The sequence below is a fragment of the Indicator indicator genome, chromosome 23 (genome assembly GCF_027791375.1).
Source record: "Indicator indicator isolate 239-I01 chromosome 23, UM_Iind_1.1, whole genome shotgun sequence".
Classification (NCBI taxonomy): Eukaryota; Metazoa; Chordata; class Aves; order Piciformes; family Indicatoridae; genus Indicator; species Indicator indicator.
The window spans coordinates 10,460,733-10,532,821 of NC_072032.1; the positions used below are offsets into that span (position 1 = coordinate 10,460,733).

General features: G+C 41.4%; 1 protein-coding gene across 2 annotated transcripts; it reads right to left on the bottom strand.

Moving 5' to 3' along the window:
* Nucleotides 1–15,926: 15,926 nt before the first annotated feature.
* On the bottom strand, nt 15,927–36,464 carry WDR1 (WD repeat domain 1). Of its 2 annotated transcripts, XM_054391477.1 has the most exons (15): nt 36,399–36,464; nt 36,003–36,124; nt 32,122–32,212; nt 28,993–29,140; nt 27,050–27,230; nt 25,159–25,236; nt 24,402–24,482; nt 24,050–24,283; nt 23,103–23,190; nt 21,300–21,456; nt 20,559–20,646; nt 19,457–19,567; nt 18,805–18,978; nt 17,604–17,748; nt 15,927–17,322 (listed from the first exon to the last, which is right to left on the bottom strand). In XM_054391477.1, exons 1-15 carry the CDS (start codon nt 36,412–36,414, stop codon nt 17,213–17,215), a joined length of 1,824 nt encoding a protein of 607 aa, XP_054247452.1. In that variant the 5' UTR covers nt 36,415–36,464; the 3' UTR covers nt 15,927–17,212. The 2 variants fall into 2 exon arrangements, with proteins under 2 accessions (XP_054247452.1, XP_054247453.1); XM_054391478.1 differs by lacking the exons at nt 27,050–27,230; nt 28,993–29,140; nt 32,122–32,212.
* Nucleotides 36,465–72,089: the final 35,625 nt, after the last annotated feature.

Here is a 72,089-nt window from a genome sequence, read left to right on the forward strand (position 1 = left end):
TTATCCCTGGATCTAGTAGTAACCCCTCAGACTGACGTTTAACAGTAGAGTCTTCTGATTTACTGATGGTCTCAGGTGTAGAGCTGACTGATGTAAACCAGCAGAAGCAAAGAGAGTCTTCAGGTGGAGTTTTTAACATTCTGTTGTTTTTTTGTTTTGTTTTCAGGACAGAAATAAGGAAGTAAAGATCATTTAGAAATGGTCCCATTTCCAAAAAGCAATGATCTTCTTTCTATTCACCCTTCACATCTGATTTCATTCTTGAAGCTCAGAAAACCCAAGCCCTTCATCAGGCAGCTGTAAGCAAAGCATAGCTCCTCCATTGAACTTTTGTTGGGCTGAGGACCAAACCCTCTTTGCTATTTTTTTCTTCTTTCTTGCCAAAGTCTTTCCATACAAAATGCACTCCTTTCTCTTCTGACAACTAGATTCTTTGTTCAGATCCTGATAATGTTCTATTGCTTCAAGACCTTTTCTGAAAGGAAAAACGATTTTTCTGATTTATGCCAACTCCTGACAATTCAGGTACTTTGCTGGTCACAGGGCAATTGTTAGTAAATCTCTTTTCCTGCAGTAGGAGAAAACTATGACTGTGACTATGCTGCCCACTATGACTGAAGCAGCATCCGTGCATGAGGATCTTAGGGAGTTCATAATTGAAGGAGAATTTAGGGAGTGAGGGAAAAATAGAAATGTAAACAGATATTACTGTAAATCCAGTGGCAAGAGCAGATTGCTTTAAGGACCAACACAGCAATAATGTGGGTGATTCTTTGCCTGTCTCTAGCTTCAGGATAGACATTTCCTTCCTGAGAGCTCTTTTCCCCAACTCCATCTTCTGGGTAAAGGAACAGAAAAATGCTTTGCCTGTGCAGTCAGTTCTCAGCTGGTGTAACAGGCCCTGGGAGTTACCAAGAGCTAGCACAAACTAGAGTAGCCATTTCTGTCTCTTTTTACTGGATTCAGACCCAGGCATTCTTGAATAAGAGCTTTCATCAACTCAGATCACACCCTTTAAAAAGCAGATTCAGAAATGTGATAGTTCAACATTGTGCAATGAGTATCATTTGGTGTAGACTCTCACACTCCACCTTAAAATAAAAGATATAAAATCAAATGTTTCTTAGTTGTAGAATAACTCCTTGTAAAGGACAGGAGTTGACCACAGTTTCTAGGACATAAGCTACACTGTATAAGAGTGAGGAAAGCACTCACATTGCTACTTGTTGAGCTTTTAATAGGTGTCAATGTTCAAATGAGAATCATAGAATCATAGGATGGCTTAGGTTGGAAGGGACCTTAGAGATCATCTACTCCAACCTCCCCACCTTGGCAGGGACACCTCTCAACTAGACTCAGCTGCTCAAGGCCTCATCCAGCCTGGCCTTCAACACCCCCAGTGAGAAGGCATCCACAGCATCCCTGGGCAGCCTATTCCAGAGTCTCACCACCCTCATACTGAAGAACTTCCTAAGATCCACTTTAAGCCTACTCTCCCTCAGTTTAAAACCATTGCCTCTTGTCCTGTCTCTGGACATCCTTATGAAAAGTCCCTCTGCAGCCTTCCTGTAGGATGCCTTCAAGTGTTGGAAGGCAGCTCTAAGGTCCCCCTGAAGCCTTCTCTTTTATAGGCAGAACAACCCCAGCTCTCTCAGCCTATCCTCATAGCAGAGGTATTCCAGCCCTTGGGTCATCTTTGTGGCCTTCCTCTCCAACAGTTCTGTGTCCTTCTTGTGATGGGGACACCAAAACTGGAAGCAGTAGTTGAGGTGGGGTCTCATGAGAGACACTGAGTACAGGTAGCAACAAACTAACAAATAAATTATTTAGAGAGAAAAGTCACTGCCTTTTGTTCTCTGACAGCATTTAAATGTGCTTTCAGAAATGCTGCACTCACAAAGGGCCCACAGGTGCACAGCTGACTCAAAACAGAAGAGGATGAAGGTGTGGAAATAACAAAATTCTTCCTCCTCTAGTTCAGTTGCTGAGTCTGTTTCTCAGAATGATAACATCAAGAATGCATCATTGCTGGAACAAAGCCCAGGTTAGAGTATTCTACAAGCCTTAGCCATAGAAATTCTCCCTAAAATGAGATTCTCTCCATTAATATCAATTTTTATCTTCTGCTTGTCTTTTACTAACAAGATACTGCTTTGGTTGTTTCCTGTATCCTAGAGTCACTGTATCCTTCAGACACTGTTCTACAGTCTGTCTTCTGGAGACGAGACAGGAGTGTCATCATAATTTTCTCCTGGGTCTCTGAAAGCTTAGTCCAAATGAACGTATTTTTAGAGATCTGCAATTTAAAGACAAAAATAACCCTGTACCTGACGAATTCTATCAAGCAGATGAAATAATACAGACAGTTAAACCAAACCATGTTCTAAGATAAACAGTGTTTTTTTTCAGCTAACAGAAGAGTACCAGACCTTTGGTGAACAGGTAGAGCATGACTCTACATCTATCTCCACTACTTTACTTAGGGCATTTCCACCACAGTACCTGTTTTGAATTTCCTTCCTCTTACAGTAAATGCCACAAAGAGCAAATACAAACATCAAAGAGACAAAAAGTAACCACTCCTTGTTCTCAAGATTAATATAAAGACTCCATGCTACTTTCAGGAAACAACTGCCTGGGAAAAAAAATCTTTTTGCTACCTTATACAACCTCCTGCAGCTGTAGATCATACTGACGTCAAGACCCTCTGAGTGGCTTTGACCTATGGATCCTGATCTTACCAGCAGCCACGTCTTGCTTCATTTCTCTTCCTTTTTTTTCCAGTTGCTAATTAGTTAATACTTCCTGATTTGTTAACAACATGTAGTTTTTCCTCTTTCTATAAATTTACTTCAAAAGATAAACTATGAGCCAGGAAATGCAAAGTCCCTCTTGGAAAGGAAGTGGGGAGGAGAGTAATCAAGGATAAGAAGAACAAGGAGGAGAAGAATAATCAAGGATAAGAAGAACAAACAGGAGAGTTTAGAGAAAGCACATTAGTAAGCAGAAGTGGTTTGGAACAGCTTCTCTCCTGGTCCAGTTCAACTGTCTCTTTTTTAAACACCAAAATAGTTACTGCTTTAGTGAAAGTAAGTGCAAAAAAGGGTGGATTTCAGCATTTTTAAGAATAGAATTTTTTTTTTTTTTTGCTTGAGTCGGTTTGGTGTTTGTTTGTTTTTGTGCATGTGCTTTAATCTTTTTAAAGTGTCTTCTCACATGTATTAAAATTAAGAACTCTCACAAGAAAGCAAGTTTCAATAAAATTAAAGAAACACCAAAAAGCAGAAAGAACATGTTAGGATTGCTGGTAAGTGTTTCATCATTTTTGTACTAAGATCTTTTATTAAACTTCCCAAAAGGCACACCTAGCTGGGTTCATTTTCCCTATTTACAAGGGGATCTTGTTAAAGTGGGATGCCCATTTAAGAGTAATTTTAAAGGTCTGTGGTAATGTCCACAGAACTGGCAGGTCACATTTAATCACAAGGCTTCAAAACTGAGTGCTGCTGGCCATAAAGCATGGATAGAAAAGATGGAAATATATTAATTCAATGTACAGTCTTCTAGTGAAGCCCCTGTTGACTCATTAGTGAAGATTAAATCTATCTCACATCAAATACTGCATGCTAGGCTTCCTTACTGTTCTCTAAACAAAGAGCCCAACAGCTCAGCTCTGCAAGGAAATGCCTTCCTCACAGTATCAAGCAGTTCAAAGGCTGAGTTTGGCCTTATGTCTATTGTTACTTAATTTGAGCAGTTTTCTAGAAAACGAGAGCTCTTGACCTGTTTTAAATTGCAAATTTATCTTTTACAGCAGTTCTTTGGAGTATCCTGATGCAATCATTCCTTCTACAAGAGAGAACATGGATGGATGGATGGATATTGTACCATGTCTAAAGCAGCAGGACTTCAGGTTGGTGATTCAATGATTTGCAGGGGATAGTGAAATTCAAATTAATGAAAATCAGATTCCTTCATATGAATACTGGGCCCCCTGAAATGAAGGGACATTTTCTTACTGGCATCAATTACTCTTATGAATCCCATGCAGCTGAAGGTCACAATCCTGGAGCTGGGATGGGTTAAGGTTAGCATATACTCTCCTGACCTACTTGCAAAGGAAACCTGTTGCAAAATTAATGATGCTTTTTAACCTATAATCTAGCTTGGCATTGCCATCACATATTTCACCTCAATACTTGTATTAACCACCTTGCTGTGCCATGATTGCTGAAATATACCACAGCTCTTCCCCACTTTGGATTTCTGTTGTTGCTTATTCAGAAGTAGGACCTCAAGGCTGTACTCCACTTTTATATCTTCATGAACATTAAACCACGTCCCAAAGTGTCACATCTATACCTTTTTTGAACACTTCCAGGGAAAGTGACTCCACCACCTCTCTGGGCAGCCTGTTCTAATGCCTGTTCCAATGCCTGACCACTCTTTCAGTAAGAATTTTTTTCTTAATGTCCAAACTAAACCTCTCATGGCACAATGTGAGGCCATTTCCTCTTGTTCTATCACTTGATACTAGGGCGAAAAGACCAACCTCCACCTCACTCCAACCTCCTTTGAGGGAGTGGTAGAGAGCAGTAAGATCTCCCTTCAGCCTCCTCTTCTGCAGACTAAACCACCCCAGTTCCCTCAGCCACTCTTCATAAGACTTGTTCTCTTGGCCCTTCACCAGCTTCGTTGCCCTTCTCTGGACCTGCTCCAGTAACTCAGTGTCCTCCTTGCACTTTAACTCCGTTCTCATGTTCAATATTCAAGGCTCACTTTTCACAATCTAAGGCATGGCAAACTGGGCTGAAATCTGCAGCAGAGCCATTGAGCATATGAGAAAGCCAGGAAGAGTGCTGTGTGCTTTCATAAAGAAGAATCTCTCCCTTTTTAATGAATAACTATAGTCATGGACAGGACCAGGGTTAGTTACTGAAATATTAATTTCTGTTGGCTTCCTGCTAGTTCACAGGTTAGATTTGGTCACAGATGTGACAGCTGTGTGGGTGTCATGAGTCAAACTGGAGATGAGTATCAACTGGGGAATTCAGGACACACTGGCAAAGTCGGGCTTTAAAAATTATCAGAAAAGAAAGACTAAAAAGAAAGACTGCATTGCCAAGGATCCCAAAAGGCAGTTCACAGTCTGTTAACAGTATTTTCAAGGAACTGGCAGATTCAGGAAGACCAATCTAGACCATAATAGACTCCATATTTCTCCAAAATTGATTTCTCAAACAAAAGAATTGAAAATATTTGTATGAACATATTTTTTTTAAGCAAGCAATAGGCCACAAATAGGTAAATATGCTGTCTGAGATCTCTAACATGGAGTCAAGGAGGACACAGGCTCCTGAGATCAGGGCTGCTGGAGTTACTAATCTTAATCAAAGAGTCATAAAGAGCTTGGCTGGAGCTGACAAAAAAAAAAGCTTCGGTTTTAGAAAGAGCCAGTGTTGAAATTATAAGGCAAAGTCATGCATGAATGTCAGGAGAAAATATTTATGCTGCTGTTATGATATTCTAGACATGATCTAGGCACAGTCTTGGGCTGGAAGTAGCCCTGCTTGAGCAGGGAAGTTGGACAAGATGACCCCCAGGGCTTCCTTCCCATCTCACCCACTCTGTGACTCTCTGTAGATATTACACATATTAAAAGATAATGATTATTTTTAAATGTCAAGCAGTTTTAATGGTTGTGACAAAGCCATTGTGAAAAGGAAACAAACAAACAAACAAGTTTCCTCTATGTTTTTGCTTGATCAATGATAGTGTTCCTTCTTTTTTTGTCAGTATAGCTTGACTGAAATTAGCTTCTTCTGCCATCCCAGAGGATTCTACATGCAGCTAGTTTCTTGTCTAGCAGTTTTTTACAGACTCAGGGAATCTCCTGTGATAAACATAGGTTAGTCCTTCAGTGTTGGTGCTTCTAAGGGGAAAAGACAAAATCATTTTTCAGTTATTCAAAAACCTTTTCATTCAAATCAAAAACACCCTTAGTCAACAAAATGCTTGCATATATGTCTGCCAGGAAGGCATCTAGCTCCTTCATGGGTTGGTGAATTCAGGGTGAAGAGATGTGCCACATCTTCCTGCCTTTGGGATTGGTTCTTATATAATCTGGAATCACCTTCTCCCCAAATCAGAGCTGTTACAGCTATAGGTATGCTGCTCAATAGCAGAGAGAAGCAGCAGCCTAAAGGACTGTACTGACTGTCAGTATGTGCATGGGTTTGGTCTGTCCCAGTTAGCCCATTATAGGCCCAGTTTAGAAGATAGCAGACTGCAAGGACCCTCCCCAATAGTCATTAGGGACCAAACAGTGCCAGGGTTGCCTTCTCCACCCTACACTGTCCTCTATCATTATCCCAGCACTTTGTACCCTCAAGTGACTCCTGAAAGCATGCAACACACCCAGGCCATGTTATCAAACTATGCCCCTGTTGGGTTGCAACACAGCACTTCTATTTCAGACACACTGAACTCCAAAGTGTGTCTTAGGAGCCCAGAAACTTCACTGCTCAGGAGAGATACAAATCTAAGCACTATGTGGTGTGGACAGGAATAAACTGTTCCACTTGGACCCAGTTGCAGTGTGTACCTGGCTCTGCTTTGTATATATGCAGCCATGGGGTCTTTGAACTCCAGACTTCTTGTGCTTGGGGAGAGCAAGAAATAGTAATTCTCTTGGGGGTAAAGAGAGAGGTCAGTCTTGTTAAGCACCAGACAAAGGTGTAGTTTTACCACCTGAAAACCTAATATGTAACACATAAGACATTCCTGAGTGAAATTTAAATGCCTTTGACATGCATCAAGCCAAATTTGATGACCTTCTGACCTTAACTTTGGTGAGATATGCCACCCAGGGACGTGTCTCAGCAGGGGTCACTGGGAAACAAAGAGCAGCCCACAGAAGAGTGGCCTGAAAGAAGAGTGGCCTGAATTATTTCCTTCAACAATTTTTTTAGCATGACACTTTACCATCCTCTCAGGTAATAAGAGACAGGAGAAACTTTTCCTTATCTAAGAAAGGAAATGATAAAATTTATGAGAAAAAAAAAAGTACTAGGGCAGCACTGTGATAAATAAAGTAACAGCTACATAAAATCAAGGAAAATTCTCCCATAAAAATCTGCTGGCATGTAGCAGTGACTGTAAGGTAGGTGTTATCTGAGGTGTAATGTGGTGGTATGGATTGCAAAAGAGTCATGGAAACTGTGATCATGTTGTACAGCAAACAGGAAATTGTTCCACTTTACAGCACACAAAGAAAAAAACCTGTCTTCTGTGATCAAATAAACCTGACTAAACCATCAGGATACTATCATTTGCACTTGATGAATGGCCAGTTATAGTGTGCAGAACATGATTTTGGCAAAGCATCAGACTGGCATAGCACCAACCCTGCCGGGCTTGTGAGGCAGACGTGTGACTCAGCACTGGCTCTAGGCTGCTCTTCTAACAAACCTTTGAGATCAGACCTTTTGGGCTGTGGGTGGCAGGTGGGCACACTGTCAGCACATCTCTAAAGGGCAATCCACCCCAAGTACTCACAATCTGGCTGCTGGTGGACATTTGAGCTGTGGTTCTGTTGAAAGGGCAAGTATTGATAACAAAGGAGGAAGACAGTGGAGCAAAAGAAGGAGTTAAATGGATAAATAACGACTGCATGCTGCACGAGCACCTCCTGGGCATTAATCAGAGATTTGGTACATCATGCAACAATGGACAAACCCATATAAAAATACAGGAGGAAGATTTTTAGGTGTAGGATTCCAACTTCAAAGTGTTCTTTTACAATACACATCCCAGTAAGTGCATTGTTGTTACTACAGCGCTTGTTAGATCAAGGTGAAGAAGAATTTTAGAGCTGAAGAATTTTAAACTATTGTCTTCTACCTAAAAGAGAAGCCAAAATACAACACAGTTTATCTCTTTAAAAGGCTATTTGTTTCAGATCCTGGTTTCTATGGAGAAATCAAAGCACTGTGAGTTAAGATAATGATGATTTATATAGTAATCCCTCTTAGAAGTATAACATTTTTTATGGTGCCATCATAATCTAATAACCTAAAGTGTAATGATTTAATGTGAGCTTCACAACCCAGTGCCAAAGCAGAGAGACATCCTCATGTTCAAAAGCAATGAAAGCTAGGAAGGCAAATTCACATTCTGTAACTATTCACTTGAAGTCTTACACTTCTGCTTTTCTTCCCCATCACTACAGAAAGCACACTGAGGTGCTGGGGAGTGTCCAGAGAAGGGCAGCAAGGCTGGTGAGGGGTCTTGAACAAAAGTCTTTTGAGGAGATGCTGAGACAGCTGGGGTTGTTCAGCCTGGAGAAAACGAGGCCAAGGGGAGACCTCATCACTCTCTACAGCTACCTGAAAGGAGGTTGGAGTGAGGTGAGGACTGGTCTCTTCTCCCTAATAACAAGTAAGAGGAAATGAACTCAGGTTGCACCAAGGGCAAGTTTAGATACTAGGAAAAATTTCTCCATCAAAAGGGTCATTGGAACAGTCTGCCCAGGATAGTGGTGGAGTCACCATCCCTGGAGGTGTATAAAGATATTTGGATGAGGAGCCTAAGGACATGGCATAACACTTGTATACAGGGAGATGTTGGGTTATATTTGGACTCAATGATCTTAAGGTCTTTTCCAGTCAGAGATGAGCAAACAGCAGATTTCCCAGAGTCATAGGCTTTTATGAGATTCTTGAAAAGAGACTGGAATTGGAGAGCAGACCTGGAGGATACAGCTAAGAGAAATGACCTCCAGCTCAAGATGATATGTACAGTGGTGTATTTTGGGAGCAGGATGAACTGTTCTGGGAGGACACTGAGATGATGGCTAGAATCACTGATTGTGGTCAGCCTCTCCACTGCCCTGCCAGAAATGCTGTGTGTGAGAGGATGAAATGACAACATTATTAAGGGAGACTACTGTGCCTGGAAGCCCTTCCTCTTTGGTGGCTCTGACCATCTGTGAGAAAGAGAACAAGAATTGTTGGATAGTGCATGTACTAGGCAAGCCTCACTTTACACAGTCATCTCCTGTGCAGAAGGACTTAAGTCAGACTGGGCATTGTCTTCTGGGTTAGGTGCTGTCCCTGCACTCCTCAAGCAATCTGCTGATGGCACATTCCTCATTGCCCTTGGGGCCTTGCCCACATTGTCACTACAGGACTAGCATAACCAAACCAGTCAGCTGTGATAGAAGACTGCAAAATCCAAAAGCACTTCTCTGCTAAGCAGTGTAATCAAACCACCTTGAAAGACCTTTCCTTCCTATCAGTCCTGTGTTGGCTCAGCTGGTCATTGACTCCTGCACAGTCCAGCTGTGACGTTCTCTGTGCTGTTGTGGTGATCAGGGTAGGGTCAGGAACTCTCCTGGGTTCTAGCTCTTCGTACAATTGATTTTGCTGCCTTGTGATACATAGCAGATTTTACTTCTGCTGTCAGTGACCCTGTTAACCTGACATTAATAAATCAACTTTTGCTCACCATGACAAAGAGGAATTGATTTAACTTGTTTTGGTGGTAAGTGATTTGTGAGCTGGTCCTCTGACAAATGTTCATTTGGTGATATTTTGTTTCAGTATTAAAGCCACTGTACAAACCTCCACTCTTTTCAGCTTTGAGGTTTTCCTTAATTGATCAAGCCCCTAATTGATTCTCTGAGCACTGTTCAACTCCTACACTGACCACAGGTGCCAAAGCTCCAGACCACGCATCTTCTTCCATCAGCTCCTTTCTTCTGCCTGGCAAACTGAAGATGCATCACTCTATCTTCAAGTCACGTTTGATCAAGCATCACTTTGTCTGCTTTTGTTAGGCAAGATTGTTATGGACTTGCCCTTAAACACAGGAATAGAACTACAGGAAAAATTTGAGACTGCATATATCTGACACTGCCTGCCTTTTCAGCTCTGCATTTATATTTGCCTGCTTCATTGGTGGCCCACTTGGTGACCCTTTCCAATACATTAGGTAATAGAAAGAACTGTCAGTGCTGGCGTGGTGATATGCTGATCTGACACATTGTAGTCACCTCCCTTTCGAATGGTCTTCTCTGGTGGACACACTCACTGCCCTGTTCTGTGGGACCACACTCACTGACAGTGCTGGGGAGTTGAAGAGCAGCAGAAGAGTTGGGTGGCAGGTACAGACCTAACAGAGATATCAGCTATGTTTGGCCAGGACTGTAAACTGCCCTTGGTAGGGTCTGTGCTGCAGGTGCCGTCACACACGGCAGCAGGTAAATAATTTCGAAACTGAAATAATTCCTGGTCTGGGTAGGGCAATCAGCTGCAAAGAGTGGGAAAAGCCGGAGCGAGAGCTGCTGCACTTGGCAGTGCTGCTCTGCCACCTGCTGCTGGAGCTCTGGCCCGGCAGGTCACGGCGCCTGCCTTGCCTCCCAGCTTCTCATAGCATCAGAGAATACGCTGGGCTGGAAGGGACCTCTAGAGGTCGTCTCGTCCAACCTCTCTCCAGTAAGCAGGGACATCCCCAACTACACAAGGCTGCTCAGAGCCCCATCAAGGCTGACCGTGAACGTGCCCAGGGATGGGGCCTCCACCACCTCCTTAAGCAATCTGTTCGGGTGTTCCACCACCCTCACAGCAGAGAGCTTCTTCCTAATGGCACTCATGCTAGGGTCAAGCCTGGTACCCAGTGCCTTCTCCTACCCACCCTGCTGGCACTGCATCTAGCAGTCTAAGAAACAAATGCAGCAGACTGCTATATTGAACTCTAGAAGTGTTCTTTTACCTTTTACTACTGCTAATACTGATACATATCCTTCCCCTTTGCAGTGGGCAGTGGTGGTGACTAAGCAGTGTAGTAGACTGCAGTAACTGCTGGTTGCAAAGATGTACCTAGTTAGCCTTTTGGGGGCATTATTGTCATTTTTAATGCTTAAGAAAGTATTAAATATGCACACATATGACCTGCTAGATGTGTTCTTAACCCTCTCCTTACCTTGATGTTTCCATTTTACATTTATATATAACACAGCTGTTTCTGTAGTTGTAAACTGAGGCACAACATAGTCTGCTGCTGAATGAAGTAAAGATTTGGGTTTTGACTGCTTGGAAGTGGATTCTTCATGAAGATTATAAAAAATACTCAGCTAAAGGGACAGTTTTCCACCTCTAAACATATTGTTGAGAAATCTGTAGAAAGATTCTAAGTACCTTACACTTCACCTTATTTGGCTGCAGCTACTTTTCCACAGAAATTCCCTATCCTGAAACCACTTTGCCTGCCTTGTGGGCTTGCACCTGGGTCCAACTGTCACCTCTAGTGTCTCTGCACTAATAATGATACTGAGAGCCCAGCAGAGCAACAGCAAGCCAGCACTTCACCTCATGCAGGTCTGTGGATATATGATAGATCTTCAGAGACTGCACATGCAGCAAGCCCCTGAGTTCTGTACAGGCCCTGCACAGGCTGCAGAAAGGCAAAAAGGTTAAAGATGACAGTCTAGAAATCTATGTTATTTCTGACCTGTCTTCAGAGCATGCAGATCACAGCATAGACATGTGGGAATATTTATTTGGCCTAAATATTTACCCCCTGGCTATCTGAGGAGATGTCTCCCCTTCCTATTTTAGTGTTCTGCAGAGTAAAGCAAATCCACAGGCAAACACTGAGACCTGGCTGACACTCTCAGGTAGTCAGGTCCTCTGACAGCCCAGCCTGAAGGAGGTAGATAAGCAGTTTTGAGGGGTTGCTAAATACAGATGACTCACTCATTCATGTGGAACAGACTTGCTGGCAACCACAGTGCCCAAGCAATCTGGAATGACAGGCATTTCTGGGTAGCCAAGGAGAAATCCCTTTTGGTGTCTGGGATAAACTGCACTTCAGACTTCTGTCTTTCTCTAAGAGTAATCAGAAGCGACTGGTCTAACTCATAGACACCAAAAGGCTGATTGCTCACAGTCTGAACCAAGAGGCCATTACCCCATGGCAGATGCCAATGGTTCTATAGGCTCTATACTCAGCTGTCAGCTAACCTGTAGAGTGGGAAAGCAAACCAGCTAGGCATGGCTTCTATGTTGTGTGTGTCTCTCAGCTTGGCTCACAGAGAGCTGGTGTGTATCATGGACTGTAGAACTTCATGAACCTGCAGCCAAATCTCATCAGGATAGAATTATTATTACAGCTACATGTTTCAGTACTTCTGGAACAAAGTAAGTTCAGGAGACTGAAAGTGAAGCATGTTCCTCAAATGCACTATACTTCCTGGAAGTCCCAGGCAACTTTGGCACAAAAAATAAACCAATTTTCTTCTACTGCCTCTGCACTAAGAGAGAAACAGCAGTGCTTCAGGTACTTCTAACAGTGCACAATGCAATTTTGTTCTCTTCAATTTCTCCAGGAAAAGTTGGGGCCTGTTGGTAAATGGGAGAAACAAACTGGCACTAAGTGATAGAAAAAGCTGATGTACTCATCACTTTTTGGCCTTGGTATTCACATGCAGGACTGCTCCCAGACCTCAGTGTGTGCTCTGAAAAGGAGAAAGGTGGCTACCAGGAAGAAGCAACCTCAGGGTCCACCTCAAAACTGGATGCATTCAAGTCCGCAGGGATGTGATGGGACCCACTCAGAGCTGTTGAAATAGTTGGCCAGTGTGAGTATGAGATTATCTGTCATCCATGAGAAAAATATCATGTTTATCATGGGAGGGCACCAATGACTGGAAAAAGTCTGATGTACCCAACCAATGATACAACTTTGAATAAAAGGAAGATCCAGGGAAGCAGGAGCTAGGTTCCTTCTAGCTTAGTCCCCAGAGAGAAGAAGGAACGCTTCCTATTGGAATTCAATCCTGAACACTTGCAGGACAAAGGAATAGCCAACACAGATTTGCCACAGTAAAAATCTCACTTGACAGCTATGCATTTCACCACTGATAGCAATGCAGATGAGGTGAAGGACTTGACTTCAGATACCTGCTCCCACATACCCTCAGAAGCTGAGGTATGTGAGCTGGAAGAATGGATCTCCTGTCATCAACATTTCTAGGCAGTCCCACAAGGACAACGCAGTGAGACATGATGGTACTTACAGGTCCCTTCCAACTTAAGCTGTTCTACACTTCTATGATTCCTTCACTGATTAGCATAATTTCCAGGCCTCTCTGAAGAGCTTTACACTCTTAGCACAAGCATGTATGAGAACTGGCTTGTTTTCAGCCCAGCCAGGTAACTGCACCATTCTACTCCTGGTCACAAGGAAGGCATCTTTTTCTCCTCAGTATGCTTCCATTGCAGAGACAGCCATAGCTAAATTTATCATAGGCAAAAGGTTTGATCAGCAGATCCTTCCTTTTGCCAAAGCCATGAAACAGTAGCTGCAGTGACACGGGCAGCAAGACAAATTCTTCGATTCTCTGCTTTGAAAGGTAGCTTCAAAAAATTGAATTCCAGCTTGAGGAATCTCACAGCTTTGGCAACTTATTGTAATAAGTTTCTTAAGCAAGATTTTGAGGCAGTTAGCCTCACTCTGAGAAGCTCTAATGATGAAGAGCAAAAGCATTTAGAGAGGAACAGAGATGCCCAAACATCTGTTGTGGATCTATAATTTTGTCATTTGTCCAGCTTTCTACAAAACAACTTCCATCTCCAACTGGATTTGTGACGCCCTTTACCTCTCCATTTACTCATTGCCAGTTAAAGATCTCATTTAGGATTTACTGATGCTATTCCACAGAACAGCTGCTGTTACTTTCTGGCTGACAGTAGAAACCAGTAGAAGGCCAATGTTGTGTACAAGCATGGCAGAAATGGAACAGGCAAGCAGGATTAAATCACACTGCTAAAGTGGGAAAGCAAAAGACAGCCTGCAAGACAGCCTTGTGAGGAACTCCTGGTCACGTTAGTTCTCCACCTCTATACCCAGCCTCACGAAGCTATGTTTCCACTGTACAGCAGGTATACTGCCAGTCATGGTGAAGTGAAACCTGCTGCTTTCCAGGAACTGCCAGCTAGGGCTCCAAAGCACGTTCATGCTTAAATTGGAAACCTTTAAGACTAATGAGGCTTGAGGAGCCACATTTGGTCAGGGCTTGAACTAGCACTGAAATACTCAGAGCCTGTAACATAGCAATACTTGGACTTTGGATTTTGTTTTGTTTGGGGCTTTGTTTGGTTTTTTGCTTTAATTTGCGTTCTCACATACAGCCTAATTTCCTTTTGAGGTTACCACAGTCTGTACAGTGGCGCTGAAGAACAGAGTTTGGGGATCATGGAAGTCAGGAGCTTGTGACAATCCATCCAGGCTATTCCTGCTGTTCCTCTGTTCCAAAGCAGGTCAAAGGCTTGATAGTTGCCACCAGCTGCTATCTCCACATCCTCTCTCACCCCAGGCAGAACAGGGCTTACAGAAAATGGGAAAAAAAAAATCAAAACAGTGGCTGAAACAATCAGAATTTGTCTAACAGACTGGCTTCCATTTCTACACTTACATTTAATAGTCACCCTGACAGTGAATGGCTGTCCTCATTTTTGCAGAGGCTGACAGTCTACATGTTTTAGAACAAACAGGATTGTTGAGAGAACAAACTCAGCAATGTCCTGCTTCCACATAGCTGTCTGGAGAAAGGTCTGCATTCTCTTTGGAAAAGGTTTTTCATTTTATACAGCCGAGTACAGCATTTGTTTCCCCTTTAGTAAAAAAAAAAAAAAAAAAACCAACACATGATACAGCTGGCATTTTAGGGTATTAGTGGAAGGCTCAGAAACTTTGGTGTCTTTTGTGCAACTGAAATAAAGTAAGACTCATACTGTAGCTAGGTGCTCCTGCTCCACTGCTATTTCTTGACTTTTGAGTTTAGCACAAGACTGTCACTCTGGATAGAGGAGATGTAGGTAGGGGCCTGATTCAGAATAGTACAAGTGGGCTCCTCTAAGTTTGTGATGTGCCTGTGCTGGATCAACAATCACCTTGTGCTATGACATTTGGTCCCACCAAAGAATCTCTTTTCAGTTTTGTAGTCAGGATTTGCTGTCCAACTACAAAGACCATATTAGTCCTTAAGGATTAAAAGCTCAGGCTGTATGCCAACAAGCAAATCCAATGGAAGCTGAAGCACGAGCAACCAACCCCCACAGGCAAGCATCCAAACATAAGGGTTTCTCGCTAAAAGAAACTCTGCATGAACAGAAGCAAATATGACCTGGTCCTAGACGTAACCTTTCAGACATGATGCACAAGTTCTGATGTGCAGGAAAGAATCCACTGGTAATGGTAGGAGGCTTCAGAAAATTAGGCCATTTGGGCTAAACACCTTTCCTCATTTTCCTCAGAAAAACACTTCACTAGCAGGCCCATCTTGTACAAAAGGCAGGATTTGCCAGTGAATTATGTTCTTTGCCCATAGACATTTGCATAACCTCCCCTCCCTCCCCAGTTTTTAACATTACTTAAATGACAAGGATTCAACTACAACAGGAACCCACTGAGTGGATTCAATAGCAGCTCTTCCACATCAGACTTGGGGAACAATGGATGAACTGCACAGGGACTGGCACAACAATAACAGAAGTTCTAGGGCTAGAAACTGAGAAATGTAATTTTTTTTGGATCTTAAGCCTAATTTCAAACATACCTTTGTGCAGACTTCTCTTGTCTTTGCATCGTTAATAAACAGACATGCAAAAACTGCCAAGGAAGAGATGCAGTAAGCACAAAGAAAACACGATGCAAAATATTCTGCTTTTCAGATAAAACCAAGGTCAGCTATATATGCTGGTTTGCATGCCAGAAGATACTTGCTCACCACTCCTAAAAAGAAACATTTTTACTTTAAAAAAAGATGATTTTTATCAAGTCATTTTTGACAGGCAGTATTTTTCAGCAATTGAACAACGGTCCACAGTATGAGAAGCAGCAAAAGCCTTTTATTTGCTGTATAATTAGTGTCATTAGAAATATGATTGGTAAAAAAAACAAAACAAAAAACCACCCAAACAACCAACCCAAAACCCAACATACAAGTTCACACAGAAAAGGAACGCTTCATAAAAACCAAAGAGCACCCAAGTGGTCACGGTGGTGAAGACTTAAAGAAAAGGTTTTTTTAAAAGTATTCCAAAAGTTCTGGACAGTAATAACTTTTTGGCCACTGAGATGGTAACAAATCTTCCTACTACTTTGCATCAGTGTCCTCCTCCACCCTTGCTGGACTGCTAGCTCCAAGTGACTTCAATGTGCTGTAGAGTGTGAGAAGGGAACTAAACACAAGATCTGTTTGCATCAGTTAACGGCTTCCATGCAACTGTTCCGCACATGCAAAGGCATAAAACTTACTCAGCAAACACTATCATCTCAAAAATCACTTCAAGGCATAACAATGCTTCACTTGGTTTAATTCCTGTGTCTTCAAAAGGTGGTACTGCATAATTTTTAACAATAACATGCTCCTCCTCCTTCAAACACAAAATATCTTTAATCTTTGAAACAGAATGATTTTTCTCCGACACTGAAATGACCAGACATTGGCAATTCAAGACAGTAACAAATGTGTTTCTAAAGCAAGAAGTTGCCACAACAATTATTTGTAAACATTATACCCACAACAGTAAGTACATCAAAATCCCACACTTCCACCTTAAAATAAACCACAAAACTTTGACATGAAATACATAAAAAGTTTATTATGTATGTACCCCATTGTGTTATCTGAAGGAGAGAAAAAAAAAACCAAAACAACCTTGAGGCAACAGTTTGGTGCAGTACAGAGAAGCAAAGCAATATACAGTAGCTGCACACAGCTTGATTGGTTTCAGATCACAACTAAATACTCTTACTATGACCGTTAGTACAGAAATGTTCTGTAATTAGAAAAATGAGAAGTATTACTCTCATGCTGTACAGTCTTATATTTCTTGGTTAGAAAAGAAGAACTGATTGAGTTTGAATCTTTCACGCCCAAACCTTTCACACCAACTTGCTTGGCTGTTGCCTCTGGAATGTTCAGCACAAAGATTAAGCTCCAGACATAATTTAAGTGCTTTTCATGTGCAAACTGTTACTGGCTAAAGCTTTCAAAGTACATTTAATTACAGATATGAACACCCTGTAAAGATATGAGGATATGATAGCAGACCCAGAGGCCAATACAGATTTTTTAAGAGAAATGCTATGTTCCACTGCAGTAGTTCTAGTCCCTGATTAGGTCCTTCCAAAGAGAGGGCTTATTTCAATTGTAGGAGATAGACCACTCTTTGACAGAAGCATCATGGGATGTTGTTACCAGAGTATGTTCATCCAACCACGCCAAGCCGCTTACGTGATGTAGTCTGTGAGCATCTGCATGGCAGCACAAAACAAGAGAGTTAGGAAAGCCAGGCTGACAAAGTCACTTCAGCACTTACTCCAAATGGGATTTTCAGCATTAAATACTAGTAGTGTATTTTAAAAGTGACTCCAACTAAGAGTTCTGGCTGCTGTACCTTGGAAGAAATTAACATAAAGGCTGAATTAATTTGGGGGCATTTAAAGCTTCTTACTATTAGCTCAAGAGGTGGTACTGCGTTGGATTTCAAGAACTACCAGCAACTTTCAAAAGTAAGATTTGGAGGGAAACATACCTGGTATCTTGACTCTGGTCTCTGGATCACTTACAGTCCAAACATACACCATCATGTCCATGCCTCCAGAAGCAAAGTGTTCATTGTCTGGTGACCAGGCAATGCAAACAACTTTTGCATGGTGTCCATAAAAGACATTATGTTCCTATTTGAAAGGTAGAGATACAGTGTTGTTTTATTTCATTAGTCTAAGTCCCTGTTAACAATAAGCTACTACAAGACTCCAGATAACGTACATCCCAAGTGGGGATGGATGTTATAAATAAACCAAGTGGTAGCACCATTTTCTGCCTTTTAAGCACTCACCAGGCCAATAAAATCCAACCTTTTGTAAAAAATATCAAGACTCTTCTATGAAAGCTAGATCTGTAAAGTGCTTGTGCAAAAAATCACTTCTTGCTTGGAGGCTTTAAGAGTAACTCCACAGATTTCTAAAAGCAAAATTCTTTCAGTTTTATCTAGAAAATGAAATGTTTTTGTTGAATTCCATCGTGTGTTTATTTTAGTGTGGTTTCAGCCAAAGCTTAATGACTTTACAGGCTGATACACATATTGACTGCTCAGCTGAACAGTGGAAATTGCCCAGTGTTTGGTTCTTGGTTGAGACACACTGGTTTGAAAGGTGAAGCAAAATGCCTTGCCCTAATGTATCCCTTTCATTGCTTAGTTTTTACCATTGAACTGTGTGCCACAGCCATCAGAGTTTTGTTGCCAAATCTGTTTTATTTACTTCATTAAATTTTATTCTACTGCATTATTCTCAAGCTGTGCCTGAACTCCTGTCCATTTTACAGAAACACACAAATTCTCCAACAGGCACACATGGATGTTGTTTTTTTCCAACACACTGGGGATTCAGCTGACCCAAATAAGGAACCTGCATACTTCACAATCTTCTCTATTTAACTACTGCTAGCCTGTGGAAATGCAACCCCTGCTCTAATTAACTATGTGTTTATTAGATGGGTTTGAGTGTTTTCCCAGTATCCAACCTATTCCTATCATCTGGAGGCTTCACATGGGCTGCTGTGGAAAGCAACACCAAGTGAAAATAGGTAAACAGCCACAGAAACACCAAACACACATCAACAATTTAACAATTTGGTCTCACTAGCTACACTACATTTCACCACAACAGATTTAGAGGTGAGATGCCAGTCTGTTTCTGAACAAACAAAACTCCCAGCACAACAATTCTTACCGCATAGCCATCAGCAACACTGAAGACAGTGACAACTTTGTTTGCATCACAGACTGCGAGAAAGGCACCATCGTGAGAATATGCCAGGTCAGTAACAGGACCTTTAGCTTCCAAAGTCTTCTCATCATTTTTCAAAGTGGTTCCTTGGATTGAATACAAATGGACGTTGCCATCCTGCAAATAAATAATGAAGGAGAGGGGAAAGTAAAAAAAAAATTATTTTCCAACAGAAAGAGGAAGGCTTACTGACTTCCTGAAGTTTTTTGCATCAATGCTACCTGGTAGTGCTGATATTAAGAAATAGTCTAAAGAACCTGTCATTTATGCTGACTATAATCCACCAAGTCTGGAATACTAAATTAATTTCTAGAATCTGCTTTCTTTAAGCATAGGCTTGGGTAAAAAAAATTTGACAATTTAAAACCAGCAAATACAAGCTAAAAAAAAAATCAAATCAGTGTTAGGTCACACCGGTAGGAGAACCTGGGGTATTGAAAGCTCAAGAACACCAACTACAGAGTTTACTTGTTACATCAGTTCTTACAAACTGCCACCTACTACTTCTTCAAGACTACACACCTACTATTGTTAAGTGCTTCTGTTACTAGTACCAGTGTTCAAAGTAGTACAATTTTAGGAAGTGCAACCTTACCGCTCCTCCCACTGCTGCTGTACCCCCTCCAGGGTGAATGGCTACAGCTTCTGGCTCATAGCCAAGGTCATCAATTGCAAAACATTTTTTCTTATCCTTCATCAAAACAATCTGTAAATGAAAAACAAACTAAGACAAAGTGCTTTAAACATACCCATGACTAAGCCACATTGCTTAAGTCACAAATAGACATCTACTCTCATTGCTGAGAATTTTATTATTTTCTGATCTTAAGGGAACAGATTAATTCTTATTAAAAAACACACACCACCACAATAAAAATGAAAGGAATTCCTAGATTTGGTGAGTAACTAATCTGCTGCACTGGAGTACTTATGTGTTCTAAATTAGGCAGTGCAGGGCATGCTCTACTGCCTTCAGCTTTGCCTCATTTGGTCTGAACATGAAAGAAACATGGATCAAACAGTATTTTTAGCAATGCCTACTCCCTTCCTGCTTCACTGTTGAAAGAAGGGAGGCAGGGCCAAATTAATAACAAGTTAAAACTCCAGTGTTAAGTTTTAAAGGCTACTTCCTATACAGCTCTGTACCCTGGAAAACTGAAATAACTCACATGGACAACCGGTTTGGAAAACACTACTGAAAGTCCCAAGAGAAAAAAAACAAAAAACAAACCAAAACAAAACAGCATCCATAAAGAAGCCATAAATCATTAGAAGCATGCTTTGATCCAAGCTAGTCCCGCTGCAGTCTCTGGTTTTGTGTGATCTCAGTACTACTGCCAAGAAAATGAGAGCTACCTATGTTGTACAACAGCATTAGTTAATTGATTAGTTGGATTGGAAGGGAAAAAATACCCACAGGCTGCAGCCTTCCAGCACAAAGTTGAACTGACAAAAATTCAGATGCATGCGCAGGAGAGACCATGTGAAATTTACATCTATACATAAAACAGGATGCAAAAAGGCAAGTCTCTCTCAAGTATCCTGCTGATTTATACTCCCCATTGCTCTTACTAGGAACTTCTGCAATGTGCAAGGGGATCCCACACTAATAGGTATGTCAAAAACCATCACAGTACCGTGCACAGCATTATAACCAGAGCAGTTGTGTTGATGATAATCCACAAGTTAATACTTACTTGTCCAATGCACAAGACAACAGTATAACCACCAGGACCCACAGCTAAACATTTTGGTTGAACATCCATTTTCACAGCATCCTGGCCACTGGAGAAGACATGCCAAGGTGGAGAAGCACGAAGGACAAAGCAGAAAGAAAATTATCCCATGCCTGCCATATTTAAAACTGCCTATTGAAGTGATCATCCACTAATGACCAAGAACATGTATAATTTAACTTTTTGGTTTGTGTTTTTAATAATCTGCAAAGTTTCCTTCTGTTTAGTGCTTAAAGCATTAGCATTTTGATCAGGTAGTTCACCTTCACAGTGAAAGTCAGTGTTACCACATTAGAGTTTACTTTTTCTAACTAGGTGACCTTAATAGGATTCTTTTTTGATTCAGTTATGATTTCCATGAAGAAACAGCTGTGTCCCACCCCTCCTAATCATATTTACTACCAATATTCCTGGGTATTTATTAACTATCACACAGGAATCCTTCCCATAGACCCTAAAACAAGCCGTCTGATACAAGGCACATCTCTAACCTGTGGAAGAGATGTGACAAACAGTCTGGAACGTGTTTCTTGTTGTCACAAAAGCAAGGTTGGGACAGCAATCATTTCTATAGTTTCCATGGTAACTTAAAACCTGAGTAAATCGTAGCACAAAATTCCTTATCATATAAATCAACAAAACTCTTGCTGTAAAATAATCAGGGCAGCAACTACTAAAATAAAAGGCAAGATTTTAACTAACCTGTAGTCCCTCTTGCTAAGGCTGGTATAGCGCACAGTGTCATCCATACTGCAGGTGACCAGCTGATCCATTTCATCCACTGCCATTCTAGAAACCTGGTTTGTGTGGCCTTTCCCAGAAAAGCCATCATTCTCTCCAGTTTCAGAATCCCAATAATGTGCATAATAGAATTAAGGAACATTTGAAGACACTGGTTTAGTCAGATACAGCATCACAGAAGTCAAATAACTGCCAGAATATCTAAGGATAGAAGGGATCTGTTGAGATTCTTTAGTTTAAGTCACAGCTCAAAACCGTTGTCACCTACACTGATCAGAGGACTGGAACACATCTTCTATGAAGAAAGGCTGAGAGCTGGGGTTGTTCAGTCTGGAGAAGGCTCTGGGGGCACCTTATTGCAGCCTTTCAATACTTAAAGGCCTATAAGAGAGATGGGTCAGACTTTTTGGCAGGGCCTATTGAAATAGGACAAGGGGTGACGGTTTTAAACTAAAAGAGGGGAGATTTAGACTAGACAGAAGGAAGAATATTTTTACAGTGAGGGTGTTGAAACACTGGAGTAAGTTGCCCAGAGAGGTGGTAGATGTCCTATCACCATAAACATTCAAGGTGAAGTTGGATGGGCCTCTGATCAACCTGAACTAGTTAAAGATGTCCCTGCTCACTGCAGAGTGGGGCTGGACTAAATGACCTTTAAGACCCTTTCCAACCCCAAACATGCTATACTTCTGTTGAGTTTTGAATATCACCAGAGACAGAGATGCTATGAGTTCCCTGGGCACCCTATCCTATGGCTCACCATATTGATGAAGCTGATGTCCTGTAATGAGCTAAATTGCTACAAACAGTAGCAAAGACTTGAATGATTAGCATTAGGTGTGAAAATAGGAAATACTTTAATGAATTACAGCTATAAGCTATGGCTTTCCCTGATGTTTTATATTAGCATCAGTTTAAATTATTCACATGGTGCTACAGCTACAGCTTTGCAAAGAAAGGAGTCTTCTATGTAATGGTTTATCCCACTGTGACACCATTTTAGTGCATCACAGCAAGCAGATGCAGGACTGCAATTATTTATAAGCTTCAGAAGACTGGGGAAAACAAAAAAAAAAAAAGCTAACAGCCTTCTACCTGAACAGATCCCAACCTCATGCCCTTCAACATGCCCTTTGGGAACCAGGCCGCATTCCCAGCGTTTTGCTCCAGAAACCGACAGGGCTGAAATAGTCTCAGAAGTACAAGGTCCCTTCAGTGGTGAGAAAGTCTAATGACAACTGGGACACAAAATAAAGGACACAATCAATGAGCCACAGAAAATTAAAGCCCACACCTTAATGCAAATGAGAAAACTCAACAGCAAAGAGAAATGCATGTTAGTGGGTGAGAGACAGATCAACAAGTGCTCATCTTGTTTTGAACGTCTAGACAACAAGATACCTAACTTCTGGCATGCAATATATTCTGCCTATTGTATGGAACAGCAAGAGATATTCTGTCTTACAGGTAAAACAATTTGTAGCAAGTTACAAGTTGCTAACTTACTTGCTCTTCCGTACTATCTACCACAGTGAAACTGGAAGTTAAAACTTGGCTTGTATTTATCAGTCAAGTTTAAACACAACCAGTAGAATAGGAAAATGAGGGGAAAGAAAAATAAACTTCTTAAGACATAATTCACTTGCGTCCAATAAATGTTAAGTTTTTGTCTTTGGCAAAGCTTTTTTCTTTTCCTTCTCCTAATGAGTTCTCTCAGACACAGTTCTCTCCCTAGAACAAATCTCACTATCATTCAAAGGATATTAATATGACCGTCGTTACTTCCAGAGTAAATGTAGGACTTGCCACCATTTTTATGCACTGTAAGACACTGAATTGATTTACTATGACCCTGTGAATTAGACACAAATAATTATTGACAGGCAATTTTTCATCTTCACATATACATAAATCAAACCTATTTTAGAAGGGTTGTAGGCTATTCAGAAAACAGCATATACTTTTATTCACAAGTTATTAAAAAACAACACACAAAACACAAAAATCCCACTGAGAGCACAAATGGCTAATTAGCAGCACAATCATTCAGCTGTTGCAGCATTGCTATTTCCAGGTACTGCTCCTTGAAAAGAAGCAATAAGCACAGTGAATATCCTCTTTAGCCTGCTGGACCAGAACACCTATGGGGCCTTTTCACAGACAAAGTTTGCTTTTCAGGCACTTTGATTCAAGGAAAAAGACTAAATATGGTCATGTACCCACATAACTGCTGGGATTATAGTAGCAATAGCAGGAATCTGGGACGTCTGTTTCTAGTTCATGTAAAAATGAAAATTCCCCTGAGAGTGCTCTGACAGTGAACTCCTTAAAGCCTAAAATAAAGCTCAGTTGCAGAGTAACCCTGGTCACCTTGTCCATAACACACTATCACCAGTAGAAGGAGACATTACTGGTAATTTTCTACATTTTATTTCTTTTCTCATCTCAAGAAAGCTTAAAAGCTGTGAAAGCTAAGCTGATAATCTTAACTGAAACCAAAATCAGTCTGTGCATTTGCACGAAGCACAATATCACGCAGGTGACATTTTAACTTCTTGATTCGTGTGACTTGGAGGGGTCTGGCACACACACCTTATCTGGCAATGCTAATTTAACAAAGCCATTTTCCAATAGTTACAGTCCCATTGAGACAACTTCAACCACAGAGTCATTTATTGCAGCACTGGTGCAACAACTGAAGTTTAACCTACCTTTATGACACGTAAAGGCTTGTTTGGATTGTTCTTGTCCAAATAATTGATATAGCCAGAGAGGGAGATAGTCAGTAAATGGTCTTTCTGCCACAAGCAACCCAGCTGCTGATCCAGCACATTTGATCCCATGTTAAAAGTACTGACAACAGAATTAGCACCAACATCCCAGATTTTAGCAGTTTTATCTCCAGAAGCAGAAAGCAACTGACTGCTATCAGGGCTCCAACTAATCTGTGAAAACAAATGTCAGCACAAGATAGTAAACGCATTTATTGCTGCAAGATTTCCCAGCCCATTAACTTGGTAAAGAAATACTGCAGACCAGTTATACAAATGAAGGGATACTCACAGCATAAATACCTCCATCATGAGCTTTGCCTCCACCAAGAGCACACACCTTCTCTCCAGTCTTCCCATCATAGACAAAAATCTTAAGAGAGCACATACACACGACTTAAAGGGAAAAGCAGGAACGGAAAACACACCCAAGAACTGCAACACCATTACTTGCACTGCTCAGATCATTCCTGTATTCTATGGCATGCTTGCAGGTTTATCAAACACAATCACAGTAAGCCACTCTATACATTAGATACTGACATTAGAAATTCTGGAAGATGTTACATTTTTGACTCTTGCTGTGACAGCAGCTGCACTGCAGCTGCACTGCAGCCACGGGAATATGCCATTTTAGGAGGAGCTACCTATGATGTCACTGTGAAACCTGCCCTTATCAGCAGGGAGTACATACAGAGCTGGGTTGCTACCTATGAGTTCAGAATTTCAGCCAGACTTTTCAGAATCCTAACAAGGATATATATATATATATATAAAAAATAAAAAATTCTGCTAAATTCCTGCCAAAACAACCTGTTAGAGCAGCAATATACCAGGGAGATGGGGTGGGGAAAAAAAGCTGAGTGAGAATAGTCTGGTTGGATAGTTGTTATAGCTTTATAGGATACTTAAAAATGTAAGATAGCAATTTCTTAGCATAAGAAAGAAGCAGCACCACCGATATTTTACAATCTTATTCTCACAAAGCATAAGAAAATCTTATGCTAAAATCACTATCAATAGAGTGTCCTTTTTTTCATTTTTTTTACCTGGCCATCTGCACTGGCTGTAGCAAATCTGTTCCCATCAGGAGAAAACCTCACACAGTTCACAAACCGTGTATGGTCCTGTAGGAAAAAAAGTAAGTATCAGCACACCAAATTCAAAGCATATCTTTTTACACAGAAGATAATCCAGTAACAAAAGAAGTTCTCATCAGTCATAAATTAGTCATAAATTAACTGCGTGGGAAATGCCTCCTGTAGAGAATTGCTATGAAGCAAGTCTAGGCTCTGTGCGAAGAGGATCCTGGGGACCAAGGCCAGTCCAGGGAAGAATCTGTCAACAGCACTGCTGTTGTTCAAACAACTTCACACAAAGTGAAAGAGTATAGAATTTCAGGGACAAGTAGGAAAAACCTCTCAGCTGCAGCCTAGATGCAAACATGGATTTCTTCCCATCTGGTCACTGAATTCCTCTGCAATGTTCTCAAGATTTTGACTCTTGCTTCACTATACAGAAGAAATTTTATACACAGAAGAGTACCTTATCATTCTTACTATAAAAGATACAGGCTGGATTTCCATTTCTGGGTGACTGTTTTAGAGGTAGCTCTGTGAAGTCACTAGGCAAGACTGATGTATGCTCCCCAAATAGATTATTTACTAGTAGGAGAACATTCAAACCATGCTAACTAGAAAACATGTGTTAAATAGGGAAGCACTACAATGAGGCCAAGGCTCCCATGCAAAGAGATTTGGAAGACTATTTTTAGTATTATGAAAGGCAGGTTCTAACCTACTTTCCTTAACTATAGATTTATTTACTTTTTTCTGATACCTCAAGCTCTGAACTAAACCATGTAACAGCCTGTACTAGAATTGCATATATCAACTCAAATATCACTTTAAAAAGGAAGACTGCATCACATAGTGGTGTAAACAGCACTTGTAAGCAATTCAGTCTTCAGAGTTCCAAAAGAACCAGCTAAGCAAAATGCAAGTATCAACTTAAGTTCAGAAATATATTAGGCAACTACATCATTTCATTGGATTGCAGAGCTCAAAACAATTCCTTTTCTAGAACTGGAATGAAATCCTTACTGAAGTCAGTGTATGAAGACTACTCAAGGGACATAATTGAGAAAATTAAAGGCCTCCTATGGTGTTCTTAAAAATATGAACTAAACATTTTCAATTTACTGTTGCAATAATATTCAGCATCTCTGCCATTTTTGAGGCAAGAGACATCTTCCGCCATCAGGAACAGCTGCAGAAGCTTTAAGCTTTTTATTTTCTTTGGCTTCAAGTAACAATGAATGCCTTAAATCAAAGAATGACTTAGGGAAGGGACTTGTTTAATTTATATAAGAGATTTTAACTAGTAGAGTAAGAAACAAAGTTAAATGGAATGTGCAAACAGAAGTTACACACCCACAGCTTGCTGTAGAAAGCGTTTATGCTTTCAAATATCTGCACTTACCCTTTCTAAAACTGCCCTGGGATTTCAGATTTGAGCACTCATAAGCAGATTGGAAAATTCTGTCCACACCACCACATTTGACTTGAGCACTTTGGAGACTTTTAAGAAATTCTGCACTGGGAAGCAGAGCTCAGAAAACACCAGTAGGGCCAAGGAAATACTCTGCTTTTTAAGTTATGAAAGAGGATGAAGAGCCAAAAAAAAAAAACCCACTTTTTTTAAAAAAAACATGCTTCAGGTTTTGTTCTTAATCAATCATTTGTTTCCTTGTCCAGAGACAGGCCTTCAGCTATGCTCAGGTTTAAGAAAGCCACTCAATAACCAACCTTGCCTCAAAAGGGGGAGCTAAGAGCTTTTATTATAACAGCTAGTTGTGACATGAGCTACAGGCTCCTTGGGAAGCTTTCAGTCAACTTGCTGCACAGTTTAAAACAGAGCTACATCTGAACTTAAACTCACACTTAATGTAAACTTGAACTTGAATGGCGGTCCCTCAAAGAAAGCAGCGCAGTTGTCATCACTGCCAGTTGCCAGACGATACGGTCTCGTTTGTTTGATGTCCACGCTATTGATCACTTTGTTGTGCCCAGTAATCTCGCCAACAGAAGAACCGCTATCCCACAGGAACACTGCTCCAAATCTAGTTAGGGAAGCACACAATAACTACAGTTCATAGAAGTTACATGTAGATTAACTCCTTCAGCATCTGCAAACGGCAGATTTGACTGCACTCAAAGAAAAGAAATTAGGTCATCTCGTTAATCTCATGCAAGCGCCATCATAGTTCCCTGAAGGCTATTTGAGATCCTATTCTTCAATAGGAGACATTTGCTGAAGAGAACAGACAAACAAGTTTCATGTATAAAGGTGCTAAAATTCAGAGATGCAAAAGATATTCTTCAGTAAGTCTGTTGCTTTATAAAAGAAAGCAGTTAAGTTATCCCATTTCCCTAGTCACTGCACAGAATGAAGAAAGCGTGGATAACAACATCAAATCACTGATCTGATTATTTAGCCTAGATTGGGTACCATAGTTTCTACAGCTATTATTACTTCAAGGTTTAAGGAAGAAGAGTTCTAACAGCATTTTTGTCAGTTCTTACATCAAATTGCCTTTAAAAAAAATTAAAAAGGTGTAATCAATACAGTGGCATTAGACTCTGAGAGCACTGCTATCAAAAAGGGGTTCTACAGAATCACTTCAAAAAAATTCTAGACTGAAAATGCATCCACCTAAGAGGAAATTGGCAGGGTTTGAAGTAGGACAGCAAATATACATAGTATCTACCCAGGGACTGGTGAGGGTTGAAGGAGGGATAGAGGACAAAAGTCTCTCAAATACCAATACATGAAAGTGATTATAAAAATATATCTCAGAATTATTGAGGCTGGAATAGACCTCTGAGATCATCAAGTCCAACCTATGACCTATTGCCACCACATTGACTAGACCATGTCACTAAGTGCCACATCCAATCTTTCCTTAAACACCTCCAGGGACAGCGACCCCACCAACCTCTCTGGGCAGTCCATTCCAGTGTCTGATTACCCTTTCCATGAGGACTTGCTTCCTACCATCCAACCTAAACCTCCCCTGGCACAGCTTCAGGCCATGCCTTCTCATCTTGTCACAAGTTGCCCAGGAGAAGAGCTCAACCCCCACCTTACTACAACTTCCCTTCAGGTAATTGTAGAGTATGATAAGGTCCCCTCTCAGTCTCCTCCAGGCTAAACAACCCCAGCTCTCCCAGCCTCTCCTCATAAGACTTTCACTCCAGTCTCGTGCAGGGAGTCAAACAACAGGATGACGCCACAGTTTTCAGACATTCAGGTATAAGACTGCCTGGTCTAGACTCCACCTTAAAGACTTTAAACATTAAAGGACACAAACTTGACTGTAATGGGCACCTTGTTTAGTCAGATAAGGACAACCGGCTGTGATTTTCTTTTAATTACCATAAGGTCTAAGAACATGGCATGTTGCTGAGACAGAAAACTCTGACACTATACTTTTTTTTTTACTTATTCAATCATGTCCTCTCAATTTGAGAGGAGTGAAGGAAGAGGGAGAATTGTCTTGTGATTCTCCCTTCCTACTCTATCAGAATTAGACAAAAAAAAATCCACTAAAAGGCATATTAAACAGCTATCACTGAACACAATATCTACCTCTAAAAACCAAACAAGTCCCACACCATTTTTAAACTGAGCAATTCTAACAGTACTGTATTTTCCAAGTAGTTTCACAGCTGTCAAATACTGCATAAGGAATTGTGCTGCAGAACAGCATAACCTGAAGCCTAAGCAGGCAACAAGCCATGATTTTCTTAAGAGCCAGCCTTGTTAAAATACAGAAGTTTACAGTATGTGTGTGTACACACAGAGAAACACGAATTACTCACTTTTCCCTTCCTTCTCCAACCACAGCAATTCTCTTACTGTCTTCAGTCCAGGCAAGGTCCTTTATTTTTCCTGCAAATGGCTGATACTCATACTTAAGTAGGTGTTCCTTCTGTGTCGTATCCCAGATTCTCAGCTTTCCAGAGACATCTGCCATAACAAAATAGAATATCATTATTGTTGTTTCAGCATGAGTTGGTCACGTCTCAGTAATCTGCTAGGATACAGACTTTCACCTACACTGAACACTTGCATTAGAGACCTATTACCTTACCCTATTACAAATACTACAAATTACCTCATTTGGGCATGATGAAGACTATAAATCACCTCATTTAGGAATGATGAAGACTCCACCTGTTTCACTGAATTATACTTTTAGCCAGACATTAAGGTTCAAGACATGCAGCAATAAATACGACATATAGAAACAACTTTTACAGACATGTGAAGAAATTGCACAATAAGAATTCTACTGCTATCAGCTGGTGTCAAGTATGTGTTGACACCACAAAAAAGGCCCAACCAACTCAAACCAGTGCCTCCCCCAGCAGCTACAAGACAGCTTACCCACACTGCACTGGGAAGCAAGCCACTCTACATCTACAAAGAGAGCAACCTGATGGACAGTGGCTGACACTAAAACTCATACCTCAGCTTTTCTGTACCTGCAAAGCAAACCTGTTTTGCATACAAATACCAGGTGTATACAGACAGATGTCTAACAGAACTTGATCCACACACATTCATTAGCATACTTTTCTATACAGAAGCATGTATGCACTTAGTGCAAGTATCCACATGCAACATTATCTGAATTATTATAAAGGAATCCAACAGACTATAAAAATTGGTAATGTCACTAACAGCAAACAGAGCACAGGTCGTAACAATTTAAGAATTAATACAATGACGTTCTCCTTGCTCACTGTTTTGTCTCAGCAGCCTTAAAGCTTGCTTCTGTTTAGAGCAATTACTGTGAGGCAGTATTGTAACCAGAGGAATCGTTCCATATACAGACAGGTTTGCAAATCTCTCATGAAACCCGCACAGCAAACTCTGTGCGTATTGGACCTTCATAAAAGTCACTGTGCCAAAATATAAATCTCTCACCTCTGCAGAACATTTGAGTTCTGTTCCCTGTTTACTGGTGCATCTTTACAGTTCAATTTAAACAACCCTGTATCTTTGGGATCTGATCATGCACTCATCTCTACTGCTAAAAGGACAGATGCAGAATCCTTCATTTTACTTAGAGAATTTGCTATTGAACCATAATTTTAATGTTAATGTGGACTTCAAAATCTAATTGTTTGCTCCATCTATTCATAGATAGGACACATACAGCTTTAACTTTGTGGTATCTCCCAATACTATATCTGCTATGGCTGCAGGAAAAGAAAGTACCATAAAAGCCACAAAGCTCATTGCCAAGGGTCTGTCTCAACAAGCACATGAAATATTAATGCAGGTTGCACAGCTAATGCAGATTTATAGACAGAGAAATGAATCTTATATGTTATACTTAGAAACAGCTTAAACAGCCTGGTGCTATCTTCAGACCCCATGCTCAGCAGTATCATAAAACTATTTATAAATAACATGCAGAAGACACTTTTTAAGGGAAATATTGCAGCCTGTACTCATTGACTTGAGTCTGACAAAACAACTTCTGAAATAAGTCAACTAAACACTCTGCTAGGAATAAGGAGCTTCTTTAAGATGATGATTAATGAACACCTTCACAGATCAGGCTGTGTTTATATTACTGAAATCTACAAAGCTGCAAGGACAAAAGAGATGGTTATTCTGAAGGTTAAGTACAGCACAAACCAAGAACATCGAGTCTGTAGATTAAAGAATACAAACTGGATTTTAAGAAGGTATTCAATTTGACATATGGTTCACACACAAAACTGAGCCAAGAAAATCCTGGCTCTGGTTGGTTCCTTTCAGACAGGGAGAAAAAAATTTACAAAAAATGCTATGCTATTACTGTTCTTAAAGGTTCCTCATCACTCAGAGGATACATATTCTACATATGGCTTTCTGAGACACAGCAAGCCAAAAAGGATAGAGGATTTTAAAAAGTACTGTTCCCTTTAAATTGCTGAGAGAGAAACTCCCATTCTGCCAAGAGCTGTACATGAGTCTGGACTCCCCTTCTAAGGAGGCCATATTCAGAATGCTTTATTTTCAAATATATTACTTACAAATTATCCCTATATTTGGGCATATTACTTTCCTTTTTAAGCATTTCTGACAACAGGAAGCTGATTGAAAAAAAATCCATAGATTAACTGTAAATATTTTTTTTAAATGAAACTATAGTATGGTATTTATCAACTGTATACTAGTCCTCTTGAAAAACAGATCAATTGTTTGAAGCAAACTTTTGTTAAAAAGAATTTGGTTAGTTCTTTAAGTTAAAAACTGAAACCGTTTCTGCTAATAATCCATGAAAATCAAGCTGTAGAAATTCACGTCACCAATCTCAGACTATTAATTCATGTGCCTTACATGCAAACTGAGAATCAGCCTCTTTCCCTGCTAACTTACCAAAGAAAGCTGTTTTACTTCAGTTTACAAATGTAAGAAAATCATGATAAGTCTTGCCAAGTTCAGTCAGGAAGAAAGGAAGAGGGGGGTAAAAAACAACCAACACCAACAAAAGAGTATATACTCTCTTTTAGAATCCCTCCCCTGTGCCCAGAGTATCAAAGTTTATTAACAAACAGAAACAACAGTCCTGTTTCAGAAATAACTTTTCATTCTGCTGTATGTACACCAGTAATTCATTATACTAGATTTGTTCTCTTAATTTAATGAATATTAAATTCTTAGCTTCAGACAAAGTATTTGAAGTTCATTTTCAGTTTTCTTTTAATTTAAGTAATGTTTTTAAATATCAAGAATGTCACTAAACTCACTGCTTTAGAAAGAGGGTAGAGCAACAACCACAGAAAAGATTCCCCCCTCAGACATGTATACAAATTTCACTGAAGCACATCACACTGTGCATGTTCTGCAGATAAACGTGAAGCATTAGTACTGTTTTGACACTATGTTTTGCACTGAACACTTCAACAGCTCTGTCCACAGATCTCATGCAGCACACACTGATACTTTACCTCCAGATGCTATGTAGAATCCACTGGGAGCATACTTGGCAACTACAACCTGATGGGCATGCTCAGTGTAGATGTCAGCAATTGCAGGATTCTAGTTTAAAAGGGTAAAAAAAAAAAAAGTTACTAAGCTGTATTTTTTTGTTTTCCAAGGAATAAAATCAGACATTCAAAAATAATATTCAGAACTTGTCCTCATGCTCCTTCCCTCTGTCCTTGCCTAAAATTGAGAAGCACAGTGCAAATTGCACAACACTACTGACCAGTATTAGAAAACACCAGGCTGATTTCTAGCAACTGAGAAAGTATTTCCTTTAACAGCCAGAACGGCTGTGACCCTTTCCTCTCCAATACCACCTGAAAGGCAGAAAAACACTCTCCAAAATAACAGGCCAAGGATTGGGCTTGCTTTTTTATGGGGAAGGCCCAGGTAAGGCAGTTCCCCAAACAGAATACTAAACATGAGCTGTGCTTTGCAAAACACATCCCAAAGTCCCACTGTAACTGAGTGCAAGAATTAAGCATGCAGTTACCCAGATTGTATGGCTGTTAATCACCACCACGTACTCAAGATTATTCAGTAACCAATGAGGGGTGCAAAGCTTGCTCTTTCTTGCCAGTTGCAATCTAGTTAAAAAGCTAATAGACTAGCACAGGAAAAGATGTTTTCCCTAGAATCAACAGTTGTAGTGGAATTCTGAAAGAAACTCACTGAAACACCATCACAATGTCTTCAACATTTTTTCAGATGCTTAAGGCTGGAAAATAAAAATGACTCAGTGGCTCAGCGTATCAGCAGTGCTACACTACAGAGATGTCATACAAATTAAAGAAAGGATGACACCAAGGCAAAAATCTTTTCCCAATATTAACTGCGTATAAAAAAAAGCATTCTGAACCCTTTCCAAATAGAGTGCACATATGTTGCAAATGTAATCCTTTGCTCCTTAGAGTTTTTTTTCCCTGTCAGGTATCTTCCAGAAACTTGACTCACATGGTCCATTTTAACCGCTAGAATTAATACAGATTTATTCAGCCAAACCAGAAAACCACCTGATGTTATGGTATGACTCAGCCATCCAATCAGGAAAAACTAAAACACCCGCTCTGTGTTAGAAAGCAGTCAGTCTCCTGCTTTCAGGAGCAGTTCTGGCTGTTGCAGTACTGTTCCCTCTCAGGAGACACAGATTACTCACACAAGCAGCAGCTCTTTCTCACTGCTTCTGTGCACTGCGTGAGTGCATTACAGCCCTACTTAGGTCATAATCATCTACATTTACAGCATACATGTCACAATCTTATTTTGTGTGTAACTGGACTTTATCTCAGCAAGATCATGTTTTCCCCATGCTATAGTTGCATGACCTAAAAGTTCAGAGAGCTCAAACACCCCCAGGTTTCATTAGTGGTGGCATACACTAGAAGCTGCTATTTTAAAGCAAGAACTTCCAAGAGTCCAGGAAGCTAAGATGAGAGGCTGGACTCAACACACTGATTTGAAAAGTTAAATAAGAGTCCCAAATTTAAGATACAGTAAATAGATTCAGGAATGCAGTGACAACTTAGAGCTGCCAATTTAAATGCTGTTTCTTGGATAATATTACTTCTGCTTACAAAGATTAGTTTAACTTGTATGTCTTTCCTATCAAGGCCCAAACCACTGCACTTCTAAAGAGATTTTAGGATAAGATTATGTTGTTAGCTGGGATAAATGCAGTACCTAATGTTAGATTCAACAACAAGAGTGAGTTTATGTGGCTTATTTCAAACACTGAAACCAGAGCCACATATGAAAGTGAGCAGCTGAAGTTCCAAGCTTCAAAGTAGGTTTAGACCCAAGAAAACAATACAATATTAATCATGTATCAAACCTTACAAACATCACCAATCCTTTCGGCTTTCCCAGAACTGTTCCAGGACTTTTTCTTGTTAAAGGAAGTCTCCAGCTCATGCCAGAGATTGAGCATTAAGCCTGAACTCTATATTCATCGCTACTGACTAGGACTTCTGACTTGAGACAGGTGATTACATTTTGATGACCTGGTTTTTTAATTGGAGCACAAGCACCCCATTGGAAGGCTGTTCACAGAGGGATTACCCACAGACCTCCCAGAATTCCACTGGCTTGCTGCAAATTACTATCCAGGCTTCTAGATTATTCAAAGGTGGCACAGCTCTCAACTAGGAGCAGACACACTTCCATGATGGGTCATGAACAATCTGCAATGTTCTCCAACACATAAACCATAGCACAAGCTTTGGTGAATCTGTGTCATTGCTACGATACATTCTGTAGCTGTCTGCAGAGCATCACCTGTCAATTATTAACAGTAGCAGATTCTAAGGTAAGCTTGTGTACTGGCATCAATTACACCATAAACCTGCAAGGTTTATGACTTCCATTCTCAACATCCTTTGAGAGTTTAAGCAGTCTAAACTTGAATTCCCACCATCCCACCTCACCAGTACCCAGATCATGCCATGTACTGCATGTTCTGGCTCATGCTGGGACTGATGTTTGCACTAGGCAAATCTTCAGTAAGCTAATTCAGGAAGATAAAAGCAAGTTGTTTTCTTTCAATTTAACCCCCAAAATAGGGCCAGAGGAGCCCTAATGACATTGCAAGGTAGGAGGTTACTAGCCATAGCTTGGGCAAAAACTGTAACTTAAGCAGAGTGGCTTTTCTCTCTTCTCTCATCACACTGTGTGCCAGTACAGTGGTTAATTGGAGCTTCTGGTTTCAGAAAACTGAACTTTTCTTGACACCAAGAATGAAACACTAGTATAACAACATTATACTGAGACACTGAAACCAGAGTGCAAGCTCATTTTCTTCTTCAGTGGATGAATTTAAACTGATACCAAACAAGAATTAAGTTATTAGTAGCATTAATGTATTAGAGCATGACAATGAAGAAATGTCTGAATATAGGAGGGGCATGAGATAAATCAGGAAACCAGCTCATAGAAGTTCAGCTTACAAAGGTGATTTACAGAAGTGGCCACAAACAAATCCATTGTTGTGGAGACCTAAAAATTCCAGAGAGGTATGACCTGCCTCTCCTGCAGCTCTCCCCACTGCAAGACAAATTTGCAGCAAGAGGAAAGTAAATCTATGGAATGACTTTCTGAAAAACAAGCAGTTACTTTGAAACAAGGTATCTTTTTTTTTTTTTATCCCAGCCTTGTCATGTAGTGCTTCCTCCATACTTCATCCAAGGGATGCCATCTTTGGTAAGAAATTATTTAAATAGTTCACTTAACATTTCTCTGGTGGCAACCAGAGAAGAAAAATCCCAAACCTCCACATCATTGAAAACATTAACTGGGGTATTCTAGTATTTAATCAGTAAGAAAAGTTCCCTGTGGCCAGGGCTTAGAACTCAACCTGCATATAGCTTGCTACAGAGTCTAGCAACTGTTTGAATTCCTGAAGTGTGTGATTGGGAGGAAAAAGCTACAGACTAATGCATTTGAACATACGGGTTTACAAGTATTTCCACGCTTCTCCTATAAGCTAAAGGCCACATACAGCAAAAGGGAGAATTCATTTATCAGGTAAGCACTCAACTACATAATAGCTTAGGAAGACAAACAGGGCCAACCAGAATATACCTGCCTCTCGTCTACAAACTGTCTGCAAAACCAGGGAGAGGACTGCACGTTTTACTGAGACTTTCTACAGGTTTTGACAGTCACTGCCCATGGTTTTATGTCTGAGTCACGCATCCTGCTCATTCCTCTGCTGCTGATCAGAGATCTATGACCTTAATGGAAATCACTAAGTGTGAACTAAGCTTTTGCAGAAGAGGGGCTGCGAAAAAAAAAAAGAAACTTAGCAAAAGCTCTATACTGTGAAACACAATAAATTCGGATACATTACATCAATGTTTCTGATGACGACACATTTTCCATTGGTATAAAGAAAATTGTTGCCCTTAGGGTCACCTCCGATAATTTTGGAAACGCCTCGTTCAACCTGCGGGAGGCTGGCAAACACTTTTTCTGTGGAAAAGGGAGAGAGAAGGGGAAATAAAACCCAAAAACCCGGTTAATTTCCGCCCGTTCTCGGGCAGAGCCGAGCAGCCAACCGCCCTGCCGGCAGGCGCGGTCACTTGTTGCTGTCAGCGGGCTGAGGATCCACCGGCTCCGCGCCCACCTCTGGGGCGGCGGTCCCCCGCCAGCAGGGCTCCCCACCGCCGCCGCCACCCGGATCTCCTCCCCAGCCCAGCACCTCGCCGCTCCGGCCCCCTCCCGCTCCGCCTCGCCGGGGACTTACTGATCTCGTACGGCATCTTCGCCCACTTGTTACTGCGGCGGGCGGTGGTGCTAGAAAGGAAGGGCTGGGAAGGGCGGCGAACGCAGCCCCGCGCAGCGCAGGCGGACCGGCCTCTCGCTCTCCCGCCGCCGCCGCCGCCTTAGCCCCGCGGCGCCCAGCGGCACGAACCAGGAAGCAGCCGCGCGGCCCGCCGCTCTCCCCTGCCTTTGACCATATATAGTCAACTCGGCTAGCGCCGCGCCGCTCCCCGCCAGCCCGCGCCCCACTCCCTCCCCCGGAAATGCCGTCGGCTCGGACGGGCCCGGCGGGGGCTGCACTAGGGCGGCCGCAGGAGCCAGCCCCGCCCCTGCAGGGAACTGTGCGCAGGCCGCGGCTGAGCGGGCGGAGGAGCCGCGACTGGCGCCACACATCAGCTCTGCCCGGCCTCCGGGTGGGCACCGCCGGGTGCGCTGCGCATGCGTGGTTCCGTCGCGTCCCCGGTGTTGGGCTCCGCGAGGCATGCGCAGGAGCGGCGCAAGCGCAGAAGCAGCGCAAGCGCAGAAGCTCCGGTGAAGCCGTCATGGAGGCGGGATGGCGGTTGCCGGGAAAGCGTGGATGGTGGTGTTATAAACGATCCTCACACTTTACGATTTTAAGAATGAGGATATTTTATTTTGAGTAAAATAAGTAAAAGCAGCGCTGGGTGCCCGGGGGGGTTCTCCTGCCCCTCCTCCGAGACGTACCGACCAGACCCTGAGATCCCTTTTTATGGTGTGTGAATTTCGCACCATTAGCAGTTTCTTATCAGTTCCTTTTTATTGCTCAACCAATTGGGTCTTTTACGATGAAAGCAGATGGTCTTTTTTTCAGATGTCTCTCTTCTGATCTTGGTCTGTGCACATGCTCGGTTAATACATCACGTAGTACTATGTTATGTGTCCTTGTGCCGCCTGGTACCGCTACCTAACTTGGCAGAAACCGTTCAAGATAAGATATACAGGGATTATGTCATGGGGCCCTGATGCTACACACAGCTGTACATTGTAACTAAATCTCTACAAAAACAATCATGCTTTTTTTTTTTTTTTTTTTTTTTTTACATTTTAAGCTCTACACTATATAATTAGCAAATAACTCTTTTCTTACTTATTACAATTCCCACTTTTCCTTTTTCCAAGGAATCATTTATTTGTGAATTATATCAGCAAGTTATATCTCCAGACTCTTTGAAAGTTTCTCAAAGCGAGATAAAGCTTCTGAAGCTGCTTCTAGAGAAATACTGGTGTCAGTCGTGGGTTCTAGTTCACGAATAATCATCAAATTTACTTTTTCAATCCTTTGGTTAACAAAAGATATTAGTTTATTAATTATACAGGGACCAAAAGTCAATGCCAATAACATTATTATCAGTGGTCCCATAAGAGTCGATAATAAAGTGGTTAACCAAGGGGATTGATTAAATCAACCCTCATACCAAGATTGAGTATTTTCCCGTTCCTTTTTTCTTTTTTCCAAACCCTCTCGCACTTTTCCCAGTGAATCTCTTACCACTCCAGTATGATCAGCATAAAAGCAGCATTCTTCCCCCAAGGCAACACATAAGCCTCCCGCTTGTAGAAACAATAAATCTGGTCCCCGCCTGTTTTGTAAGGCCACTTCTGATAGGGACGTTAGTGACTTTTCCAAATATGAAATGGATTTCTCTATTCGTTCTAAATCTTCATCCACAGCTGCTCTGAGTGATGATAAACCTTGTTTTTGTTGGATTAAGGATGCTGCTCCAGTTGTCATTCCTGCAATGCCCAGTCCCATCAAGGTAGCAATGGTAATTGCAGTAATAGGTTCCCTTTTAGTGATTTTGTGATTCCTATTTTCCCAGTACACAGACATGGTCTCTTCAGTGTGGTACAAGATTCTTGGTAAAATCATTACTAATACACAGTATTCTTGCTTCAGCATTAAAGTTTTGTTTGACACACATGGAGTTATTCCAGTCCTGGAGCAGATCCATTTAGTCCCATTTGGGGCTATATACCACAAGAAATTCAGCTCCCGTCTATCCCTACTTGCACACACATCATTTATTATATCAGGGGGTATTTGTCCTATACACTTACCCTTGCCTTTAACCTGTTGCATCGTCATTCCCACCCTTTCATTATGATTCCAATTGCATTCAGATGGGTTTGAGAGATTGCTACCTCTGTATGTCACATTTATTCCGATAGCCTCATAAAATGGGGGCCTAACATCATAACATAACCAGCAATGTTTAGTTTTGTTGGGATCAGTATTGTTCAGAGCAACGTAGGAGGCCTGCATCATTTCCCACAATGGATCAGAATATTCCCTCATAACAGGGGGGCTAACTGTGGAATTTCCAGTTCCCCTAATTGTGGAGTTTCTAATCTCTCTCATGTTGTTCCTGTCATTAACTTTTCCAGTAAGTACTTGGTTAGGTCCTACCACTTGGGAAGGAACGACTTCCTCCTTTTTTATGAGTATTAGGCCTCCCCTATCAGTCCCTGGTTTCCAGTATCTAAATCCCCAAGTTTTTCCTAGTAACCATCCTTGATTCATAGGGTCAGTTACATTTAGTACCAAATATTGACAGGCGCTCCGGCCTCTACTCCAGTTAAACTTTGAAGGCTTACACCCTGGGGGCCTCCATCCAATCTTTAGAAAAGGGTCCTTATTCCTTGGGGTCCATGTTGTAGCAATAGAAACACAGTCCCAATGGGCACAATAATATTGATCAGGAACATTACAATAGCTTTTCCCTGGATTACTACTGGGACACAAATAATATTCTTTCTCCTTCAAGCAGGGTTGTATAGGAACTAAGTCACAATGGTGGGTAGAGAAGCTCTCGGCACCAGGGGTGACCACAGCTTTAATGACCTTCCGGTCTTCCCATCTAGATAATGTCCACTTAAAAGGCCAATGTAAATCATTGGTTACCACAGTGTCCAGTAACAGACCTATTAAAATCCCCCTTACAAGGCTCATGTTAGGTCTCCACACTGATATATCTCTCTGCCTTCCCATTGCCTACTCCTTAGCAGGGAGCAGCGGGGTATAAGTTCTTCTTGGCAGCAGTCGATATTCTTCAGGGACCTTTTAGTTGTAATCGTCGGAGCTTTTCTTCTACTTGTTCTAAGGGGGGTTAGGTCTCCTGGACACTCTAGATTGTTCCCACACTTGCTCACTTGCTTCTCCTATCTCTAAACTTGTTAAATTATGGCAACACTTGTCCAGTACCCATGATCCTCTAACTCCTTTTACATGAGTTACTAACCTCTGAGGTTCCCAAGCCAATGCTATCAAAGTTTGATTTTCTCTGTTTTCCACTACATAGGCCCAATTTTCGATTATACTCTCCTCAGGAGCCCCTTGGTGATTAGTCTAGTGAGATTCAAACACCCTGACTGCATGCGGTTCCACTGTTTCAAGCTGATACTGATCCCAACAACTTGAACGTACACCCTGTATAATAACAAATACTCTATTTATCCAATATATACACTTACATCCACCACAATAAAATTTTACCCAATAGCTACAATTTTTCTCACCACAATCACAATTCTGCTTTAGTTTTCTATGAACGTGCTTATTTGTCATAAAGTGATAATGATTTAGAAGCAGCTCATGGGCAGTGGTTATAATTTCTTGAGCCCAAAAAGGGGGATTTACCACTTCCCCTATTAATTCAGTTATTAATGGAAGTAACACTCAGCAATAGCGGTGACTCTCGTGTTTATATTCTTCAGTGGTTGTCAATTGTATCAGGTTCATCCAGGTTCAGGCCTTAGAGAATTTCAGCTTCAAAGGATCATCACTAGCAGTAACTTTCCACTTTTCAGGACATATTGGGCCCTTTACCCTGCTGATGTGGGTCCATCCTCTTTCAGTGGTGCAGACTGCTGAATCTGTTGTAAGCAATACAAGAAAAGGACCTTCCCATTTAGGGGTTAATGTGGATTCTTTCCACATTTTGATTAACACACTATCTCCAGGTTGGAGGGTGTGGGTTGCTAGGTCTAGGGGTGGTCTCTGAGTTACTAGCCCCTTTTTCCTTAATTCTTGTCTCCTTTTCATCAAGTTTATTATAAATTCTTGTAAAATTTTATCTTTCACCCTTGGATGTTCTAATAGGACTTCAAAATCATAGGGCGTCCCGTACAGCATTTCAAAAGGGGACACCCCAACATCCATTCTGGGTTGAGTTCGAATATGTAATAAGGCTAATGGTAAACACTTCACCCAACTCATTTTTGTTTCCATCATTAATTTTGTAAGATGTTTCTTTATTTCCCCGTTCATATGCTCCACCTTTCCAGAGCTTTGGGGGTACCATGGAGTATGGTATTCCCACTTAATTCCTAGAGCCTCCATCACTTTCCTTATTATTCTAGATGTAAAATGGGATCCCTGTCTGAACCTATGGCTGTTACTAACCCATAACGAAGGATGATTTCCTCTAACAGTATTTTGACTACTGTTCTAGCATTAGCTCTTGCCACAGGGAATGCTTCCACAAAGTGGGTTAGGTGATCTACCATTACTAATAGGTGTTGATATCTCCCAACCTTGGGTAAATCAGTAAAATCTACTTGTATCCTCTCAAAGGGTGTTTTTGCCAACTCTCTTCCTCCTAATACTCATTCCCTCAACTGTCTCTTATTAACTCATTGACAGGTTAAACAGCACTCTATCATTTTCTTTGCTATCCCGTATATCCCTACACAGGCATATTTGGACTCAAACTGATCCACTAGGGCTTGTATTCCCCAAAGGGTTTGAGTATGTAAATTTTCTATAATTCCCCTAGCCAGGCCTTTTGTTATTACCTCCCTTCCGTCAGGTAAAATCCATTTACCTTCTTGTTCCATAGCTCCCATTTGAGATAACTTCTCTTTTTCCTTCTGTGTAAAACTAACCACAGTTTCTGGATTGGTTGGGCTTACACTCATATTCAATAAAGCCACCCTTTTTGCTTCTTCATCAGCTAAGTTATTTCCTTTAATTGTCTCAGCTATCCCTTTGTGGTAGTTTGAGTTCTGAGTTTAGGAGCTCAAATGATAATAGATATAAATTCCTCCCCCTGCCCCTCACCCTTTTTTCTCGGCAGGGTGAAGAGAGAGAAGAAAGGAAAAAAAAAAGGGGGGGGTAGGGGGAAAAAAAAATCATGAAAGAAATATTCTGAAGTCGGTTTAGAAGTAGGAGGAGTAAATTTTTTTCTTTTTTCACAAAAGGGAAAGGAAAAAAATAATTTTTTACATATATATATATATATCAGTAACGGGGGGGGGGGTTCACAGAGGTGAGGGATGAGGGTAAGTGGAAAAAAAATATACAAAACCAAGCCTGGATGGCCTTGCGTTCCCCTGGATGTTTGTGGATTCAGTTGAGAGAGAGAGAGAAAGGGCCCCAGCCACGTGGTCCGGTGCAGGAGACAGTGACAGCAATAGCAACAGGAAGTCCTCTCGAGCAGACGAGGCAGGAAAAAAGGGAAGAGCAGCAAGATATCTGCCCTTTTTGTAGGCTTGCTGGACAGGAAGGGGAAGTGGAATAGACCACCTCTGAGTCAGGGGACCACCTTCTCCCAGCAGGGGAGGGGCCAAGCCCTCCCCAGATTAAATTTCTTTTGTCCACCTGGAGCTGGGTTCTTCTCAGCCCCATCCAGGATGGGTGTGCCCCAGCACACCCTTTCTGATGTCCTTTTATATGGACCACTGCTATTTGTTTAGGTCCTGTTAAAGCCAACAGAATTTCTTTTATAATCGTTTCATGCACCAGTCCCTTTCCTTGACTATTCAAAAGTCCCCTTTCCTCCCAAATTTTTCCAAAAGTATGTACAATCCCATATGCATATTTGGAGTTGGTATAAACTGTTCCCACCTGATTCTTTAATAATTGTAATGCCCTCAGTAAAGCATATAATTCACAAGCTTGGGCTGACCATTGTTTACATAGGGGCCCTGACTCTACTACCTGAGATGTTCTTCCATTTATGATTGCATATCCTGATTTTCGCTTTCCTTCTACTACTCCTGAGGACCCATCTATACACAGCTTCTCTCCCTCAGGCAATTCTTCCTCTTCCAAATCTTCCCTTACCTTAGCTTGTCTTTCTACGAGTCGAATTCAATCATGGGCCAAGTCTGAATTAGGTTCTCCATATCGGAATTGAGCAGGATTTAATGCCCCTGTGGTTTGTAATGTTAATTTAGGTGAATGTATCAAAATTCTCTCATACTTCAAGAGCCTGCTACCAGTTAACCACTGCTCAGCCTTCTGGTTCAGTATTCCCCTAAGGTCATGAGGAGTATATACTATCAATTCCCCCCCTAAAGTGACTTTTTTGGCTTCTTCTATTAACAAAGCTGTGGATACCACAATGTGTCGGTGTGAGCTGAAATTCACCCCCCACCGACACTAACCAGGCTAGCCCAGTCTGGAAGCAAATGAAGGCTGTATTTACAAGCAGAGTCTAAAATCTACGATGAAATGCAATGAATATGTACAAATATACAAAATTCACAACATTTACAAATATACACAATCAACAGAAAAAGCACAACCGATCTCCCTTTGCTTCCCCCCAAGGGGACCCTCCCAAAGGGGCCTCTCTCTCCCAGGAGCTTCCCCCCCAGACCCCCCTGGACAGAGAAGCAGGGTTAGTTAAGCAGAAAGTTGTTAACTTAGCTGCCAAGGTCAGTACGTGTTATCTTCAGCCAGAAGAGAAGAAGAAACAGCAGCCAGACAGCCCAGCAACTGCCCCCACTGCTGAACGCAGAATGTGCAGAGTGCCCACTTTGTTTTGGGTAATAGTTCTTAAACATTTCTATCTATCCAATGGAAGTGTTTAGAACAATCAGTATTTTGCTTTCTTACACCCAATAGTGACTTATTTATACTCTTTCACTTTCTCTGTTCTGAACTTTGCAAGGAAAAAATTAAAAAAACAGTTTCAAACCATCACACACAACTTGCAAGCATTATGCCATCCTTTACTAACTGGATCTAACAACTTTGAATGATAGCCTGCGGGTTTCTTATGTCCTGCCCAGTACTGAGTTAAAACTCCATAGGCAGTTCCTTCTTCTATATTAACATATAAAAAGAAAGGTTTCCTTACATCTGGTAAACTTAATACCGGAGCTTCAACAAGGTCTGATTTTAAAATTTTCAATTTCATATCATCGTCCTGGCTCCACTTCAGCAACCCATCTTTAGTTAATTTTTCATATAAAAATTTTACTTTCATACTATAATTCTCAATCCACTGTCTACAATATCCTAATAATCCCAAGAGTTGCCTGATTTGCCTTTTAGTTTTTGGTGGTGGCAAGTCCAGTATCCCCTGTATTCGTTGAGGATCTAATAATTTTTCTCCCTTGTCCAGCCAGTGACCCAAATATTTTAACTTCTCTTCAGTAAACTGCAGTTTTGATTTTGAAACCTTTAATCCTTTAAGGCTGAGAAAATTCAATAGCTTAATACTCGCCTTCCTCACCTTTTCTTGTTCTTTTCCTGCTAGCAACAAATCATCCACATATTGCAAGAGAGTCACTTCAGGATCCACCTCAAAATCTGCAATACCTGCTCCAGAGCTTGCCCAAAAAGGTTGGGGGACTCTGTGAACCCCTGAGGCAATACTGTCCATCTCAATTGTTGGGTTCTCTGAGTGTCTATATTTTCCCATTCAAATGCAAAATAATCCCTACTTTCCCTTTTTAATGGACAAGCCCAAAAAGCATCCTTTAAATCTATCACACTATACCAAACATGCTCTGGAGATAATTTGCTCAATAAGGTATATGGATTTGCTACGACTAGAAATCGAGTGGGGGTTCTTTGATTCACCGCCCTCAGATCCTGAACTAACCTGTAAGTTCCATCTGGCTTCCTAACAGGTAATATTGGGGTATTATGAGGAGACATACAAGGCTCCAATAGCCCTTGTGCTAACAATCTATCAATTATAGGTTGTAATCCTCTTTTAGTTTCTTGAGAAATTGGATATTGTCGGACTCGTATTGGTTCTTATGGGTTTTTGATGGTGACTTCTAATGGTTCAATATCTAATTCCCTGCTGAGTCTGGTGTGTACCAAACTTCAGGATTTATTTCCTTTTCATCTTCCGTGGTTAGAGTGTATAGTTTTATTTTTATTCCTTGTTTTTTACTTTCCAAATTTATTCCTAATTCTACCATTAAATCCCGTCCTAGCAAATTATATTCTGCTTCTGGGACCAATAAAAAATTTCCTAAGGAAAATTTAGTAGGACACTCAATTTCCACCTCTTTATTGAGGGGTACTTTAAAAGGTTCTCCTTTCGCCCCAATTACCTGTATTTTTTAATGAGATTCCTTACATCCCCGGGGAACATTTTGTATGGTAGATCTTTCTGCTCCTGAATCTACCAAAAATGTAAATTATTGTCGCTGGGGACCCAGTTTTAATTTTATCAAGGGCTCCTGTATATTGTATGTCCGCAGCAAATAGAGCCCCTTACTTTCCTAGTCTTCCTGAAACATATTTTCATCCTGCAACCGTTTTCTACAGTTGCATTTTAAATTACCCTTCCCTTGGCAATAATAACACTCAAATTCTTTCCAGGCTTCAGTACCCCTCTGGGAAGACCTGTTATTTCTCCTTTTCAAGTCTGTCCCCTGCTGGTCTTTTTCTCGTACTGGCGCAGCAAAAATCCTGGCTTGCTTCTTCTGGCTTTCTTCCTCTCTTCTCACGTACACCTTCTGCGCTTCATGTAACAATTCATCTAGTCCCCTTTCCTGCCAATCTTCTAATTTCTCTAACTTTTTCCTAATATCCACCCATGATTTGGCCACAAACCACTTTTAATAAAGCCTGCCCCATTGCTCCATCAGGATCTACTCCTGAGTAAAGTTGGAAGGATTTCCGCAATCTTTCTAACCACTCGATGGGGGTTTCATCTTTCTTTTGTCTTTCATTAAAGGCCTTATCAATATTTTGTCCTCGGGGCACTGACTCTCTAATTCCTTGCACGATTATGTCCCTCAAATCAGACATCTCATTCCTGTGTGTTGGGTTTTGGTGGTCCCAATTTGGCTGTTGTAAGGGCCATTTGATCTCCCCAGCTGGCCCTTGTTGGTGTCTTTGTTCCCAGTTCCTCATCCTGGCTCTTCTAATCATTTCGCTCTCTTCTGCAATAAACAATATTTGCAAAATTGCCTGCAACTCATCCCAGGTATATATAGAGGGTCCCAAAAATTGATCAAATCTTTCTGCTACTCCCAAGGGATCCTCCAAGAGGTTTCCCATTTCCTTTTTAAAATCCCTAACATCTCCAGAGCTCAAGGAAACTGATACAAATCTGACTCCCGGTTGGGGCCCACCCATGGCAATTTCCCTTAGGGGGTATAGTCGTTCTTTTTTTTCCCTAGTCTGGCTCCTAGTCACAGGCCTGTGGGAATTTGCCTCCTCCAGCCCAGGCAAATCTTCAGGAGGTATCTCAGGGGCTTCTTCGGGAGGAGCTGTAGGGGGTTCTCCCGCTTCATTAAGCGGGGGTTCTGCTTATGGTGGGGGAGAATTATCACTATATTCAACCTCCCCCTTCTTCTTTTTATCTCCTCTTTTCTTCTCCTCTTTTAAAGTGAATAGTTTGAGTGCCTGCTGACCAGCCAGCCACAGGCATGCATATTCACTCTCCTCTTTGTTAAAGGGCACTTTGTTGTTAACAAAAATATTTAAGGCGTGGCATGTCCACTCTTCAAAGGTCCCATATAATGGCCAATAAGTTCCTTTTCTGATCTCTTTTCCTGCCCAAATTTCTATACAATAATGCACCATCTTTTCCTTAGATTTTTCTTTTCTCAAGGGATGATCATTCCAGTTTCTAATCATAATCCCCAGGGCACTATCCTGTGGGATGTTGGGAAGCCTAAAGTTCTTCCCTTTCTCTTTCGTAGTAGCAGCCTTTGAGGTGTTTTGCCCTGTGTCGGTGTGAGCTGAAATTCCCCCCCCCACCGACAATAACCAGGCTAGCCCAGTCTGGAAGCAAATGAAAAGCTGTATTTACAAGCAGAGTCTAAAATCTACAATGAAATGCAATGAATATATACAAATATACAAAATTCACAACATTCACAAATATATACAATCAACAGAAAGAGCACAATCGATCTCCCTTTGCTTCCCCCCAAGGGGACCCTCCCAAAGGGGCCTCTCTCTCCCAGGAGCTTCCCCCCCAGACCCCCCTGGACAGAGAAGCAGAGTTAGTTAAGCAGAAAGTTGTTAACTTAGCTGCCAAGGTCAGTGTGTTATCTTCAGCCAGAAGAGAAGAAGAAACAGCAGCCAGACAGCCCAGCAACTGCCCCCACTGCCGAACGCAGAATGTGCAGAATGCCTACTTTGTTTTGGGTAATAGTTCTTAAACATTTCTATCTATCCAATGGAAGTGTTTAGAACAATCGTTATTTTGCTTTCTTACACCCAATAGTGACTTATTTACATTCTTTCACTTTCTCTGTTCTGAATTTTGCAAGGGAAAATTAAAAAGACGGTTTCAAACCATCACAGTCCACCCCTTCTAAACAATTCCATTGGCTGCTACTATCATTTATCTAATCTAAAATAATATCTACAACAATAAGTGAATAAAGACCATAGTCCATTCCGGCTATCTCAGATGTAGATGATTCAAAAGAGTCAAATCACAGGAAAAACAGCAAACAGCTTGTTTCCTCGCAGATGGAGCGAAGGAAGGAACAGGGACTCTCAGGTGACTCAGGGCTCTCAGGGTTCGTGCACCGTAGATCTCATGGACTCTCCTCTTGGGCGCGATGCTGTATCTGCGCAACACTCTGAATTTAACCTCTCTCAGCCAAAGTTAGATTTCTTTGTGGAATACACTGAATTTCACCATTTTCTTGCATCACCCAATAGGTGTGACCAGGACCTTCAGCAGAAACCACCCCTCGGACAGGTTTGGCCTCTCCTGAAGGAGAAAATACCCAAACAGTTTTGCCTAACAGATTCTTTTCTCTGATAACAGGAACTCTATCACCTTCCTCCTTTCGCAACAAATCTGATTGGGCAGGTCCAGCTCGATTCACTGAACCTCTACTATTCACTAACCAGGTTGCTTGTGCTAAATGTTTCTCCCAGTTTTTCAATGATCCACCCCCCATGGCTTTGAGAGTGGTTTTCAGCAAACCATTGTAGCGTTCGATCTTCCCTGCAGCTGGTGCATAGTAGGGAATGTGGAATATCCACTCGATGCCGTGCTCTTTGGCCCAGTTTTTTACAAGATTGTTCTTGAAATGAGTTCCGTTGTCTGACTCAATCCTCTCTGGAGTTCCGTGTCTCCACAGGATTTGTCTCTCCAGACCAAGAATGGTGTTACGTGCAGTTGCATGAGGAACTGGATAAGTTTCCAGCCATCCAGTGCTTGCCTCTACCATAGTCAGCACATACTGCTTACCAGATGGAGAACGAGGTAGAGTGATGTAGTCAATCTGCCAGGCTTCACCATACTTGTACTTGGACCATCGGTCACCGTACCACAAGGGCTTGATCCGCTTTGCCTGCTTAATAGCAGCACAAATGTCACAGTCATGGATGACTTGTGTGATAGCATCCATGGAAATGTCAATGGATCTGTCACGAGCCCATCGGTAGGTTGCATCTCTGCCTTGATGTCCTGACGAGTCATGGGCCCACCGAGCTAAGAACAGCTCACCTCGGTGTTTCCAGTCAAGATCAGGATCAGGATCAGAGTTTGTGTCCACCTGGGAAACTCTTGCAGCTAGATCTGCCTGATGGTTGTGTTGTTGTTCTTCAGTAGCTTTGCTCTTAGGAATGTGAGCATCGATGTGTCTCACTTTCACTGGGATTCTCTCAATGCGAGCAGCAATGTCTTGCCACAGATCTGCAGCCCAGATAGGCTTTCCTTTCCTCTGCCAGCCATTCTTCTTCCAGTCTTTCAGCCAACCCCACAAGGCATTGGCTACCATCCACGAGTCGGTGTAGAGATAAAGCTTTGGCCATCTCTCACGTTCAGCTATGTTAAGAGCTAGCTGGACAGCTTTTACCTCTGCAAATTGACTGGATTCTCCTTCTCCATCTCTCGCTTCTGCAACTCTGCGCGTTGGGCTCCACACTGCAGATTTCCATCTCCGCTTGTTCCCAACAAGACGACAGGAACCGTCTGTGAACAAAGCATATCTCTTTTCATCATCAGACAGATCACTGTAAGGAGGAGCTTCCTCAGCACGAGCTACTCTCTCCTCTGGAGGTTTAGCACAGCTTGTGCCTTCTGGCCAGTTTGTGATCACCTCCACCAAACCAGGCCTTTCGAGATTTCCCATTCGAGCTCTCTGTGTTATCAGAGCCATCCACTTAGACCAGGTAGCATCTGTTGCATGATGTGGTGAAGAACCTTTGCCTTTGAACATCCAATTCAGAACTGGCAATCTAGGAGCTAGAAGAAGTTGTGACTCAGTTCCGATCACTTCAGAAGCAGCTTTCACTCCTTCATAAGCAGCTAAAATCTCTTTCTCTGTTGGAGTGTAGTTTGCCTCTGAGCCTCTGTAGCCACGACCCCAGAAACCAAGAGGACGTCCTCGTGTCTCCCCTGGAGCTCTTTGCCATAAGCACCAGGTTGGACCATTGTCACTCGCGGCCGTGTACAGAATGTTCTTAATGTCTGGACCAGTTCGGACAGGTCCCAGACCCATCGCTTGGACTACCTCTCGCTTGATCTGGTCAAAGGCTGCTTGTTGCTCAGGACCCCATTGGAAACTGTTTCTCTTTCGAGTCACATCATAGAGAGGTTTCACAATCTGACTGTATCCAGGAATGTGCAGTCTCCAAAATCCCACTATGCCTAAGAAACGCAGAGTTTCTTTCTTGTTGATGGGATTTGCCATGGTGGAGACTCTGTTTATCACATCCATTGGGATGTGACGGCGACCGTCTTGCCACCGCACTCCCAGAAACTGGATTTCTCTGGCAGGTCCTTTCACCTTGTCTCGCTTGATAGCGAAACCAGCTTGCAAGAGAATGTCAAGGATTTTGTTACCTTTCTCGAAGACTTCTTCAGCAGTCTCACCCCAGACGATGATGTCATCGATGAACTGAATGTGTTCTGGAGCTCCACCTTTCTCCAAAGCATCATGGATCACTGCATGGCAGATGGTTGAACTGTGAATCCATCCCTGGGGCAAACGATTGAATGTGTACTGAATGCCTCTCCAGGTGAAAGCAAACTGAGGCCTGCATTCCTCTGCTATGGGAATAGAGAAGAAAGCATTAGCAATGTCTATGGTAGCATACCATTTGGCCTGCTTGGATTCCAGCTCATATTGGAGTTCCATCATGTCTGGTACAGCTGCACTCATGGGTGGAGTTACTTCATTCAAGGCACGGAAATCAACTGTCAGACGCCACTCTCCATTCTGCTTTCTCACAGGCCAGATTGGACTGTTGAAAGGTGAATGAGTTTTGCTGATGACCTTCTGACTCTCCAGCTGACGAATCAAGTTTTGAATGGGCACCAAAGAGTCACGGTTGGTTCTGTATTGTCTGTGATGCACAGTTTGAGAAGCAACCGGCAGCTTTACATCCTCTATCTCATGTTGTCCCACAACTGCAGATTCATCTGAAAGCTCAGGTCTAATGGACAACTTCAATTTTCCTCCATCAATTTCTACAGTTGCTATTCCAAAAGCCCATTTGTAACCCTTAGGGTCTTTAAAACGCCCTTCTCTCAGAAAGTCAATTCCCAAAATACAAGGTGGATTAGGACCTGTTACAATAGTATGTTTCTTCCACTGCTTCCCAGTTAAACTTACATCAACCTCTATCTTAAACAACTCTTGAGATCCACCAGTGACTCCCTGAATAGTTATAGATTCTCCCCCTTGATAATTTGATGGTATTATGGTGCACTGAGCTCCTGTGTCAACCAAGGCCCTGTACTTCTGAAATTTTGAAGTGCCAGGCCACTGGATGTACACATCCCAATAGATTCTGTTATCTCCATTATCCCTTACCTCCCCCTGGCGGAAGGCAGGGCACCCCTAATGGTGGGGATTACCTCCACATGTACAGCTGGCACAATGTCCAGCACCAGAATTAGGATCACTGTTGGAGCTATCAGAGTTGTTCTGGGAAACTGAGGAAGCGACAGCTACCCTCCTGGTATTGCTACCTCGGGATCTGCCCCTCTGCAGCTCCCGTAACCTCTTGAAAAGATCAGAAGTTGGTTGACCATCCCATCTGTTCATGTTCTCACCAAACTGATCACGCAGAGTTATCCAGATACTGCCACGTGATTGCCTCTGCTGTCTGTTTTGGTTTGACCTATTCTGGAATGGCCTTCTTGGAGCACGTCTGTTTCTGACAGCTGAAACTTGTATCCATCTGGAGGAAGAGGAATTAGAATCATCCCCCTTCATCAAGTTGGATATGGAGGTTTTAAGTTCCTCCTTCAGCTCTTTCATGCAATTCTCCATCTTTCCAGACAGAGTTTCAATGGCTGAAACCAAAGAAGTACGTGCAAGACTATCCTCCAACTGCCTCATTTGGTCAGTGAAATGGCCAACAGTAGGAGGTGCTCCACCATAATTTCTTGCCACAATCCTGCTTGCCAGAATAGTGGCATAATTAGGAGGAGCAAGCTTAATGAGCTTTTTGGCAAGGCCTGTTCCAACAGGAATTTCATCAGGATTCAGAGTCTTATGATCTCCATACATTACTTCTCTCACAGCAAACTCTCTCAGACGCTTGATTCCCTCAGCTATTGTGGTCCAAGGCTTAGGGTTCCATGGTAAATCATCTCTGCTGGGGTACCTCAGCGAGACTGCCAGTAGGAGGCGTGCCCACAGAGAAACTTTACCAATGCACTTGCCTAGATGCCTGTCTATGCCTGTATCCTTTGAGAGCATCCCCAACTGAGAGGCCGACTTGTCGCCTACCACCAATGCTGGGGCTCCCATATCAAAACACCTGGCTAGCCAAGACAGGACTGGCTCATTATCTCCTCTGATGTAATCCTTCCTCACATGTCTAATTTCCTGTCTGGGTGCATTAGCTGACTGTATGTCATCCTCATCCTCATCATCATCATCATCATCATCCTGAGGTTGCTGTCCCCATAATCCTGTTGTAATCCTCCGTTGAATTTCCTTGAGTTCAGAGGCTCTGCCAGCAGTTGCTAATCTACCAGGGTCTACATCCTGACCTACATCTCCATCATCCATGTGGGGTCTCAAGAGGTCTACCAGAGTTTTAAGGCTAACCCTCTCTTCCTCATCAGAAGGATCTTTCTTAAGAGAGGGACCCTGAGTAGAAGGACCCTCATCTCCATCTGCACCATCTCCTGCAGCATCTGCATCTCCTTTACGCTTTCTGGTTACAGTGGCCACCAAATTTACTGGCTTGGTTTTCACATTCACAGCAGAGTTGGAAGAGCAAGTAGCCTTATGTCTTTCTTGACACAGTGCTATCAGTAGCCATATGATTATTCCAAGAAGCAACAAAATTAAGATTAAGGCTAGTACAAGATATCTAGGGTACCACTGGTTACAAAGACCCTCTGTAGTTGTAAGAGGAGTAACAAACTCATATGTGTCTGCTAGCAGATCCATAGTTGAGTTACCATAGCTTCTTAGCCCAATAAGACCACAACAGAATTCACCAACATTCAGTAACTTGTTCTTAACCCAAAGAAACGACTTATATGCCACATATCTCACAATCTTGTCTATCATGCAAGAAATGGCCCATCTGTAAACAATCACACTGATAATAGATGAAATAGAATGACTCAGAATCCAAAACAGCTTCATTTTGCTTCCTAATCTGAGCAGAAATAAATCAAACAAGCAATCGAGCCCCACGTTGGGCGCCAAAAATAAAAAGTGTGTCGGTGTGAGCTGAAATTCCCCCCCCACCGACAATAACCAGGCTAGCCCAGTCTGGAAGCAAATGAAAAGCTGTATTTACAAGCAGAGTCTAAAATCTACAATGAAATGCAATGAATATGTACAAATATACAAAATTCACAACATTCACAAATATATACAATCAACAGAAAGAGCACAATCGATCTCCCTTTGCTTCCCCCCAAGGGGACCCTCCCAAAGGGGCCTCCCTCTCCCAGGAGCTTCCCCCCCAGACCCCCCTGGACAGAGAAGCAGAGTTAGTTAAGCAGAAAGTTGTTAACTTAGCTGCCAAGGTCAGTGTGTTATCTTCAGCCAGAAGAGAAGAAGAAACAGCAGCCAGACAGCCCAGCAACTGCCCCCACTGCCGAACGCAGAATGTGCAGAATGCCTACTTTGTTTTGGGTAATAGTTCTTAAACATTTCTATCTATCCAATGGAAGTGTTTAGAACAATTGTTATTTTGCTTTCTTACACCCAATAGTGACTTATTTACATTCTTTCACTTTCTCTGTTCTGAATTTTGCAAGGAAAAATTAAAAAGACAGTTTCAAACCATCACATGCCCCATTTCGTCTGGAGTGCCTTCTTACACACACACACATGCTCCCCTTGTTCGTGACTCAGTCCCTTGCAGGAACAGAGAAATGCACTAATTAAGGGTCCAAATTCGCTTTGCCCATAATCAGACGGCTCATACATTCGCACTTCCAGGAACCCAAATTCCCCAACCAAGCAGAACCTGCGTTAAGCCGCAATACTGACGTACTCCTTGGGGGCGACAGGAGTCTTTGCTTGGCTCTTCGTGCACGATTTTTACGGGGTTTTTCCTTTTATTTATTTCATTCCAGTTCGGTTATCCCCTTTCATCTGAACGGAGAACAGGCCCAGAGACCCTCAGAGACGGAGGTACCTTTCCCAGGACCGTAATCTCAGCCCAGAATAGTGAGGATCCCGGGTTTTGGCACCAAATTGTTATAAACGATCCTCACACTTTACGATTTTTAAGAATGAGGATATTTTATTTTGAGTAAAATAAGTAAAAGCAGCGCTGGGCATCCGGGGGGGTTCTCCTGCCCCTCCTCCAAAACGCACCGACCAGACCCTGAGACCCCTTTTTTTATTAGCAGTTTCTTATCAGTTCCTTTTTATTGCTCATCCAATTGGGTCTTTTACGATGAAAGCAGATGGTCTTTTTTTCAGATGTCTCTCTTCTGATCTTGGTCTGTGCACATGCTCAGTTAATACATCACGTAGTACTGTGTTATGTGTCCTTGTGCTGCCCGGTACCGCTACCTAACTTGGCAGAAACCGTTCAAGATATACAGGGATTATGTCATGGGGCCCTGATGCTACATACAGCTGTACATTGTAACTAAATCTCTAAAAAAAGCATGCTTTTTTTTTTTTTTATATATTTTAAGCTCTACACTATATAATTAGCAAATAACTCTTTTCTTACTTATTACAGTGGTGCCATGTGTTTTTATCGTAGAATCATTAAGGTTGGAAAAGACCTCTAAGATCAAGTCCAGCTGTCAACCCAACACCACCGTGCCCACTAAGCCATGTCCTGAAGTGCTATGCGTACATGGTTTTTGAACACCTGCAGGAATGATAAGCCCACCGCCTCCTTGGGTAGCCTATTCCAATACCTAACCGCTCTCCCGGCAAAGAAATTTTGTCTAATATCCAGTCTAAACTTTCCCAGGCAAAACTCGAGGCCATTTCCTCTTGTATCACTAGTTACTTGGGAGAGGAGACTGACCCCCATGTCTCTATAACCTCCTTTCAGGTAGTTGTAGAGAACAATGAGGTCTTCCCTCAGCTTCCTTTTCTCCGGGCTTAACAACCCTGCTTCCCTCAGCTGCTCCTCATGACTTGCCATCCAGACCATTCACCAGCTTTGTTGGGCTTCTCTGGACACACTCCAGCAATTCAATGTCCTTGTAGTGAGGGGTCCTAAACTGAACACAGTATTACGAGGTGTGGCCTCACCAGTGTCAAGTACAGGAGCAAATGCATGCAGTTATGGGCTAAAAAGGCGAGTGAGAGAATCCAAATCTGAAGTAGTCTGGTAAGACTTAGCACAGTCCTCCTTGAGTTTTCATTTCTTAGCACTTGGTGAGGGATGGAACTAATGAATTGTTACTTTTCCCTCTGCAAAGACTTGACTTCACTTTTATTAACTTGGTTAGCAAGTCTTAGCAATTCTTTCCTGTGTCAACAAATGTGTACTGGTTTGAGGTCAGCCAGAACATCTCTTGCCCCGAAAGGGACAAAAGAATGACACACGCAAACGGATTGGAGAGTGATGGAAAAGTTTAAATGGAAAAGCAATTGGTGAAGCTACAGAAAACTACAAACTACAAAGCATAGTGGAAAAGAACATTCTGAAGCATACAGAATTCCCTACATAGTACCCAGAGGTTTCCCAATCCTTCCCTCCTCCCACCTGAGGGTCTACCCAAAACCCCCAGGGCTCTTTTCTTCCCCCCCGTTTCTCCCACTGCTAGGCAACTCTCAGGCTGGCCAGGTCTGAGACTGCCCCCCCCCCCTCCATTCTCCTCCTGGCATTAGGCTTAGACAGGCCTAAGAGGCCTTGAGGATACTCCCCTGGCATTACCCGATAAGAGAGGACATCTCCCATGGGAGCAGAGAGGGAAGAGGAAGAGGATGACTCTGCAGATGGCTTTAGAGGGCGCAGGATTTATGGGTAGAAATACGCTGTTTCCTGTGTCCACCCCTAGTGGGAGGGTACCTGGGACACCAGAGGTGTATCTCATGCAGCAGTGGCAGGGGGCACCCAGCCCAAACTGCCACACTATGTCGTTGTGATTTGGCAGTCTTGAGTTTGTTTTTATTGAATGGAGATTTTAAGTCAACTCAAGTCACAAGTGCTCATCTTGGGGAATCATGGCCAAACCATATTTGGTGGCAGATTTACCATTAGGCCTGTGATGTTAAAGATGTTGTTCACATATTTAGAACTGAATCGTGAAGTTAGGCTTAAAGCTTGGGGAAAGCATTAAGATAACACTACACCTAAATGACAACATTGTGTGAGGAAGGTGTGTGAACTTAAGGCTGGATTTCAGACCATTACCTAAGAAAGTAATGAAAAAATCAAAGATTATGCTGTTGGCATTTCTCAGCATGAGGAATTTCTGAAATTCATAGCAACTTTTCATGTGTTTTTATCTTTATAGTTTGCTCACTAAAAAATATCACTTGAATACTGATGAAACCACACCCCTTAAATCTGCAACTCAGCAGTGTAGCCTCAGGCACATGTTAACAACTCCTTAGAAAGTATTTCACAGTCTTTTGGTATATCCATATCACTTGGCATCGCATTTATATGTAAGTTTTGCCTGATGCCTAGTAGCCATCAACTTTTCTAACAGGAATGTTAAATAGAATTTTTTTTTGTGCTATGGGGTTTCTTTTGGTTTGTTTTGCATTGTTGTTTGGTTTGTGGGTTTTTTTGTTTGTTTTCTTATTTGTTTCATTTATTTTACAGGCTGCAGCTGTTTTATTTTCATGTCTCAAGGTCTGAATGGTGAAAAGTTCTCAGAACAGGACGTGTGAAATGACAGTTTTATACCACATCTACTGCTGTTATAACAGGATTTTAGAATGCTACATGTTCATCTGTAGGTACTTTAGATATTAAAGATTGTTTATAAAATATTTATTATGAATAACAATGACAGAAATAGTCTGGTTTGTGCCTTAACAAATACTGAATTTTGATTTCAGATGGATTTGTGTGGGGTCAAGTGTCAGTGTGGATCATCAAATCAACGAAAAAAGACGTACTGTGATGAATAGTTTCTGACCCTGATGCTCTGAAATACCCAGAAAGCTAAAAAATACAATAGTTTGAGTTACTGTCTTCATAGAAGTACTATAGCAACATGACCATTGAGTATATAAAAATGCAAACATACTAAGAATTAGGGTGAAATTCTGGTTTCACTGACCTTTGAAGGGTCAGGATATTTTTTTCAGATGGGTGACAATCACTTTCCATGCAGTTTAAGAGAATCTCATTCTGGGTTGCTGCTATCCTGCACTTGTAGTTTCCCCAGGCCACATATTCCCCTACTCCTTGTTCAAATACTGGCACTTCTTTCTTGCCACTCCTAGATCAGAGACCTGAACTGGGCCAAACATGAAGTTTTTGACAGGCTGGTTTTCAATTAATGTGAATGTTGGCCTGCTTCACAAGGCTGTTAAATGAGCTCAGGGCTTTCCTAAAAGGGTTGTGATTGTATGAGAGGAAGGCTGCAAAATCACCAATACAGTTTTAGATTAGCTTCAGATGTTACAGAGATAAACCTTTGTTATTTCTCTTGTTATAGAGCTTCTTATCTTTGTCAGACAGCCAAGGGAAAATCCAAGTGACATCTTGAGTTTCATGAGACAGTTGGAATAGTAGCTGCTGGCACACTTCACATAACCCAGCAATAAGAAATAGTTGCAGAATCCATGTTGCTTTCTCATCTCTGTGTGTTGAAAAGAACAGTGGGAGCTCTAAAAAGCCAAGTGCGGCTTGTAAAGCACCTTTTTTCCACATGCTTAGACATGGCTGTAACTGCAGCCAGGAAAGAGCTAGCCCACAATCCCAAGCTCCATTTAGACTCTCTCCTCAAAAGAGACCAAATGGAAAAAGAAATTTGGTGCTAGGAGGTTGCCTTCATGTGTTAGCCCCCAATGCTTTTTTTTGTGCGGCTTGTAAAGCACATTTTTTCCACCTGTTTATGCATGGCTGTAACTGGTGCCAGGAAAGAGCTAGCCCAGAAGTGCAAGCTCCATTTAGACTCTTTCCTCAAAGGAGACCAAATGGAAAAAGAAATTTGGTGCTAGGAGGTTCCCTTCATGTGTTAGCCCCCAATACTTTTGTTTGTCTCTGTGCGTCTTGTAAAGCAACTTTTTCCCCAGATGCTTAGGGATGGCTGTAACTGCTAACAGGAAAGAGCTAGACCACAATTGCAAGCTCCATTTTGACTCTCTCCTCAAAAGAGACCAAATGGGAAATTAGATTTGGTGCTAGGAGGTTCTCTTCATGAGCTAGACCTCAATGCTTTTGTTTGTCTTTTTGGGGGTTGTAAAGCAACTTTCTTCCACCTGCTTAGACATGGCTGTAACTGGTGCCAGGAAAGAGCTAGCTGAGAATCCCAAGCTCCATTTAGACTCTCTTCTCAAAAAAGACCAAATGGAAAAAGAAATTTGGTGCTAGGAGGTTCCCTTCATGTGTTAGTCCCCAATGCTTTTGTTTGTCTCTGTGCGGCTTGTAAGGTACATTTTTTCCATATGCTTAGACATGGCTGTAACTGCTGCCAGGTGTGTCGGTGTGAGCTGAAATTCCCCCCCCACCAACAATAACCAGGCTAGCCCAGTCTGGAAGCAAATGAAAAGCTGTATTTACAAGCAGAGTCTAAAATCTACAATGAAATGCAATGAATATGTACAAATATACAAAATTCACAACATTTACAAATATATACAATAAACAGAAAAGCACAACTGATCTCCCTTTGCTTCCCCCCAAGGGGACCCTCCCAAAGGGGCCTGTCTCTCTCCCAGGAGCTTCCCCCCAGACCCCCCTGGACAGAGAAGCAGAGTTTAGTTAGAGCAGACAGTTGTTAACTTAGCTGCCAAGGTCAGTGTGTTATCTTCAGCCAGAAGAGAAGAAGAAACAGCAGCCAGACAGCCCAGCAACTGCCCCCACTGCCGAACGCAGAATGTGCAGAATGCATGCTTTGTTTTGGGTAATAGTTCTTAAACATTTCTATCTATCCAATGGAAGTGTTTAGAACAATTGTTATTTTGCTTTCTTACACCCAATAGTGACTTATTTACATTCTTTCACTTTCTCTGTTCTGAACTTTGCAAGGAAAAATTAAAAAGACAGTTTCAAACCATCACACCAGGAAAGAGCTAGCCCAGAATCGCAAGCTCCATTTAGACTCTCTCCTCAAAAGAGACCAAATGGAAAAAGAAATTTGGTGCTAGGAGGTTCCCTTCATGTGTTAGCCCCCAATGCTTTTGTTTGTGCGGCTTGTAAAGTACATTTTTTTCACCTGCTTAGACATGGCTGTAACTGCTGCCAGGAAAGAGCTAGCCCACAATCCCAAGCTCCATTTAGACTCTCTCCTCAAAAGAGACCAAATGGAAAAAGAAATTTGGTGCTAGGAGGTTCCCTTCATGTGTTAGCCCCAAATGCTTTTGTTTGTCTCTGTGCGGCTTGTAAAGCACCTTTTTTCCACATGCTTAGACATGGCTGTAACTGCTGCCAGAAAAGAGGTAACCCCAAACTGCAAGCTCCATTTAGACTCTCTCCTCAAAAGAGACCAAATGGAAAAAGAAATTTGGTGCTAGGAGGTTGCCTTCATGTGTTAGTCCCCAATGCTTTTCTTTGTCTCTGTGTGGCTTGTAAATCACCTTTTTTACACATGCTTAGACATGGCTTTAACTGCTACCAGGAAAGAGCTAGCCCAGAATTGCAAGCTCCATTTAGACTCTCTCCTCAAGAGAGACCAAATGGGAAAAGAAATTTGGTGCTACGAGGTTCCCTACATGTGTTAGGCCCCAATGCTTTTGTTTGTCTCTGTGCGGCTTGTAAAGCAAACTTTTCCATATGCTTAGACATGGCTCTAGTTGGTGACAGGAAAGAGCTAGCCCAGAATTGCAAGCTCCATTTAGTCTCTCTCCTCAAAATAGACCAAATGGAAAAAGAAATTGGTGCCAGAAGGTTCCCTTCATTTGATAGGCCCCACTGATTTTCGCTGTCTCTGTGCGGCTTGTCAAGCAACTTTTTTCCACATGCTTAGACATGGCTGTATCTGGTGCCAGGAAAAAGCTAGCCCAGAATCCCAATCTCCATTTAGACTCTATCCTCAAGAGAGACCAAATGGGAAAAGAAATTTGGTGCTAGGAGGTTCCCTTCATGTGTTAGCCTCTAATGCTTTTGTTTGTCTCTGTGCGGCTTGTAAAGCACGTTTTTTCCACATGCTTAGACATGGCTGTAACTGCTGCCAGGAAAGAGCTAGCCCAGAATTGCAAGCTCCATTTAGACTCATTCCTCAAAAGAGTCCAAATGGGAAAAGAAACTTGGTGCTAGGAGGTTCCCTTCATGTGTAAGCCCCAAATGCTTTTGTTTCTCTCTGTGCGGCTTGTAAAGCAACTTTTTCCCCAGATACTTAGGGATGGCTGTAACTGCTAACAGGAAAGAGCTAGCCCAGAATCGCAAGCTCCATTTAGACTCTCTCCTCAAAAGAGACCAAATGGAAAAAGAAATTTGGTGCTAGGAGGTTCCCTTCATGTGTTAGCCCCCAATGCTTTTGTTTGTCTCTGTGCGGCTTGTAACGCAAGTTTTTCCCAGATGCTTAGAGGTGGCTGTAACTGCTTCCAGGAAAGAGCTAGCCCAGAATTGCAAGCTCCATTTAGACTCTCTCCTCAAAAGAGACCAAATGGAAAAAGAAATTTGGTGTTAGAAGTTTCCCTTCATGTGTTAGCCTCCTATGCTTTTTTTTTTCTCTGTGCGGCTTGTAAAGCAACTTTTTCCCAGATGCTTAGAGCAAGTCAACACCACCTAGAAGTAGGTGTAAATTCCCCCATAGTAAACTTTGCTTGAATCTGTTGTGGAAGTTCTGTCTTCAATGATACAGCTTGGACTGGTGTCTGCAGCATGATGAGGGTTATGCACTACTCTGTTTTACTCTCTTGGAGATTATCCTGACTGCAACAGAATGAGATCATGATTTTTACAGTGAAGGCTTGGGAAATCTCCTATATTTATACTTCCATATTTCACAGCTGTCTAAACCAAATCATCTGATGCAATTTAGAGTTGCCAGAATTGTTAAGCAATTAATGTTGCCCTCTTCCTTACAAGCTTAAGTGTCATAAAAAATCATCTTTATTACATCTAGGATTACAAGACAGGGTTATAGTTAAAAAGAACACATTACAGATTTGTTATGATGACTGCTCTGCTGTAGATAATCTGGTGCTGTTTGCAGGAGAAACCATACCTGTGTTCCTCCTAACAACAAAAGGAATACATGGCTTCTAAACCAGGCAAGCTTTTGTTCTTCCCAGAGGTGTATTAATGTATTATATGTGTCTGTAGTGAGACGCAGCTCGAAACAAAACATATTCCCTTCTAAACGCTCACTGCTGAGTTAGCGTGACAAGAAAGGCTGTATGTGGTTGCAGTGCTGTTATCAACACAGGAGAAATGTGAAAGTACATCAGAGACAAATAAAAATCCTTGCAGTGTCTCATCATAAAAAGAGGTTTAGGTATTTCAAAGAAGAATTATGAGTATTATGGCCAAACACAGACTTTTAATAAATGCTTTGGCTTCCAGTTGCTTGTGTACCAGAAGTACCTCCAAGGGTTAGGCAGTGTCCTTCATTTGCTGATGCTCTTGATGCCATATATAGAATTCAGATTTGACATCAGCATTTTATTTTGAGTCGTGGTGCTTTTTCCCACATGTTGGCTTCACAGCCACTCCATTTATAGTTGTCACGTTTTCTCTGATGACCGAGTCTGTGCCCCCTGCAGCATACCACTAATGCCACTGGGAAGAGCCAAACCCATTTTGACTGCCGTATGAGATTGCACATGGTAAAATGCATCTCTCCAGCATACAGTAGTGTTCCTGTGCCATTCAGGATACTTGCTTGGGTTCAGTGTACTCTGATTTTTAACAGCTTGAATGCAAAGCAAAGCTGTCAAAGCTGAGCACGTTAAGGATGGCTGTTTCATTTCCCGCCGTAGTGAATACATTCATGTTCCTTCACCTTCATTAGGAGGTATATGTGTGAGTACCACCACAAAAATCAGAACTGTAATAGAATCAGCTTCAAGTAATTACCTTGAGGCACTCAGATTTTAAAATGTTGATGTTCAGCCTTTTGTAGTTAAGGTTTCTATAGCAATGCTAGTAACATAGGGGATATTTCTCATATCTTGAGGCATGAGAAAATTCTTCCTCCTAACATTAATATTAATCTTGTACTAGAGATTAGATCACTTTCCAAGAATTAGAATCATAACACAGTTTCTCTGTTCTACATTAGCAAGCTTTTTAGGAGTTGGGTTTCATTCTCATTAGTAGAGCAGAACTGTACTCTTAATTAAGCAAATGAGGCATACAAAGACTGACATATGCAAATTAGAAAGAAGCCTGGTAGGCAAGAGGAACAAAAAGAGGCAAAAGAATTGAGAAAAGCAGTAGTGTCACAGGATAATTCATCTAACTACAGGGAACTACTGAGATGAATGTAGTGAAAAAGATTTGCATCAGAAGATGTGATGATGTATCCAGAAAAAAAAGAGGTAATCCAAGACGCTTTATTTAGAATCCTGGAAGAGGGACTGTCTCAACTACAACATGTAAGCAACCGAACCATGGGGGTTTACTGAGTCTATCAAAGGGAACTCACAATTGTGCAACATTTATGAGGACAGGCTTGAAATGAGGAACAGCCAGGTTGGTATCATTTTCCACGTGGTGAAAATCCAATTCTGAACTATTTAAGTAGCCTTCAGAAACCTTTGTTTTCCATGCTTCTCTGAGTCTGCCAAGTTGACCCCACTGAAAGGGGAATCGGAGCTTCTTAACTGAGAAGCTGCTTAAGTGAGATTAGATTAACTCCATTTGTAACCAATTTCTTAAATGACTATACTGGGGAGATTCAACGTGTTAAATGTCAGGAAACTCTTCCTATTGCATAGGAAGTAGTTCTAATATGATATTAATCCAAAGTCCAGTATATTCAGTAAGAGTCTTTCCGATAAAGTCTATAAAGTTTAAACAGTTGATAGGATGAAAAGAAAACTTCTGCTTCAGAGGGGTTTAACGTACCTGCAAAAAGTGCAGTGTTAAGTGGCAGAGCAAAAATGAAAGAGCAGTTTCTCATGGTCTTCTTGGCTCTATTTGTCTGTATTCAGAAATTATGATGGAGTCATTTTTTAATGATGGAGTTATTCATGCTGTAAAAGTGGATTGCCCAACATAGTTGATAATGATCCAAATTTCTCCTAGAATTTCTGTGTCACATATAATGACTAAATTTCACAGACCCTAAAGGATGAAAATCATCAGTGTTGAACTGTCCAGAAAGTGATGGTGATCTATCGCCTATAGAAAGACAAAAGTTTACATCTTTAAGGGAATTAAATGTCTAAATACTGTTTAAATTGCCTTTTTTCCACTGAAACTGCTGAGAATTAGGTCTTTAAACAAAATTTAAAAGCTAAATCTCTCTGTATTTTTATACTAAAGGCATCACCTGCAATATCTATGTATATAATAGAAACACCTTAAGGAGCTATTTAACTGGTTTATCAAGTCATCTATTGATTATTGTGCAATCTGTGGGCATCTTTGGGCTCTGTAATAATTGAAAAAGGAGGAAAATAGCTTTTGGAACAATTTACATGTGAGATGACATGTCCTCAAATTACTGTAGGCATACACCTCTCTTGGATGACCTCTGCTTAGCCAGATGCTGTCATGTAAGAATTTTGAAATTTTAGAAAGAGAAACTCTGATGTTCCTGAGGATTTTGGCTTGATTGTTCATGATCGACTACCTCTCCAGTGTTTGATCACCCCCTTGATAAAGAAATGCTTCCCAATGTCCAGTACAAATTACCCTGAAGCAACCTTTACCATGTCATTCAGTAATCAATGGTCAAATCAATTCTCAGTGCTGCTTTGCTGGATTAAATAAACCAAGCCACTCTTATGTGATAGGATTTCCAAATTCCAAGTCATCCTGGCCATCTTTTAGTTTGTGTCCCTCTTGGGTATGAATGATTGAAATGATATGCGTTACCCCAGAGAAGACTGCAGAAACACTTCACACAATAACACTGACATTTTCCTATCTCTGCTTGAAATACTATAATTAATACACTCAAGGATTGCCTTCACCTTTTTCAGAGTTGCCCTTCATGGGCAGTCTGAAGTATCTCGTTATTTCCTACATCTATATCCTTTTGCCTCCAAAGCATGAGATTGCAGCAGTTTGTGTTCCAAATGCCCCAGGACACAACTGTCCATTGTGGTCTTCTCTTTATTCTCTTATACTGACAAGAAATAGGAGAATGAAGAAAGTGAAGAGGCTAGACAGCAAATGCCCAAAGAGTGATGAGTTCAGGAAAATGACACAACACCCTAGGGAAGGCTATGCTGTAATTTTGAACTGTGCATTGTAAAAAAAATATCAACATAGTTTAAAGAGAATATTTTCTGATCTAAAGGGAAGACTGCAACTGTCTGGAGACCACCTGTGGGTCTTCAGTGCTGCAGGCTGTGGAAAGACATTCAGTTCTGTACAAGTGACATCTCACATTAGTCAGTGCATGAATAAGCAGTGACTAATAAGCCCATCTTCCTGAGCTTTGCAAGTCTCCTTGTTTCCTTTCTTTTTTTTTTTTTTAGTATATAAATATAGTTTCATTTTTAAAGGAAGAGTTATAAAAGCTATATTCTGATTGGGGAGGCATATTTTCTAGGAAGAATTATTGAAAAAGACCAAAACACAACACCTCTACATTCTGTTTAACAGCATTATTTGGTCTTTGATGTAGACAAACACCATCTGATATGCTTCCTACATTCCAGAAAGCCTGATTTCTTCTGAGGAGTGGGCAGAAGCAATGCTGACAGTTGAGCAAACACCAGGGAAAAACAACTTTTGCTTCAGACATGGGTTTCAGCTTACTCCCAGGGCCTTGCTAACAGAGAGATAAGATTTTTAAATTTTTTAGAATTGTTTTCTTTACAGATCTATGAGATTAATGGCAAGTGTCAGTCAATGCAGAAATGGGTCCAGGATCATCAGAAACTCTGCCATAATCTAAAAATGAAAGGAGCTGTGGGTTTTTTTCTTTCTTTTTTCTTCAGAAAGCAGTCATGCAATATTAACCTCAGCTCAGCAGGACTGCCTGTATGCAAGTGAGAGGTCTGAGAAATGCAGATGATGCAAGAACATGAAACGCGTCTGATCCAGGCAGGTGCCAAGAAGCAGAACTCAGTGAGCATGCTGGGGAAGCAGCAGCTATGCCATGAGGTCAGTGGAAGTCTGAGGAAATTGGTTTCCCTTCTGTGTACTGGCTAGGGCTTTCTGCAGGAACCATGGCTTCTGCAGGCATATAACTGTCTCACTGGTGTACTTCTGGCAGCAAAGCATTTCAGGCTGAAAACACAGGATTTCTTGTGTTAAGGTCAGGTCAGTCACAGTCCCTACACTCATACTGCAGCAGTACAGGGGCTGACCTATCATGGTCTCAGGAACTGCACAAGAACATGCAGCCTTTTGGATTGTACTGAAGATGTGTTTGGTCACTGAATGAAGCAGAAGAAAGCTTTGCCATGACAGCCACTGTTTTTTTGTTTAAGGACAAGGAAAGTGTGAGTGCTTGTTTAACTGTGTTACCATGACATTTTGTTCTGCCAAACCAGAATCTCTGCAGCAAATTAGAGTTTACCCCAAACAATTCCTGTTGGTTAGGCTGATTCATTCCTGAAAAGAAAAAAAAAAAGTCACCATGATGATTTCTCTTGTATGTTTTGTGAAAGAGTTAAGTTGCAGGATGTATGTCTGGAGTGGAGATGTTTACTAAATCCCTTCCCTCAGCTGCAGAAATGAGTGAAGAAGACTGTTGTTCAGATCTGGGAACATTAATATACTGCATCCTTACATAGCTTAATGTCAACCCCAGTAAGATCATAGAACCAAAAGGAAATAAAGTCCTTTTTAGGAACCATGTAGTGTTACACAAAAACGTACATTGTGGCATAAAGATTATTTTGAAAAGAAAAAATAAAGATCATGAAACTAGAGGTATAGTTTGAGATGCTGGAGAATACTGCTCTGCTTGTGCTGCCAGTAGATCAAGGAGCATTAATAAATTAATGAAAGAAAGAGTCCTTCTGAAAAATTAACAAGAGCATAATGGGATTGTCACAGTTTAAGGAAAAACTATCTGAAGGCAAAATTAAGAAATCCACTGCTGCAGTTTGAAGAATGCCTGCTTTATGTCTCAGTACACTTTCTTAGCAAAAAGAGGTGTCTGACAGATTATGCCTTCTATGTAGATAATAACTAACTTACAATTTTTCATAGCAGTTCTGCAGTAGTGTTTGAGAACAATACCTTCTGGTGACATCTGATTTATGAAAATCCTAATCCTTGAATACAAGGCTAAAAAATGCAGATGGCAGCCCTCAACCTCTGAACACTCCTGGATATTTAGCTGAGCACTCCAATGATTTTGACTATCTATCTGTGTCATCGTTGTGATGAGAAACCCTAACAGACAGCTGCTTTAGACACTGTACACAAGGATAGAGGCAAAGAACTTGCAGCTCAGATAGGCAGAGACAAAGGTGAAAAAAAGGAGCTGTGTTATTCCTGTTTCACAGAGAAAGGGATAAAAGCACCGAGCGAGTAAGCAGTTGTGGCACTCTTGTTTCTGTGCTAGCAGAAGTGAGCTTGCTCCCTCTTGTGTGCTAGGCTATCCAGAAGCTGAAGGCAGCTGCATTAACAGGAAGCTGAATCTCAGCACAGCTTGTGAATTTGAAAGCTGCTGTTAGCTTCCCTTGAACCCTTCTGTTTTTCAAGATGGACAAGCCCAACTCCCTCAGCCCTTTCTCTTTTGGCCAGGCCTCAGGCCTCTTTGGTGACTCTCCGTTAGGATGTCTCATCTGTCTTTCGGGCAGTAGGTGACCCCAAACTGGACACAATAAGGTCTCTTTCAGGTTCTTTGGATTCAGAAATGCACCACTTTCAGTTAAAGAAATTCCTTCTACTAAAGCATTCTTCAAAAAGTGGATAAGAGCTGAGGTATGAAACCATGAGTTTGAATGCTTAGCACTGTACAAAACCCTAGATAAATCTTGGAATTACTTGTTTTTAGGAATTGTTAAATATCTCAAGAGAGTTTTATGGCTTGTCAGACCAGAGTTTCTAAAGCTATAAATTCTCTGGATTGGAGCAAACTCCAACCTCTAATTATTAAGGATTCAGTGGAAATACTTCCTGGAGATCACTAATTCACTGACAATAATTTATATCAAGACCATCACTTTTTTCTACCCTTTTAGAAAAACTTTATTAGTGTAGAGATACTGGGCTAGTTGGATGCTCCACTTATTTAATACGACATTTTCCTCTCTCCTAAACATGATGCTCCACTTCCCAGCTCTGTGGGATTATTTCCTACTTTTAATTCACATTTTTCGTGGTGCGGCCATAATACAGTTTCCACCCCCCTCAGCTACATCTGGGTCAGCATTAGAGAGAACAGGAGAATTTTCTTTGCACCGAAGGACAGTAAATCTTTAACCCTGCATGTGAACGAGGCAGGGACCAATGACATGCTGATATGACTGAAGAAGGTCCTTCATCACTCTCACAGAAAAATGTAAGGCATGCTGAGTGTGAAGAGGATGCTGCCCAGTAGCTCCCCACTAACAAAACGTGAAACTGGAAGAACATGAGGCCCTTCCTGCCAGCAGTGTGCACAGAGAGAAGTACATACCAATGTATACATACAGACAGGGCACAGGGGCAGAGTTAAAGACATTTGACAACCCTGATGGGTTGTTGGGGACTTTCCCAAGGAATTGAGGCTTCTCCATAGCCTTTCTTCCTGACTGGATGTTCCTTCTTGCCTCTCTTCCTGCCTCTCTGTTCAGGCATCAGTCTGCATCAGAAATAGCAGTACTAAAACAGGCGGAAGAAACGAGAACACAAGGTTTATATTTCTAAACGTTGCAAACGACAAGTCTCTGCCCGCAAGGCACTAAAGCAGCCCTGCAGGAAGAGCCGGCTGTGCCCCCGGGAGATGTGGGCGCAACGACATCTAGTGTCAAGAGCTCAAATATGAGGTTTCAAACTAGGATCTGCTCCATGGGGTCTTTCTGCAGGAAACTGGGGTTATTATACTGCTGCCTATATATCTGCTTGCCATGGAAGTGTGAGTTTGGACATCAGCTTGAGCATTATCTAAGGCTCTTTGCCAGAGAGCCTGATTTCCAGTGCTCATCCCTAGCAGTGACTAAAGGCTTTTTGCAGTGATCAGGATTACAGGACTTGCCATCATCTGTAGTTTGGATCTGGTTAAGTATAGTGAAGACAGGGAAGGAATTCTTTATTCGCTTATAAATGTTCCTAGACAATAACGATGCTCCAGCTGTAAGAATCTCTCTCTAAAGGATCTCAAAGGCTGACATCCCCTTAATGAGAACACATTTTAGTCACATTAGTTGAGTACCACTGTGATACACAGATGATGGGATCAGATAAAAAATGTGAACTGCAAATAACTTAGAAACATAAGCAGCAATGGCAAAGACACTTCTGCAGTGTGCATGGAATTTTCTTTATATACAGTGACCACTGCTGCCTTATAAAATTTCCTGCTCAAAACCCCATTTTTTTTCAAATGTTATGTCAATGTGCAATGAGAAAACAATTGAAAAAATCAGCCAGTTATGGCCTAGAGTCTTCTCTTGCAAGCAAATGCAACACAACAAAACAGTGAGTTCAGTGGACTGGGAAGGACACATAAATTCAGTTTAAAATGTTCTTGAAGGCTGAAGGACTCTGGCTCAGATTTCAGAGAATGGTATCATTAATCAGTGCCTGTGTGCAGGGAGAGTCCTTGTTCAGAATGACAAGATTCAGAATTTACTCTTCCCCACCACAATCACTGTTAAATGTAGGGCCAATTATGTATAAAATATTTATAGTCTGTCTGCATCCCTTTTGACTGAGACATGGAGATATTCCAGTAGGTCTTATGTTTTTTTGAACTGGTGCTCCTTCACTTGCCAATTTTATCTCTGCTTATGTTGCCTCCTGGGATCTTAGGCTGAGTTTTAGGAAATTCTGCACTTCTTACTAGGCAGAATTGGTGAGTTTGAATGTTCTGTGACACTGTTCCCAGGGGTATTCCTGGTGCCCTCAAGGGTGTACACCTGGCTTCCTGAGGACAAGAAATAGGTGAGATTTCCTCTCTGAAACAATTGCTCAGTAACTCCTGTTAAATGTTATCCATTATAGACCACACCAACAAGACAATTTTTGCTGTGTCTGTAAGTAGCCTTCTCTGCTGAGCTGATTGTATCATTTCACTTCTATTATTAGAATGGCATTATATTCTGTTACTGGTTAGTGGGATTTCCATACCCTTTGTGGAAATGGCAGCTTCAGGTTTATTTCAATGACTTTTTGTGGAGCTGCTAATCTAAATGCAAAATATGAGGCTGCCTGCACTGTGTTGGGTAGGGAACACTGCCACACTTTCTAGTAGGGCAGGAAAGATGTGGGTAATCTGCCCCTATTCTTGTCTGGCATTATTCACACTTTCAAACCATCTCTCTTCCTGGTTGAGGAGTTAAAATCTGCTATTAAATAAACATTGCAAACAAAATCTTGTGGTTCCTACTATGATCAGAAGGTGATGAGAACTCTTGTGTTGGCTGCTCTGTGCAGGTAGGTATGGGATTTCTCCCCTAACCTGTGCTACAGCTGTTGTTGCCAGCTATGAACTTCTGGGTGGCTGTAATTTGGATAGTTGAAATGGAGATGTGCCTGCTTAGTCTTGGTCCATAGTGAAGAGATTAACAGCAGCTTTGTCAAATGAATTCCCCTATGTAATATTACTTGTTAATTCTAAATTAATTCAGGTTTCCAAGTTATTCTGAAAAGAATGAGACAGTGGTATCTGTTAAGTTTTATTGTAGGGACAAATGCCAGGATTACATTCACTAATGCCTATATGCTGAATGTCTTAAAAGAACCCCATCCAGAAGGCAGATTAAGACATGGAAATATTACTAATCATATTTCACTGAGTGAGGAACAAGTTTGCTTAATTCTCCTTATGAGTATTTGCTTCTGTTATTAATTTTTTACAAACTATTTCTATCTTAAAAATTTAGGCAGCAATAGTTCTTAGCTAATAAAACCTGCCTTACAGCAATATCCTAAAGTGCAATTTCCTACTGTGTTGCATCTGAATTTTTTTAATATGTTCATGAATTTCCATGAAATTAAGAGTTTCTTATTATTTCAGATGTAAGATGTGGTACAGGTAACGTGTTTTCCTATATATCTTTTGAGTGCCTGATCCATTTTTAATTATAAAGCAAAATAAAACCCCCTTGTATTAGGAAACAAAACCAGTCTTGCTTATATCAGACAGCATCAGTGAAAATAAACCAGAAGAAGCTGGAATTGTATCACAGTGGAATTATCAACTTTTTTTTTTTTGCATTTTTTTTTAAGAAAAGCTTTTAAAATTTTTAGACTGAAATTCTAGGAATACAAAAATTCAAGTCAGAAAAAAAAGAAGGCTTAAGGATAAAAGACTCTTGCTAATTTTGCAAAACAAATGCAAGAGGTAAACTGGTAGATCAAAAATACCTAAGCTCTAAGAAGTGACAAGGCTTTAAAGATTCAAAAAGCTGAGGTACAGCAGTCTAATGTGAAGCAAGCATCATTCTCCTGCTCAGTAGTGAAGACCTTGCAGATGTGTGAATGCTTTAAATATAAGCTGCAGACACTGTTTTACCCTATAGAAAAGGAATGCTTGCCAGAGGCAATGGAAACTGAAGGTACCTGGGAAGGAAGGATCCAGGCAGTTCACAGATCTGGTACGTGGCCTGGGCCAAAGAGACAAATATTCTAGAGGAAACAGAGGAGTCTGTGATATGGTGGTCAGCTCATTGTTTTATGTGTTAACCCTGAACAGGCTCTTGGAACTCTCTCAGTTATTAGTTTTTCGTTGGTGAATCATGAGTTCACACCTGTCCTTGTGTCATGTGTTCCATGCTGTGCTGCAGACCAACCCTGGCATGGCAGCACATGACTCCCAGCAGCTCAGGCTTAATTCTGGTGATACCAAGCTTCTTATTTCTTGTCCGTAATCCTCTCACTGCTGCCTTTCTCCTTTGCTGCTGACAACTCTGTTCTGTCACCTAGGCTCTTAGTGGGAAGGAAGGACTCCTCCCTCCTCTACATCCCAACTTGTCTGTGAATGTCTTTCTGCTGCTTCTCTCCATTCAACTGAATACAGGTTAACCAAATCTACTGTCTTTCAGGTATTTTTCCTGTCCTGCTACAACTGCTTTCCTTGCAGCCTCACTGGGACCTGTCTTCATTCCCCATCACTCAAAACACAAGATCCTGCTATACCTGCCACTGTTTCTCCTTTTTGTTTGTTTCCACTGGCTGGTTTAAATGCCTCATCTTTGTCCTGAATGCCTTCATAGCTCAATCTTCATCAGTCTGATCTGATGAAGAAGATCTTATTCTGCTCTCTGTGCTCCAGTCTTTTCTCTGGGTTGTTTTCTTCCTTTATTCCTCTCTGCAGGACTCATTCCACACTACATTTTTAGAGCTAGACCTGCCATCAGAGGATTAAAGCTTTCATAGGGAGTATTATACTTTCAGAAAGTATTTCTGTGAAGCTGACAGACACTGTATAAAACCTCACACACCACCAGTTCTTTAACAGTGTGCTAGTATAAAGATGAATCTCTGATTGGCATCTCCCTGCCTTAACCTATGTCCATCTGGAGGACTGCAAGCTTTTCAGACAAGGGCTGGCTCTAACTGTCATCATGGCTCACAAGTAACTTTGTGAGAAATCTGGTAACATATTGCTATAGATTTTAAGAGACAATCTTTATATTTTATTATTCCTCATATATAAGAGTAACATTTTTCATAATAGTGAGTAACATACTTTGCTGTTTTGACTTGGCCATTGGGAATGTTAAGTGCAGACATCAGCAACAAATTTTAGTTTAAATGTCTTACTGCCCAGTTGTTGCTTTGGCAGTACCTTTTAATCCCAGAACATTTTTTCTCTGAGTGTTCTAGAAAAGGAACAGAGAGGTCTCTCTCTTCCCTGTATTTAAAATATCTTTAAATTTGGCTGAAGTCCTCTGATATTTCTTCCCCACTGATTCTATTGTACATGCATCTCATAGCTGAAGATACCTCTTCATTAAGGAAGATGCTGCTGCTCATTTGCAGCATGAATGCTGTAATTTGAATTTATTAAGGTGTTACCTTTTATTGCTTTGCCTATTAGCTGGCTGTGAGATGACACCACATGGTAGAGCCTGGTGACAACTGAAGTACGATATGCAGTTGTGTTCTGCAGTCTAGGAAAGCTTTAGTGTTCTCCTCATCTGTTCTCACTTCCATTGTAGTTTTTAGCCTGCCACATAATATTACAATGCTGACAATCTCAAGCAAAACGTGGACTGAATGTTTGTTCCTGTTCTTACCACACTCCAACAGACTTGCAAATGGTTCTTATTTCATCATCACAAATTGAAATAATCCATGCTGATTTATTTAGCTGCCACATTCCTGTGTTGCTGTACTTGTACCTGTAGTGTACATAGTAAACCAGCACTTAATGAAACTGTATGAAAATTTTGATGTTTTTCTTTTTTTTAAACATATTTTGTTTAGAGACAAAGAGGAATTTTAGCAGCATCCAAGAAAGGCAATGTTGTACACAGCTATAGATGGAGAAGAACCTGAATCCAGTATATGTACACATATACATATAGTATATTGATTATATAGAGAGATTTCTAATATTGTATTAGTGTTATATCCATTAAAACACTAAATAAGCTGCGAAATATTTTCTTTACTAGCTGCTATTTAATTATTATTTAATTATAAAATACTGTATTTAATTATAAAATCCTGGCT

Bases quoted from the DNA above. Each gene is read 5' to 3' on its own strand.
- WDR1 (XM_054391477.1), bottom strand. The intron at 32,213-36,002 runs GTAATGTATCCG...CTTTTAAACTAG, and splicing joins TCGTCATCAGAAACATTGAT to AATCCTGCAATTGCTGACAT. The intron at 20,647-21,299 runs GTTAGTTAAAAT...TGTCTTCTCCAG, and splicing joins CTTAGCAAGAGGGACTACAG to TGGCCAGGATGCTGTGAAAA.